Below are 60,948 nucleotides of genomic sequence, written 5' to 3'. Positions count from 1 at the left end.
TCTTTTTACTTCCAAAATGTTGGGAGATATGTAAAAGCACCCGTCATAGGAAATTGCTTGAAGGACATGTATTTCGCTGCAGAAAGTCGTAAAATGCGTTCCGTGGAGCAGGGATATAACTCGGTTAAGTGCCTGTAAAGATTATACACACACGCTGACTGTATTTTAGTTGCACTTAGCCTCGCCCTCCCAGCTCCTCCCTGCAGGAAGTGTGCAAGCGCAACATTCCCCCCACCTTCCTAAAAACTTCAGTCCCGCCTCTTCACCTCCAGCTGGAGTCTCACTCAGCCCTCGGGGGTAGCTTTTTTTTTTTTTTAACTAAGAGAGGAGGGGGGCAGCTGTCAAAATGCTGCGAAATATGACCTGCTGCAGAGCCCCCCTGCTCGCCATGGTGAGAATTCCGCAAGAGGCACAAACTTTTGTACAACGACCGCTTTGCGCACAAGCCTTTTCTTAGGGAATGCTGCAATGCATTGTGGGATGTAAAGGGCAGGACTGTGTAGAGTAGGGAAGCTGTGTGCTCTGTGACTTCTCATGTGCTTACACTCTGCTGTTGTGCAGCTGTATAATACTACAGTGTAAATACAATAATGCGAATTGTCTTGTGCTCATTTCCGAATGCATTCTGGGTACTTGCATATTAACGAGCTTGACTATAACGATTCGCTGCCTCTGGTTCCGCTGAGCTTTCTCCAAATGTTCCTGTGTGTGCCTTCTACTTGCACAGACCCATTCTCTTTTGTTTATTATTAGCTATCGTGTTCTACCTGAGTTATGACTCTAAAATAACTATTATTATAGAGCAAAATTGGAACATAATTTGCAGTTGGTCTCCTTTTGTTCTGATATTAGTTTAACAACGATTCGTATTTTTGTTCTACGTCTCAGGCATGACATTTAAACTGTTGCTAGGGGTTACTTACCCTAGAAACCAGGGACAAGTATGCCATTGAATGAATTGGCAAAGGGCATGAAAAATAGGCAATCGAAACAGGAATAAAAAATTGTTATTCTAAGGGCAAGGCCAGACGTGGCGTTTTTACTTTGCGAACAGCCAGGCGTAAATACGCCACTGAATCCACATGCGACCGTCAACATGCGTTTTTCAGCACGTAGGATTCTTTTCCCAACATGCACTTGTCATTGTTCTTATTGAATTTAGACTATATATTTAAAATACGCTGCGTATTTACGTAAAGTGTGGTTTCAAACGTGCAGAGTCTATTGATTTGGTAGTTTCTTGACGTAATGGCGTTTCTGCTAAAAAAATACTGGTGTCCTGTGGCGGATTTCAGCTTGCAAGCGCCCTGTGTGAATTGCCATAGTGCCTTTCCATTAGTTTCAGTGGTAGTGCAGTTTATGCGTATTTACGCCTGGCTGTTCTTTTTTAAAAACGCAACATAAAATCACTGCAAAAACGCCACGTCTGGCCTTGCCCTTAGGCAATTTGCAACTGGGATTTTTTGTTATGCTGTTTTTGTTACTACTAACCAAATTCTGTACAGGTGTGGGATCCATTATCTGGAAACCCATTATCCAGAAGGCTCCGAATTATGGAATGGCTGTCTCCCAAAAATGAAATCCAAATTTTTAAAAATATTTCCTTTTTTCTCTATAATAATAAAACAGTACCTTGTACTTAGGGATGCACCGAATCTGGGATTCGGTTCGGGATTCGGCCAGTATTCAGCCTTTTTCAGCAGGATTCGGATTCAGCCAGGCCGAACCGAATCCAAAGTGGGGAGGTAAATGGCGTGACTTTTTGTCACAAAAGAAGGAAGTTAAAAATGTTTTCCCCTTCCCACCCTTAATTTGCATATGCAAATTAGGATTAAGTTCGGTATTCGGCCGAATCTTTCGCCAAGGATTCGGGGGTTCGGCCGAATCCAAAAAAGTGGATTCGGTGCATCCCTGCTTGTACTTGATCTAAACTAAGATATAATTAATTCTTATTGGAAGCAAAGCCAGCCTATTGGGTTTATTTAATGTTTTCATAATTTTCTGGTGGAAGATCAAAATTATGTAAAGATCCGTTATCCAGAAAACCCCAGGTCCCAAGCATTCTGGATAACATATGCCATACCTGTAGTAACCAAGCGGCAGTCAGAATGGAAGATGACAAGTATAGCATCTTTATAGAAAGATAATGTTTAGTAGGCAACAATAAATAGGTAGTATCACAGAGAATTCTTTTTTTATTCCCAAAATGGCATTATAGCTGCATTCTGAAAAGAGTCAGAAGGAAAAAAAAAAAAGCATTAGCCTATGCAAAGAACAGACCATCTATAACAAGGGTGCCCAAAAGGTAGATCAGGACCTTCCAGCTTTACCAAATCTGTTTCATTCTTTTCATTTAGATATTTATTCTGTTAAGGTTACAGAAGAAATAGTTGTTTGTTAAAGGGGAACTATCCCGAAAATGAAAATGTATTATAAGCTTCATCATACTGAAATAAGAAACATTCTAAATGCAATCAATGAAATATTCTGTACTGTTTTTGAAATAATCAAGTTCATTTTCACTATTCCTCTCTCAGCATCTGATTCTCTTCATTCTGTCTTCATGCAGGAGTTGGGTGTCAGATAGTCATTGACAGGAATAGTGAAGATAAACTTGATTATTTCTAAGAATTTCTAATTGATTTGTATTTACAAAGTTTATTTCAGTATGCTGAAGCTTATATTACATTTTCGTGATAGTTACCTTTTAATGAACCAGTGACAGCAAACATTTTCTAAAAAAATTTTAATTTAAAGTTTAATATGTGTTGGTGTCTTTTTTTCGTAGCATACTAACAACAATTTTTAAAAAAAATTGTTGCTGTTACTGGTCCTTTAAATATAGCAATATACATTTTCTCATAAATCAATATTTAAGTAATATTTCCCATGGAACAGAATGCTAACAATGCTATTATGGATGTAGATCATAATCACTAAAAGTGGACCTCGCGTTAGTAAAAAGTATGGGCACTCCTGATCTATAACTTAATAAAAGTTAATATAAAGGTGAACTTCCCTTTTAACAGTTTGAGGGCTACTGGCAGGGGTGTAACTATAGAAGAAGCAGACTCTGCGGCTGCAGGGGGGCCCAGGAGGCATAGGGGCCCCCCATGAGGCCCTGATTCATATACAGTTTCAATAAATATTTTAAAACAAGTCAACTGCTTAACATTTTGGAGGCCTGAAAATTAATTGCTGTAGGGCCCAGTAATATCTAGTTACGCTACTGGTATGACAACTGATACTGGGCTTCTTCTTCCATAATGGTATAACAATGCTTTCTACCACCCTCTCAGGTTTCCTTCCGTACCCTCAGCAGGGGCTACTCTGGCTCTTCTTTTCCCCATCAGCCTGTGCCTGATCTCTCGAAAACTCTTTTTCGTTACCTACGCTCTCTCCAGCCATTGGTTAGCAAAGATGAGCTTGAGAGCACTCGGGAACTGGTGGAGGAATTTCTGAGGCCTGGGGGCCAAGGAGAAGATCTGGAGAAACAGTTACAGAAGAGAGCTGAACGCACTGACAATTGGGTAAGAACAAATACCTACAAAATTAGATTAGAAGACTGCCACAGTATATAGAATAGAGACAGACAATTAACACTGAGGGGCAGAATTATCAAGGATCGCAGTGAATTAGAGGGAATTTTCTAAGTAAAAAAAAAAAATCGAAATTCGAAGTAAATTTTTTGGATACTTCAACCGTCGATTAGAATACTACAACTTCGAATTTACTTTGAATTCGATTTGAAGTAAAATCGATCGAATATTCCGCCATTCGATTATTTGAAGTACTGTCTCTTTAAAAAAACTACGACTTCAATACTTTGCCAAATTAAACCGAAGTGCTATGTTAGCCTATGGGGACCTTCTAATGCAAGTTTTTTGTAGTCGAAGTAACATCGTTCGATTGATCACTGAAATCGTTCAACCGAAAGATTTTACTTCGACCGCAAATCGGTCAAATTCGGTATTGCACCAGCCTAAAGTTTCAGCTTGTCAATAGCAGCAATGATCCAGAAGGGGGTCACCATCTTGGAAAGTGTCTGTGACACTCACATGCTCAGTGGGCTCTGAGCAGCTGTTGAGAAGCTAAGCTTAGGGGTCGTCACTAATTATACAGCAGAAAATGAGGTTGGTCTGTAATATAAGCTGATACTACAGGGCTGATTATTAAATTCTGATGCTAATTGCACTGGTTTCGGTGCTGCCATGTAGTAATTATCAGTATTAATTACTAATCAGCCTTATATTGTGACATTTCTATTCTATGTGTACTGTATATTGTGAGTGGGTCCCTAAGCTCAGTAAGTGACAGCAGCACAGAGCATGTGCAGTGAATCAGCAGAAAAGAAGTTGAGGAGCTACTGGGGCATCTTTGGAGACACATCTTTACTGCTAAAGGGCTGTGGTTGCCTTGGGCTGGTACAGAATCCCAAAACATAATGTACAAGATTTCTAGCTACTTCTTTAGTTAGGCTTTAGTTCTCCTTTAATGTAGTACTGTACATTTATGCAAAGTCAACCTGAAAATGGTGTTGCTAAATTCTTTTGTACTACTATTCAACAGTTAATTAAAATATATCTTTCTCATCTTCTTTGCTTTCCCCTTAGTCTTTCCCTTTTCGTTGTTCATTCCTCTTACTTGAGCCAGTCTACTCTGTGTTTTTTTCCCTTTCCCAATCTACCCTCCTCGTTGCCATTATGAAGGATATCAAACACTAAAGGGGAAGTGTAATAAATAGTGCAAAGTTTGCTGCAGGTTATATCACGTGTAGCAACCAAACAACAGCTAGCATTTTACTGTGTTTGAAAGCAAAATATTTGATTGGTTGCTGTGACTAGACCTGGGAAAACTGCACCCTTTTTAACATTCTCTAATAAATCCTCATTCTTTCATCTCTCATTGCTCACCAAACATCCAATATCCCCATAGCTCACAGACTGGAGACATCAAGCTATATACCTGGAGAATCATCTGCCCCTGCCTGTGCATTCAAGCCCGGCCGTTCTTCTTCCCCAGAGGGATCACAACGACTGGAGGGGACAGCTAAGGTACTAGTGCATCTGCGTGTAATGCAGACATTGAGTAACCGTACACACTTGCATCCATGACTAATCTGAATTTCTGAAGACTGGAGTTCATGGACATGACAATAAATGTATAAAATATAAGAATATAGACATGTAAAAAAAATTGTATCTGTGGGTGAAGAACTTTAGATCTAAACATTCTATCTACAAACTGCCGTTTTGAGACTGCAAAATTTGTGTTTTACTTGTGACCAATCTATTTGCTGGTTTTTCTGTATCTCTTTCAGATTTGCATCCAAACTGATTTCTGGTGTTCTGGATTTCAAAGCAAAAATTGAGAGGTAAGCCTGTCTCCATTTGAATCTTATATGGCTTTTATTTTTTTCTTGATTTCCTGTTAAATACCCTTGTTACTTTTTTTGTCTGTTTCAGCCCTGATGGACTTACAGAGATATGGAGGGGCCGTCCTCTCTGCCCGCTCCAATATCATGACTTCTTTGGCTCATGCAGAGAACCTGGTTACAAAAGAGATCGTGTACTGCTGCAGCCGGCACATAGGTCCCCATCTCATCACGTGACAGTGTGCCGAAATTATCAGGTGGCCTCATTGGCTCTGTGATTCTCATATTGATCTCTGGGATGCAGAGTATAGTGAAGAGAGACCTGCTTTAATTATTAAGACATTAATTGTAACGTAACTAACAGGTGCCAGGTGCAGGCTGTGCAGCTGGATCCCCTCCAAAAGTGATCTTTTCGGCAGATACGCAGGCGTGCATACCGACAGCGGGCCTCGAGGGGGTGCGGACCCTGGTGCGATTGCACCCTTGCTCCCCTGTTAGTTCCGCCACAGGATATTAATGGCGATCAATATAGTAAAACAGTGATAAGATTGTTTAATTCTTGCCATGTGAACATGGGCATGCTTGACCATAAGTGAGCATCAGCATGTCTTAAGTGAAGTTTTTAAAAGTCATGGCAATGCCAGTGTGTTGATGTATAATAGTTTCTAAAATGGTCCCTGGTGTGACCATTAGCACCTGCTAAAGATGGATGTAGGCACAATTACTGATGTTTATGATAAATTCACATTCCAAAAACTAAAGTAGTGGCCTTTTGAATACAATACAATGAACCCTGCAGCATTTTCAAATTCAGGCCATAGAGAGGCAGGGTAGAAAGGTAGACCGTTCAACAGTCATGGAAAATAAGGACCAGTTGCTAAATTGACACATAATATCAGTATCTATATTCTATCATAATAAAAGTTCATACGTTTGTCAGGCAGGTTTGAAAATTCCATTGGGTGAGATCTACCCGGCAGGTAGTGATGGAGAGGTTGGGAAAAACTCACACCTGACTACCACCCTCCATTTATAGACCCACTCCCACCCGTCCTGCCAATGACATCACAAAAGGGCCAGGGTAGTCGTACGCCTAAAAACTGGAAGTTGGAAGCTGGCAGTGTAAGGTTGCGGGGGAGAGCAGGCAGAAGAGCTCAACCCACACCCACCCGTGACCCACAAAAGGGGCAGCGAGGTCAACCCAAACTCACCCAACCTGCATGTTATAGGGTCGGCCCGCACTTCACTACCGACAGGCCATCCTAGGGCCCAGTTATGACCTGATTGTTGGCCTGGGGCCAAATGATCAAATCATCGAGATTTGGGCGAGCATGCTGGTGGACAAATTGGATAAAGGCAAACCTCTGCTTCATACAGTTTCTTTTGTATAGTTAAAGCCTAGCTTTAATTAGGGAGCAGGGTTTGATTTGCTGCTAAGGAAAAATTGGAAAAAAGAATGTGGCATAGATATTAGTTGCTGAAAATGGTCAGTATCACTTTAAAGTTAAATGTTTTTTAGACTTTGTGGTTTAAACCTAACTTATATTATGCTTTAGGCCCCTAGTTTGGGAATCACTACTGTAGAGCAGAGAGAACTGTAAGACTTTGGAGAAGGCAAGAAACTGTATCATGCGTGCTTCGGTTACAGTTCGGGAAAAGTCTGGAAGTTGTCTGAATAAGTTGCAGTGGTTTTGCAGGAAATAAATAAATCCCTCAGTTACTATACTAGACTATTAGAAATAACATATCATGCATCTCCATTTTTCTCTCTTTATATCTATCTCTCTTCTAGTATACTTTCTGTATCTTTTACAAAATGTATCCTGTTTTTTTTCTTAAATTCTATTTTCCCTCCTCTCTCAGTTTTTCCAAATGGATGTATATAATAGTGATGGGTCTCCTCTCACTGAGGATCAGATTCATCAGCAGATGCTTTTCCTGCGAGCTCACTCCTACAAGACGGACAAGGAGCCTGTGGGGGTGCTCACTACTGATCACCGAAATAGCTGGGGACGTGCATATACCACCCTTATCCGGGGTGAGTGTCTGCCATGTTATTGCAATAGAGTACAGGGATTATGGACTAGGCTAGGGGAAGCTTATTCTTTTTCTTTTTAAGTTCTTTTTAATATTTTATGATGTTGAATTAACTAATAAAACAAAAAAAGAGAACTTATTCCTAAACAACAAATCGGTTGACTGCGTAGTAAAATGAAAGGTTTTTAGTTATTTGACTTTTTATTTAGTAGCTCTCCAGTTTGAAATTTCAGCATCTATCTGTTTATTAGGGTCCAAATCACCTTTAACCAGGTAGTGGTATGAATGAGAGACTGGAATATGAATAGAAGAGGGCCTGAATACAAAGATAATTAATAAAAAGTAAAAATAGCAAATTGTAGCCTCATGGAGCAGTATAATTTTGGCTGCTGTAGTCAGTGACCCCTGGAAAGATGCAGGAGAAGGCAAATAAAAAAATGAAAACCAACTGAAAAAGTTGCTAAGAATTGGCTATTTTATATTCTATTACTATAACTAGTAAAGCTTAACTTTACTGCCACTATAATCGTGAAGTCTACAGTGAAATGTAGTACTGTTTTCCTAAGTTTAACAATTTGAAGGCTTGTATTCCTACTATGATTATTCTTCGTGTACCTGCAAACTAAATTTTTATGGGCTGTTATTAAAGAGATAGTAGAAGAAATCACTGGTACAGTTATGGGATCTGTTATCCAGAATGCGCTGGACCTGGGCATTCCGGATAACTAATCTTTCGTAAATTTTGATCTCTATGCCTTGTGTCTACTAGAAAATTATGTAAACATTAAATAATACAAATAGGCTGGTTTTGCTTCCAATAAGGATTAATTATATCCTAGTTTGGAGCAAGTAGAAGGTACTATTTTATTATTACAGAGATAAAGGAGTCTATTGGAGAAGGCTTTTCTGTAATTCGAAGCTTTCTGGATAACGGGTTTCCAGATAACGTATTCCATACCTGTACAGACAAGCTTTTATGGTTCACCTGAACCATACCTGGAGACTGCGCGCTACACTTACTCTAGGTACTTTATTGATGTCACACAAGCATAAGCTCTTGTAAAATGCTTTGTCGAGGGTTTTGCCTTCCTAACTTTCTAGGCCTTTCTACTGCATGCTACTCTTACACCTACCACAGAATTCTAGCTAGTACCTGAGACATGGGCCCCTTCCTACCTTCACACTTTTGGGGTCTGTTCCAGCAAAGGTATCTTATACCACCTGGGTGAGATGTAATCTGAACTGCCAGTATCAGCCAGGACTTCTGGTCTCACAAAGGGCCAATCTTACTTGGTAGTTCCTGAACCTCCTCACCAGAGAAGCCTACTCAAAACTTTACCACCCCCTAGAAATATATTGCAGATTGCCAGGTCATTCAAGCAGAAGTTACAGAGAAAAGGGAATATAATATAAAGATATTCCAGTTTGTAAATGCAGCTCTTTTAATTCTGTAGACCGGCTGAACAGAGAATCCGTGCGCAGCATCCAACACAGCCTCTTCACAGTCTGCCTGGATGCCACTGCCCTTAAGTTTTCAGAGGAGCTGTACAGTAGCCGAACAGCAGCCCAAATGCTACATGGAGGAGGGACACATGCAAATAGTGGCAACAGATGGTTTGACAAAACTTTGCAGGTACATATTCTGCCAAGTGCACTATATACATACCTACCTGTATCTTCCCTGTGTCTTCTGATGATAGAGTAGGTGAGGGTGTAGGCATCCTCTTTGCGTTTACCAGCTACTTTCAATAGTTCCTTCACTCTTTTTTTGCAGTTTGCCTCTTCTCTTAACTATATGTTTGTGTAGCAGCAAATATCAGTCCGGTGGTACCAACATTTCTATTCCTCTATAGTTTTTCTGTTGGCTTCCCTGCATCCTGTATCCTGACATTCCCTATATAACGCTAGGTGATTTCAGTTTTCCTACTGACAGTCCAAGCATGCTTGTTGCCTCCTGCCTCTTCCCTGTTTTGGACATTCACTTCCTCAGCTACTACACTTACTCCTTCCCTGTGATCATAAGCTCATCTGTTGCTCATCTGTTACAAATGGCCGTGCAATGTCAGCATATGTTCATCTTTATAACTGACAAATGCTATGAAAGAAAGAAAAAAGAGACCTTAATATGGGTACACTGCAATGTGTGATCTACTTTACTTCTATTGTAGCACAAGTAAAGGACTGTTAAAACTTAATCTTTACTTAAAGAAAAAAAATATCAGACTACTGTTCTTTAAAAAACAATTCATAATAATTAATTTTGGACAAGAAACAAAGTTTGTGGGTTGAGAATATATAGGATGTAGGGATGCATCGAATCCAGGATTCGGTTCGGGATTCGGCCAGGATTCGGCCTTTTTCAGCAGGATTCGGATTCGGCTGAATCCTTCTGCCTGGCCGAACCGAATCCGAATCCTAATTTGCATATGTAAATTAGGGGTGGGGAGGGAAATCACGTGACTTTTTGTCACAAAACAAGTTTCAAAAAAAGTTTTCCCCTTCCCACACCTAATTTGCATATGCAAATTAGGGTTCAGATTCGGTTCGGTATTCGGCCGAATCTTTCGCAAAGGGTTCAGGGGTTCGGCCGAATCCAAAAAAGTGGATTCGGTGCTTCCCTACTAGGATAACATCAAAAAGGTCTGTTTAGTGGTGCTCAATACCTGTCACCCCATGACCTGACTTGCAGCACTTCCATGGGGTCAACAACCAACAGAGCACTCAAATTTTGGTACTCCATCTACTGGCTTCCTCTTGCTTTCACAATTACATTTTTAAAATACTTAAAGTATACATCTCAATTTACTTACCTACTCTTGCCTTTGATACCAATGATTTTCACATATTGTTTGCTCTCCTTTATCTTCTCTCATGATCACTTACAGGAAGTCTCTGCAGCAGTGTCCAAGTTCTGCAACTCTTTCCTTGCTCTCTCAAACAGTGCACCTTCTTTCCAGCACTCTAGATTTCCTGCACTTCTAGATTTCCCCTTCTAAAAATTCTCATCTCTACCGCCATTTTGTATTTTTGTAGCCACTCATATTAAGTTTAGCATAGTGTGTCTCATTTGATATTGTCATTTGTAACATTTTGGCTTATCGAACTATTTGTGCTATCCCAAATTCACCCTAACAGAAACTTTAATACAATATAATAATATAAATATAATATCAATTATGCAATTTATATAATGCATAATATGCCAACATATCAACATTGGATTCTGCAAAATGTCCAGCATAATAATATGTAAAAAACATATGCTTCAAAAACCCCAGTATAATAAAATGTATTTTCTTCTCCACTTTGTATAATGATACAATAAAATCCCACAGCATTTGTAACATTTTGGCTTATCGTACTATTTGTGCTATCCCAAATTCACCCCAACAGAAACTTTATAAAAAGTATAATATCAATTACACGTTTTATACAATTATAATATAATGTATAAATATTATATATAATATAATGATACTACTTCTAAAATCCCACAGTTCGTGGTTGGGGAGGATGGGACATGTGGTTTGATATATGACCAAGCAACAGCTGATGCCTCTGCTGTACTGACAATGCTGAGCCATGTCCTGGAGTACTGGTATGTCTGTAAAGTCAGTAGTATGTACAGAGTAATAATAAATATTCTTGGGATGTAACTGATGTTATAAACAGTAAAGCTCAGGATGCAGCAGATTGAAAATAGAGTCAAAGATGCATAGATTCAAGTTGGTACTGTGTAGTTACAAGACCGATATACAGAATGAGAGTTTAAATGGGGTTGTGTGGTGGGAATAGCAATTCTAGTAGCTTATGCCAACATGCATTTCCCATCTCTTTGTAGCTCAAGAGGGCCCAGCCGTCTTCCACCTCGTACACCTTTAACACGTCTTCCTCCCCCAAAAAAGCTCTACTTCAATTTCCCCCCAGAAACCAAACAACACATAGAAAATGCAAAGCAGAACCTGGATATGTGAGTGGAATGTTGGGTGTGTTCTCGAATGTTGCCAATTCATTTGTTGCTGGTGAGGTATAAAAGAAGTTGTGTGTAATATTTGTATGTGTTTTTACAGTCTTTAGTACTATATTACACTGTTTGCATTGTAAATAATTAATTTTACCAGTATCTTTCATCATTTATTTTCAATTTTAATAATGATGTGAAGGCAGGGTCGTTTTTTTCATAACTTTATTTATAGCAGTTTTACATTTACATAGAAAAAATCATAAATAAAAGGAAAAATAAACATTAAAGCAGGGGTGTTTTGATGCCCCCCCCCCGACGCATACCATTTCGAGGCACCAGAGCGGGGGTAGGGAGGTCCCCTCTACACCGCCCTGTAGGGGGAGTCGCATCGCTAGTGCTGAGAGTGCACTAGCAGAGCCAAAATTCCAATTTAAAAATCGGGATTTAGTTCCTAAAGTTACAAGGAGCAGCTTTTTTGCTGTCCTTGGTAACGTGGGCTGCTACCCCCTGAGGCTAGTTTCTCGACTCGTCTCATGGCGGCAGCAGCCTTGTGTGAAGGCAGCCATCTCAGGTGATCATGCATGTACTTTTAAAAACAGCACACCACAATGCAACTACTTTCAGGCAGCTGGTGATTCCAATGTTCAATATTATCTCTAAATGAGTTTGCATCCTGCTCCAATTTCTCCTTATGGGTTGCTGTTTTAATATCTACTGCTAGAGCATCATCTCAGCATTTTTAGCAATATATATAGTGCCTATGATTACGTATCCTTTGATACGAAACGCGTTAGGACGCATACTTTTTAACATGATGGAATAACTACTTTTAACCTCAATTGCCATGGCTGCAGGAGTGCGTGCACATTTATTTTCGGCGATGGCTAATAACATGGGGCAGTTTCCTGTTGAACAACACTGAAACTACCTGACACAGCTTCTTTCTCTAAGATTTCTCTACCAACAGTGCTATTAGCACAAAGTAGCTCAGGGGCAGAATCACAGAAACATGGAGGTATTATCAGTTAAGGCAGCAGAATCCTTTAGGGCAGAGATACATGCAGAAACGGAAATAGAGGGGGGCGGGCCCTGGCGCAGGATGCGCAGCCGGGCCCCCGCCCCCCTCCGTAAACCCGGAACTGGCCGGGATATGCGTGGCGCTGAGGGGGTGCGGGCCCTGGCCCGCTCGCACCCCCTGCTCCCCCGGTAGTTCCGCCCCTGGACACATGCAAAGATTTGGGGAGATTTACTTGCCCGGCGTCAAATCACCTCTTCTACCTGGCGACTAATCTTCCCGAACTGCCTTCCCACCGGCTACTAGGAGAGCTTCACGAGAAAACTTCGGGGGACTAAAGAAAACGAAGTGATCCGAGTGCCATCCTGCCAACGATTTTGATTCTAGCTGGCGGGAAGGCGGTTCGGGAAGATTAGTCGCCTAAAGAAGAAGCGATTTGTCACCGGGCGACTACATATCCCCAAATCTTCTCCCCGAAAGCTATTTGTGCTTTTAAAAAACAGATTTTATTATGGGATTCTGGTGGAGAAGTGCTATTAATTGATGTATTTTCTGACCCATGACAGAATCCCTTTTAGGATGGGGAAATAGTAGAATAAGCAAAAGGTTCTAATAACATTCTCCAGGTAATGCTAAGGGTAATATTAATAATGCTGAATACTTAGAGGCAAAATTCTTAACCATTTTTATACAGCTGCCTTTTAATTTAATATATATATAATTATTTGTTTTAATGTATTAAATGTGGGGTATAAATCTTTTGGGTACTGTAATCAAAATTCTACATTTTGCCCATATCTAGTAACTCATAGAAACCAGATGGGTGTTTTTAACCAGCTGACCTGTAAATGCTTCACACTGATTGCTAAAAGTGTAATTTTTTACATTACCTCCAAAATAAGTCGAATCGCTGCAACTAAATTGTTAATATAAATAAAATATTGGTCTGAAGGGGATTAGGAGGTACTAGGGACTGTATACTATAGGACATTCTGTAAATGTCTCCCGTTTCTTTCTTAGATTGGTGAATGACTTAGACATTTGCTGTTTCACCTTCTCTGATTTTGGGAAGAGATTTTCAAAGAGACACAACATGAGGCCAGGTGCTTTTCTGCAGGTCGTCCTTCAGCTGGCGTACTACAGGTAGAGTGTGAGCTCTGTCTCACTGGCAAGGGTACAGCTGTGTGTAGGAACATGAATTATTCAATTATTATTTATACCTTCATTAAAAGGCCTTAAAGTGCTTTTATTTCACTGGTGGTTATCAAATATTACTCTGTTGTTTTATGTCAGGAAAGCTGCAGTTTGTACCAACTCACAGATACACTTTGCTAATGTGTCTTTTTTAAAAAATAACATCCTTATGTATTCTTATTGTACACAGGTGTCATGAATCCCTGTGCGCCACATGTGAAGTTGTAAGTCTTCGGACATTTCATCGTGGTCGCTCAGATGTAGTGCGTTGCTCTTCTCCTGAAGCACTAGAATTTGTACAAGCAGCAGATGATCCCAACAGACTGGTAAATGGGGCCTTTCATTATTGTGACATGACTTTATAGATGAGATTAAGGAAGGGGTAATTCCAGGCCTACAGTCCCTTACAGGCTTCTAGGTCTTATATGTTGAGCTGTATGGTCACATTAGATCAAATCATTTGGGACAAAGGGCCATGTCTTTTTAGTTCAACAGCATAATGTTATTTATACCATATGAATTATTTGTATTGTATTAATCAATTGTATTTGATAAAATGGATGCGTTAAGGGTTGGTGCAGATTCGGGGAGATTTAGTCGCCTGGCGACTAATCGCCTCTTCTGCGTGGCGACAATCTCCCCGAACTGCCTTCCGTCTGCCTTCTGTATGCTTGAATGAAGAATCGCCTCCGCTAATGCACTCTGGGCGCTTCGATTTCCAAAGTCACCTACTCGGGGGACTTCGGAAATTGAAGCGCCGCGAGTGCATTAGTGCAGGAGATTCTCATGGACAATTGTGAAACTAACAAGTGGTGTGAGGAGGGGGGCTATTGGAGATGGGTTCTATGGGCAGTTTGTGTAAAATGCTTTCTACCTCTCTGTTTGTGTGCAAGGCTGGAGAGAAGCTGTCACTTTTGAAAAATGCTGTAGAAAGTCACCAGTATGCAACAGATCAAGTAAGACACATCTGCAATTAATGTAATGTACTGTAAAGTCTTATTTTTAAATACTGTGACCTGACTGAATGAACATGATACCTAGGAAATGCAACTATAATGGCCTCTTGCTCCCCTGGGTCTCTTATCAGTTCATTTGGGCAATTGCACATGAGGTGGTTGGGATGCCTGGGCTTTGCCCCCTGTGCTCCATTACCTGCTATGGAGCATTTCCAAACAATCATTATCTGCGTTTGCCATTTCAGTGATAGATGGGCACCGCAAACTGCCCCTTTTGCCATGACTCTTACTGCATCACAGCCAGATTGTTGAAAAGTTTTTGTTTAAATATGATAATCCCATGTATTTTAAAAGGAGACTGTCACCTAACAAAGAAGCAGGTCTGTTTCAAATAGAAGCAGACCCAGCAATTAGCTTTGGTTTCTATTTATAGATGTATGTGGTGCTGCAATTTTACTCCAGCAGCTTTATTTTCTAATTAAAGGTCTATGGCACAATTGACATTTTGAGTGCTGCTGTTATCTGCTGAAAACGTGCATGAATTCCTTTTTGATGATCATTAAAATTTGCAGATCAAAACACAGACATCTGCATTTCAATCATTGCTCATTGCCTGTATCTGCCCTATCCATTTTGGCAAACGGCACACTTGGTGCTTTCTGAAAATGCTGATACCTTCTGTGCCTGTTGACATTGACTTGGTGCATTATTTTCAGTTTCACTGAACAGAAACAGGAAAATAGATCTGGAATCAGAAACAGGTGGTATCAGGCTATATTGACATTTTACTCATGCAGAGAAAACACAAAATGTCACATTAACCTTTGAATTCTCTCAGCAGTGATGCGGTTTCCTTCTTGGGATTTTATCCTTGGAAAACCAGCTGCCAGATAAAAGCATTGCTTACCATTATAGCATATCACTCTGTAGTGGGTAGCCTTGTTCACTTCCTAGCTCAGCTCTGTTAGATGTTTCCCTTTGCTGCAGACACCGCACAGGCAAATCAGGAAGGATTCCTTGCAGCTGCAGGGATCACCATTTTTCTCCTATGTGAGACCACAAAGTAATTCCTTTGCTGTTTTCTGAGTGTACAGTGAAGCAGACCAGCAGGTTTTTTTTAAACGGCTGCATCTCTGTACACCATTAAAAATCAAACAATATATGTATCTATAAGTTCTTATAGGAGAAGTAAAGGTTAAAACTAAGTAAGCCTTATCAGAAAGGTCCATCTAAATAAACCAGTAAACCCCCAAAGTAGTGCTGCTCTGAGTCCCCTGTCAAAAGAAACACTGAATTTCTTTCCTTCTATTGTGTACTCATGGGCTTCTGTATCAGACTTCCTGCCTTCAGTTTAAACCTCATTGCCCTGGGCAAGAGCATGCTCAGTTTGCTCCTCTTCCCCCCCCCCTTCTATGCTGTAATCTGAGCCCAGAGCAGGGAGAGACTCAGGCAGGAAGTGATGTCACACCACATTAATACTGCAGCTCCTATCCTAAACAAACAGAGAGTTTCTAGAGCTTTTTACTCAGGTATGGTAAAACATTCTACAGAATAAATATAGTATTCTAGCTTGCACTATTGCAGCTAATCTATTGGCAATAAAATGCCTCAGTAGCTTTCCTTCTCCTTTAACTGTCTCTCCCAAGTCTTTTTGGTTGTCTTCCTTCCTGTGACCATAACATACAAATGAGGTACAGACAAATACATGATATTTGGTCTGGTGTGTATGAAGGATACACCATTTCCAATAACATAATAACAAAATCAAGCTTTTTGATATTTTCTCTAATCTACCAAACCCCAAAAAATAATCTCTCAATCTACTTTTTTAGGTGGTACAGGGTCAGTCTGTAGATGGCGCTCTTCTTGCTTTGAAGATGCTGTGTATATCCTCTGGAGCTGCTCTCCCTTCCATTTTTATGGATACATCCTATGCAGTCTCTTCTCACTGGAAGCTCTTTACAGGACAGGTGAGGAGTGTTTGCAGATATAGTAAGGGAAATAGAAACTTCAGGCAAACATAATGATGTGAAAATGGGAATATCAAGCATTGGCAAAATATACAGGGTGGGTTGTGTAGATCTGAGATTTAAAGTTAACTGGGTTGTTTTGATTGTGGATACTTCTATGGAATGGCCATGGAACACCACCCAGTACAACCAGCAGGAATTTCCCTGCATATGCTGCTTGTGCATGATTATCACTCAAATTACATCTGTCATTTTAATTTGCTGATAATTGCACCACATTTTTTTACAGGTAGAACCTGTGTGTGTGACCTGAGTGCGATTCATTGCTGCAGTCAAAATAGGATGTGTGATTTAAGCTTGCTGTCTCTTTTATAGTAATGGCATACACTTCACCACCAAGTTTTATTAATATTACATATATAACATATACATCAAAAGAAAAAGCCATTTCATTTGGGGTTTGTAAAGCAAGAAATGGGGATACTTAATTTTTCACAGTTAATGTAATATGATTAGGCCACATGCATGTCTGCTGATTATACAGTAGCTCTGCAGGGCTCACACTCTCTCTTCCTCATAGGTATCATCCCCTATAGACTGTTTGATGTGTTATGGGCCTCTGGTACCCGACGGCTACAGTGTCTGCTTTGCTCCCTCTCTGGACAGTATTACAGTGTGTGTATCTGCTTTTGACTGCTGTCAGGAGACTGATGCCCAGAAACTATCTGACAGCCTGCAAGGGGCTCTAAGAGATATGCAGTCTCTCATCTTAAAGTGCCAACCTGAAGAGGCCTAGGACCGAGATGTCTCCTTAAATAAATTCCTATTGCTTTTGCTACAGGAGATCTGTCATTGTTGAGAGATCAGTCTTTAAAATGTCACCTTACTTAATAAAGATTGCTTTAAAATGAAAGCATTGTGTTTATTGTGACGTTTATTTAGCGGCTTACAATGAACCTTTTTTTCCTTTTCTAATATAATGTCATACGCAGAAGAGGTTTTTTATCCATAGCCTCTATGCTATGGTGCTAAATTTGTATAATATAAGGGCCCATCTGCTAAAGAATTACAATTTAAAAAAGACCAAGATTATATTGATTTAAAACATGTAGAAGGTACAGTTAGGATTGCCACCTAGCCGGTATTTTACTGGCCTGGCCGGTAAAAATGTTGCTTGAGTCCAATGTCATTTATAGGGAAAACACACAAAAATATAGGAAGGCCTGTATTTTATTCCAGAAAAGCTGGCAACCCTAGGTACAGTACAGCTGAATTTTTGCCAACAAATGATCTGGTTTTTCTGATTTTGCCTTTTGATACAGTAATTGAGAACAGAGAACAATACAGACAGGGGAGGATCAATCAGAAGGTTTCTATAGTATAAGCAAATAAGACTGTATAAATGGGTTTAGGTTTCTTTGCCATGATGCCAAGAAGATGTTTGATTAATTGCAGTTCACAAGTGTAGGGTGTCTTATATGTGCAATTGTGGGATCGACTAGATAGATTTGTATTAGCACAGGACCCTGAATAGAATTAATTATATAGTAAAGAGAAGTATTATAATAAGAACAATGTTAGGAGGATGTGATATACATGGAAGGAATTAAAACTGCGCAGAAAAAAAAACAAAAAAGGGAATGATGGTCCAAATCGGTAACAGTCGGAGGCATTAAGGGGTAGGCAGGCAATACACAGTGACAGAAGCAGACAGGGCTTGTGGTAGAGAGGGAAATGCGTAGAATTGGGGTGTAGTGGTAACACATCAAAGGGATGGGAAAGAATATGTATGACAATAAGGAGAGGAAATGGGAAGGTGCATAACAGCAGGCAGGAATAAGAAAGAACAGAGCAGAAGAATAAGAAAGGAGAAAGGGTTGAGGTATGGGAGAGTGAAATTGAAGTTAAGTGATTATTATAAGGAGAAAGAAACAGTAGGGGAGAACAGAAAGAGAATCTGAGGGAAGAGGAGGGAAATCACAGGAGGAGAAAAGAGGGGGTGAAAATCATAGCAGGAGGAGGAGAGAAGGGAGGGGGAGAATATCTGAAAGGAGGGGGTGAAAGAGAAGCTGCAGCAGAAAGAATTGGTGCAGGATCAGAGGAGAAGCTGTGAGGGGGGGAGATAGACAGAGGGGGCGAGGAGAGACCCCCATCCTGCCATTTCCATCTGAGGACCCCCCACAAGTCAACGAAGCTCCCGCCCCCTAGAGATATGTCCAGCGAGAAAACAGGTGAGGGGGGGAGGGAAATAGATGGCTGATTGAAATAATGGTGGAAAAATGATAAGATGACGGAAGAGGGCAGACAATTTTGGAAAACTTAGAAATACATCTTTTATATCTGTCACCTGTGCTCATTTGTCTGTGTGGAGATATGTCCTGGAATGGGAGATCAATTGCTCCGTGTCCCTCTGTCGTCTACTTGCTTGTCTCTGCACTTCCCTGTCCTGTCTCAGCAGGGATCCCTATGTGTGTGTGTGTGTCTGGAAGCAGCTCTGAGAATCTGTCATTTCCCAAAGCCTGGATGGACATGAGAAGGACACCGCAAAATGGAGAGACAATAGAAAGGGGCACTTAGGGGAGGGGAGCCATGGAGGAGACGGGAGCGAGAGGCTGAGGCTAGGGGGAAGGGGGTTACCAAGGGGAAATTTAGTGGAGAGAACTAAAAATGGAGGACTTGTACTCCATCTATCACAAACCATTGACTCTGTGCCCTGATCATGTGGGTGGGCTATACAGATATGTACCATGAATTCTCAAATTGTGTCGTTTTATATAAGATTGCCAATTCTTGGTATCAGTAATATGTATTTTATATGTGGAATGTGTGTGCAAATATGTATATATAAATATATATATAATACATAACAATTACAGTGATAGGGACCTTGGTGTGGTTAGAATACTTAACATACCAGGTTGTGGAACTGAATTATGAATGTTGGGTTGATACTTACAACTCTATAACAAGTATTTGAAGGAATATATAACAAAATAGATTCTCAACGTTTTCCTATTGTTTACACCTATGTTGGTGTATGTATTTGTGTGTGTGGTTTATAAAAAATACACGTAGTGTGTAAGTGTAATAAAATGTTATACTTTTTAAAGAGATAGATGCATGAAATGTGCAATGCGTTGCTGCAACCCTACGCAATTCAGGCGACTTCTAAATGTTGCTATTACGGTAACCACCTGGCTGGTAAAAACAACGCTTGATGCCGATGTTATCAATAGGGTGGAAAAAAGTGTAAGAATGCTAATATACAAATGCTGTGTGGGTATGTGCTTATATGTAATTTCCCGTAGCACTGTTCAGTCTTACAGATGTTAATTACATCATCTCTTAGAATCCCAGTGGCTGTAGAAAGGGGTGCTGGGAAGCACCATACAATTGCCATATAAAGGGCTGCAAGTTCAGTGTTCAGGTTCTATAGATTGCCTGTAGCTTTTGGTTTGTTTATACTGCAGGGGGTTCAGTTTGCATCTGTATCTACTCACTCCCCCCTCTTGTTTTTTAACACTTTGCTACTTTTTCAGGCCCTCCAGACTCTGGACCACACAATTCTCCTCCTCCTTACAATCAGCCTGTTGGGGAAGGCCCATGTAATGGCGTCATCCCTGGATATAATGACCCCCCTCCTCAGCCAGCCACTGCAACCCTTCCTCGACAGGACCCTCAAGGATACCTTCAGGAGACGCAATTCACAGCACCCCCACCCGCTCCCCAAGGGTATGTGGTACAGACTCACCCTTCCGGTGGAACCCTACCATCTGGGGGATATGTACAACAAGGAGCAGGGTATCCCATGCACCTGCAGCCCTGCACGGCTTATGTACCTGTATACCCTGTGGGGACGGTAAGTATAAGAGATAAATGGACAATGAGGAAACTGCAGGGGACTGAACAGAGAGATAAAGGGAGGAAATGATAGACATTGCATGAAAAATAACGAGAACGAATTATGTGGATATAATCCTGGTATTAAAATGAGAACTGGAACTGAAAAACTTTACAATAACTGTTATGACATTAATTTCTGCCCCCATTTCTATCTCCCCCAGCAATATCCAGCAGGAGTTCCACCCCAGCCTGGAATCCCACCACCTCAGATCCCACCTGGATTGGCATTATTAGAGCCACGGCATCCACCACATGACTACCTGCCCATTGCTGTCCTCACCACGATCTGCTGTTTCTGGCCAACTGGAGTTATTGCCATAATAAAGGCTGTGCAGGTAAGTTAGTGTGTTGCTATGTCTGGAATGTTAGAAAAAAAAAAAGCACAAGCCCAAATTGTTTAAGCTTGTTACCTTAAAATGTTGCTCTATGGCTGTGTTACTGTTTTGACTTGCAAGGGGCATACTGACCCATGAAATTGTGACCCTAGTCTGTGTCTGTCACCCTGCAAGGGGTTGGGACCAACCAATGACACCTACAGAGTGTCCCTTTTGCTCTTTTGTCTTTCTCTGACTAATACCCTGGGTGTGTGTGTGTGTGTGGGGGGGGTTTATGTGTGACTCTGCCTTGGGAAGGACTAAGACTAAAGCTGGCCATAGACACAAAGATTCGATCGTAGGAATCGAGGATTCGTGCGATTTTCGGACCGTGTTTGGAGAGTCCCGACATTTTTCATCCGGTCGGAGATCGGTCATTTGGTCGATCGGACAGGTTAAAAAATCTCTGTTGGCTGCCGATAATATCTCTGCGTGTATTGCCGATCGTACGATTTTCAGTGGGAGACTGTCACTAGCTTTTGTCGGACATAGATATCGTACGATTGCTGTCAGGGGCAGAACATCGTCTGATCTGTTCTTTTCTACTTTATTTGATCTGAATGTTTAGTGGCAGGTCGGGAGATGAGGAAGTCCGATCTTTGCATCTATGGCCAGCAAAAAAATTTGCTGATCAGTGGGAACCATGCACGTGCCAAGAAACTGCAGACTTGGCAGCCTTTAGTGGCCTGTGTACAGCATGGCACAATTCTTCTAGTCAGCATCACAGTATCCTTGGTATGAAAAGGGACTGAACAATGGCTGCTCCTGTCTGTGTCTGTGTATCACCCTACAGCAAAGGGAGGGCCTAACACAATTGACCCCACTGTTTTTCTTGGGGGGGGGGGGGGGTGAGAACTTATCCGTGACAACTCATTTCTGTGTAGCCCAGCAGAGGAAGGAACAGGCTCATAGATCATTCTGTGTCACCCTGCAGGTCAGAACAGCCTTGGCCCGTGGGGACCTGATGTCTGCAGAGATAGCTTCCCGAGAGGCACGGAACTTCTCATTCATCAGCCTGGCTGTGGGCATTGCTGCAATGGTCCTGTGCACCATCCTAACTGTGGTTATTATTATTGCAGCTCAGCACCATGAAAATGAGTGGGGGCCATAAATGACTCCCCAGGGGCCAAAAGGAAGGCACCTCCCTTTGCCCCTATATATTTCTACGCTCTATCCATTTTAGTTTAAGGCTTACTTTCTTTATTCCCCCATCCTTCCTTAGCTATGTCTTCCTGTTATTGTTCCTTAGTTTCACCATCTCTTTATCTTATTAATTTCAACTGTGACGTTTCTCTTATTCCTACTTCTGATTCTCATTCAGATATTCTCTTTCAGCCTTTCTTCTACATCGCTATCTAATTATCTTCTAATTGTTATAAATAATACAGGTGCCAAATGGGGGTGTTATGTATGGGGTTCCTGGAGTACTGGGGATACTGTCTCAGCTCCACAAGAGAATTATTGCAAAGGATTGTGAGCTGAGGGTGTAATTCAGGAAGAATTGAACGAAACAAGAGTATGATGATGTGCCTCTGTAACAAAGAGAATACCAGAAGCTGATTCATGGACAAGTAGGCAATATGCACATTGGGACAATGTGAGAAAAGATAAAAGTTCTAAGTAGTTTTTTGAGAAGAGACCCTATGTAAAAGACAATGTGTGTGTGTGCATAACAGAGTGTGTGTGTGTAATAGCACTGACAAGCTGAAAGAAGCATTAAATAAAAAGAAGCTTGGACAGTGAACCTATTAAAGCTGAAGTTTGCCTTTAGGTTAGCTTTTAGTATGTACTATATGGGCCTAACAACAGAGGAAGCAGACCCTGCAGCTGCAAGGGAGCCCAGGAGGTATAGGGGTCCCACAAGGTCTTAATTCATACACTATTTCAATAAATATCGGTAAAACAAGTCAACCTCTAGACATTTTGTTGGCCTAAAAAATAATTTGCTGTGGGGCCCAGTAATATTTAGTTGTGCCTCTGATATGGGCCTTCTCTAAACATCTAGCTTTCCTGTTCTACATTTGTCTAAACTGCAACTGAAAATGATTTCTTGTTATTGGGAATCACTGACCCCCACCAGGCCCGGACTGGCAATCTGTGGGTTCTGACAAATGCCAGAGGGGCTGCTATAAGGTGCCATAGAAAGTCAGTATTTAGTTGGCTGTTTGGGCCTCTGTGTACCTGAAATGCCAGGGCCTTTTTTAATTCTCAGTCCGGACCTGACCCCCACAAGAACAACATCAAAAAAAACGAATGAGGGTAACATTGTAGTTGTTTCTATTTTTTTAGCTTATGTTTCATTTCAGACCTTCTCCTATTTATCTTCCATCCTGACTTCAAACCTGCTGCTTTGTTGCTAGATCAATCAGACAGCAGTTGAAATTCAAGTTGCAGAACAAAAAAAAAATCAAATATTAAAAAAACAAAAGAATAGAAATTATAATTGTTGCAATCTGTCTTAGAAGGCTGCTGTCTTTATCATACTAAAAGTTAATTAGAAGGTGAACTCCCCCTTTAAGGGTAAGGTCATACTTGGAGATTCGGGGAGATTTAGTCGCCTGACGACTAATCGCCTCTTCTTTGGGGCGACTAATCTCCCCGAAACGGCTTCCCCGTTAGAATGAGAAATCCCTGTGGCGCTTCATTCTCCGAAGTTGCCTCACTAGGAAACTTTGGGCGACTTTGGAAAACGAAGAGCTGCGGGTGCCATGCCGCAGGTGATTCCTCATTCTAGCAGGAAGGAAGACAGGGGGAAGCCGTTCTGGGAGATTAGTCACCCCAAAAAAGAGGCGATTAGTTGCCGGGCGACAAAATCTCCCCGAATCACCAGGTGTGACCTTACCCTGAGACTTACTTTGAGACAAAGAGCTGCTATTGTGAAACATGATGTTTAGAAACAAAGAGATGGTCCTTATTTCTGTGACAAACAAATATTTATTGTTATAACCAATAGTCTACTTATTAACCACTATTTATTGGTTGGAAGAGTGCATTGTGGGTATTTATTCATTAGCGTTTGGAATGATAATTTAGATGCATTATCTAAAATAAATGAATTATATTTAATCACTTTGTCAAGACTTGTGTTTGCATACAGCATGCAGAGGTTAATATATTAATAAGCCACAAGGTTACTCATTTAAACATCTTTAGAAACTGATATTCACTTTATCAGGCAGAGCCCTATGATGCATAGTGGTTTAAGCTTATGTGCCCCAGTTAACCAGCACTAACCTATCCAAGTTACCTGTATCACAACTGAAGAACAAGCTGCAAGACACATGGCTGAAAATCAACCTATTCAGCAAGAAATGTTCCGAGTGCATCATCTCAATTACTACTATAGTGTACCTGGGGAGTATTTATGGAGAAACAGGAGTTTGCTTTATCAGCTGGTCTTCAAAGAAAAACATTACACAGTACATTGAAGCAGCTGGCCCATATAGGGGGTTCTAGGGAATCATCCGGAGTGGGGTTTGTCCAATTGTGATTAACTGAAGCCATTCATCTCTGAATGGTGGATAGCTGTGTGTGGATTCAGTCGACGACATTTCTATAGGAATTAATATACCCGCTTTCTATTCATTCATAAGGATTTTTAGAAGCCTATTTATCAATGAGTAAAAGTTTACCATTTGACAACTATTCTTCTAAAATTTCCATAAGAATGCATAGAAAGTGGGCGAATTTTTCAGTGGTGAGCTTTGATAAATCTGACCCTAGTGTTAAACCTCATTTACTGGGTCACACATACATTAGAAAGGTGTTCTAAAATATATATACATACAGCATATACTGTATATATATATTTTAAAGTCCAGAGTAGAAATTGAAAGATTTCCAGTATGTGGTCATCTCTGTTCTATTTAAAAATAATTTCTTGGCTTATCCAGTATGTCCAACTACTTACACAACCAGTAAACTTGTTCCAAGATCATAAATTCCCATGACCCATAAAAACATATCCGATCTATATTAGGGATGCACCGAATCCAGGATTCGGTTCAGCCAGGATTCTGCCTTTTTCAGCAGGATTCGGCGAATCCTTCTGTCCAGCCGAACCAAATCCGCATATGCAAATTAGGGGTGGGGAGGGAAATCGCGTGACATTTTCTCACAAAACAAGGAAGTAAAAATGTTTTCCCCTTCCCACCCCTAATTTGAATATGCAAATTGGGATTCGGTTCGGTACTTGGTCGAATCTTTCGCAAAGGAATCGTCTCAATCCAAAATAGTGGATTTGGTGAATCCCTAATCTACTGTATATCTATGTTAGCAATAAAGGAGGGGGGCTCTTCAATATCACGTGTGTTAATAAAATAGTGGTTACCCAATAAATGAGGGAAGTATTCTGCAGTGGTCTTTTTTTTGCTAAAAATCCCACTGCATGGTAATGTAGGTTAGAAATTCCAACTTACTAGTATGGCTTTCTTATTAAAGGATAAGTAAACATTAAAAATAAGTGAATGTAAAATTGATGAGTTTGCTATTCTAAATACTTTTGTAATGTACATTCATTATTTTTTTTTTTTCATTCCAAGATATTAAAGGTTACATGTACTGTTAACATAAATTATTTTGTTTTAACAGCTCCCCCTGCTGGTCATTTGCTGACCACCAAGTAGTCAAGGAAGTTGTCAGGAGAAAGAAAGAGGCTGCTCTGATGTTCTTCTGCTTAGGAAAAAAAAAATTTAAACTTTTCTCAAATCTTTCCTAACCAGAAGAACATCAGACCAGCCTCTTTCTTTCTCCTGACAACTTCCTTGACTACTTAGTGGTCAGCAAATGACCAGCAGGTGGAGCTGTTGTAATAAAATTCATTCACGTTAACAGTACATGTAACCTTTAATATCTTGGAATCAAAAAAAAAATAAATAATGAACATACATTGCAAATGTTCTTAGAATAGCCCCCTCATCAATTTTACATTCACTTATTTTTAAGGTTTACTTATCCTTTAAGGGCAATAGTTTTTATTACTTGTTTTCGTTTGAATATTGGTTTGAAAATGCAGTATCCTATTCACGAAGTAAAGTAGTACGCAAGGAGTTCTTGTATTAAAGCAGACACAGCTTTCAGTGAGCCTGGGCTCTATTTTTCCAAAATATTTGTGTAGGTATGTACACAAAGTAAAAGGTTCTAGAACTAATGAAAAAGTTATAAGCAAATGAACACAATTTGTAGGTTTCAGATTTTTATTTACAACACATCAGATATATTCTTCACCTCCTCTCAACCTCTGAAGTTAGAAGCTTCTGAGAGGGGGGTCATCCTTCTGCTGTGTTGCCCCTTCTCTAGACATGCCATCTTGTAAAATAAATCCTTTTCGGGTTTTAGTAAGGCACAGAATCACGTGTTTGGATGGCTGAGTTGGAAGAGGAATTCTCATCTGGGTCAGAAGTAAGGGGGGCAGAGAGAGAAGCAGGAGAAGCCAGAGCTGCACCATCTTTTTTGCATCCTATTGGGGAAAAAAGAAAATAAAATGAGTTAGAGCTGCAGTATCTGGTTGATTCTTATCATACATCTAACCAAGTGAATGAAGAATCAGGACAGGTGTTTCAGGACTACGGACAAGGAAAGCACTATAATGTATTCCACAACACTGGGGCGGATTCTATGAATCTTTCAAGAAGGATTCGGGGGTACGGCTGAATCCAAAATAGTGGATTCGGTGCATCCCTACTTGTAGTAGGCTGTCGCTATTGCCAATTGCACTTATGCGGTTTAGCTCCTAGTTTAGTAAATAATAGGGATGCACCGAATCCAGGATTTGGTAAAAAAAAAAAATTCCCCTTCCCATCCCTAATTTGCATATGCAAATTAGGATTCTGTATTCGGGCGAATCTTTCACAAATGATTCGGGGGTTTGGCCGAATCCAAAATAGTGTATTTGGTGCATCCCTAGTAAACAAGTCCTCTTAGCCAATAGCACATTCACTTGCATGGACTCTATCATGAGAATGGATTTGGGGGGGGGCCACCCTAAATCAGCTCCATCTTTGAAATTGAGTAATACTCCCATTACTGTGGTGAATTTCCTCTATATAAACCAGCTTCAACCATCACAAACATTCCTTTAAAGAGAGACTGATCAGAAAATAACATTTTTTTTATATCTATCATGATATTGTTTTTGTATACTATTTATAATTTCGTCATAAAATTATTTGCCTGATGCTTTTACATTACCTTTCTTACCCCCATGTTCCTCTATGAGGGGGCTGCCATATTTGTGCAGCAGGAGTCTGTTAGTATTAGAAACTCTAACTGACAGGTTGAGAAGGGACAGTCGGGTTGGCAAAACAGTCAGGTTTAGGAACTTCAAGTAATAATTATTACAAAAGCAGAACTATCAGTGAAAAATGATCAACTTGACCTATAGGTAACTTTTAATGTAAACATTTTAAAAATACATTTTTTAGTGTCAGTATCACTTTAAGTTTTAGAAAGTTTGGAGATAAGTGGAGTAAGCATATCCTGGTGGGAATTCCTATAGTTTGTGCTGCTCATGTTTATTAATATCTTGTTCTCTCTATTTTCACAGGATACAAAATCTAAGTGAGTGCTATTTCATTTCCCTCTAGGGAACTTTGTTTTTATTTTTTGATAGATATCCCACAAGAAATAGAGAATCTCCTAATCTGAGTCACCTCCACCATCCAATGAGCCCAGAATTTATTTGAGCACAAACATGGAAAAAGAAACACACAAATGCCTGACAGTCACATGAAACAAGTCAAGAAGGTGCGTTTGGGGTAGGAGATTGTACAGTTATACAGTTAGGGTTGCCACCCGGCCGGTATTTTACCAGCCTAACTGGTAAAACATCTGCCAAGGCAGAGGCCGGAGGGAAATCGCGTGACAGTTTGTCACAAAACAAGTAAAAAATGCTTTCCCCTTCCCACCCCTAATTTGCATATGCAAATTAGGGTTCGGATTCGGTTCAGTATACGGCCAAATCTTTTGTGAAGGATTCGGAGGTTCAGCCGAATCCATAATAGTGGATTCGGTGCATTCACACAATCTAAAACCAACTGAACTAAAAAAAAGTGTTTGGAAGGTGAACAACCCCCTTACAAAAAGGAAGTGAAATATTAAGAAATCTTGCTGTGATTATTATTATAGTTAGCATAAATAAGTGCAAGCTGAGAAACAGCCAAACCGCTGTCTCTAGCTCGCTCCTGTGTCTGCACTTACAGGCACTGCGTTGGTCTGTGTACAGAGTGAATTTGATCACAAAAATGCTTACCGTATATACTCGAGTATAAGCCGACCCGAGTATAAGCCGAGGTACCTAATTTTACCTACGAAAACTGGGAAAACTTATTGACTCTAGTATAAGCCTAGACACAACTATAGCCCTGTCTCCCAGCAGCGCACATTCTGCCAAAGCGACCCCCCCAGCGATCAACCGGACTTCTTTGCAAAGTTGATGGTGACAGAGAATTGCCAAACGGATTACTGTGTGCATTGTCCCACTGTCCCACTACCATGTGCAGAGGGTGCTGTGTGATATTGCAGTCACTGTTAATCTTTCGTATAACCAACAGAGGGCGCTGTGTGATATTGCCATCACTGTTAGTCCTTCATATAACCAACAGAGGGCGCTGTGTGATATTGCAGTCACTGTTAATCTTTCATATAAATAACAGAGGGCGCTGTGTGATATTGCCATCACTGTTATTCTTTCATATAACCAACAGAGGGCGCACTGTTATTCTTTCATATAACCAACAGAGGGCGCTGTGTGATATTGCAGTCACTGTTATTCTTTCATATAACCAACAGAGGGCGCACTGTTATTCTTTCATATAACCAACAGAGGGCACCGTGTGATATTGCAGTCACTGTTATTCTTTCATATAACCAACAGATGGCGCTGTGTGATATTGCAGTCACTGTTATTGTTTCATATAACCAACAGAGGGCATTGTGGGATATTGTAGTCTCTCCCCAAGTGAACTGTTGGTATAGGAATGATTAAAAGTGACTGCAATCTCAGCTACTGCCCGCTAACCCGAGCATAAGCCGAGGTAGACTTTTTCAGCACATTTTGGATGCTGAAAAACTCGGCTTATACTCGAGTATATACGGTAGGTCCGTGTTTCTGCACCAAAAATCACTCCGTATTTCTGAATTTGACCCGATGCAGTTCCTGTGCTGCATGCTGCGTCTGCATCCGACAGTCGTGTTGCATCGCATCAACAATGCGACACGATGCGACAATAGTATTACTTACCTTATTTCCGTTGCATCCGACGTGATGCATGCGTTTTTGCGCAGCGCGTCGGAGCGGGACGGAATCGTCCATGTAGTCCTACCCTAAAACTCTCCTGCTGTACAAACCTAATTAGGTGTCTTTATTTTGAAGTTAGGTTCCTAGATTACAATCCTTTTTAGTCATCTATCTGAGAAATAAATTAGGATCAAAATGTGTGAGACATGTTCAGAAAATCAGCGTAATACTTGCCCCCCCCCCATTTATAGGTACCTGATCGCAGAACACATGATGAAGACTTCACAGGATCAGTCGTGGCTGCCTTCTCCTCTTCCTCTCCCCTTATTGAGGACGTTATTTTCTTGGCCACATAGCGGCACGCTAGAGGGTGGGGCAGTGGATAAGAAAAATATCCAGTGTTAAACATGAACAAATCATTCATGTTAAAAAAATAAAACCATTTAGCTTAAAGGAAAACTATACCCCTCAAACAATGTAGGTCTCTATAAAAAGATATTGCATAAAACAGTTCAAATGTAAAACCCTGCTTCATGTAAATAAACCGCTTTCATAAAAATATACTTTTTTTATTAGAATGTGCCATTAGGTGCTCATACATAGAAAACTGCAATTTAAAAAATAAGGGCCGCCCGCTGGGATTGTATGATTCACGGTGCACACAAACAAACCATACTTGTTGGATCACATGAGCCAATTAACAGACAGAGTTCTGTGCTTTGCTTCCATAGTTCTTCCTGTTACAGTAAGGGGGTTACTTACTAAACTTCCGAATGCAAAAATCATGAAAAATTCGTGATTTTTTTTAAAATAAAATCGGATTTTTCAGAATTTATTAAACCCCGAGGATGAAAAAGTCAGAATCAGAAAGTCTGGCATCTCAGACCTGTTGCAGTTGCATATAGTGTAAGTCAATTGGAGCAGTCCCATTGATTTTTTGATGTGCGCTGGGTTTCGTGCAATACCCATGCAAAAATACTTGTGCAAAAATCGGAATTTTCAAGTGAAAAATCCGAAAAATTTTTGAAAATCAGATCAAAAAAACGCGTGCGGATTTGATCCAAGTTTGTAGCAGAAAATATTGAGATAAATTAGAACTTAGCGTTGTAGTATTTCTGGTCAGGTGATCTCTGAGGCAGCACACAGACCATAACAAAATGGTGGTTCAAGGCAAGAGATGTAAAAGGGCAATATTTACTTAAATATATATTCCAGTTTGATAAGATTCTTTAATATGCTACTTAATTTGATATAAACTATCTGTTGCTCAATTATTCATGTTGGGATATAGTTTTCCTTTAATATCAGTGTTAGTAACATCAATCATTTAGTATTTTCTAAATAAAAACCATCTAAAATGTGTCTAAGTTTAACAGATGATTTACAGTGGAATTAACCATAAGAGTTTTATACAAGTGATCAGAGCTATGATGCTTCTCACCTCTCAAGAATTTTCTGAGGAATTGCCTGCTCACTGTTCAATAAATAAGTAGCACGGCATGTTAAGATAATAGAACAATTGAGAGTTCCTAGTCTCCTGTGTGTTGTAGCTCAGTGGGCAATGATATAATGCTCCAAATTGCACCTCCAATAATTTGAAATTGTTGTTGCCCAAAACCAGCCAATTTGTACAGGCAATTATCCCTCCAAATTCTAAATCAAAGGAGTTAATTGAGTGACACAATTTGTAGCAGCGAAGCAGAATCCCTAATTTAATTGTGCTGCAGGTCTGCTTTATCTCAGTAAACAGCATTTTATGTGTTGCATAAATGTGCAATTATTCAGCCTCACACTGGTGGACTCACAAATGTGTCACTGATATACAAAGAAAGCAAGACAGAATGAATGCAAATTCACCTTTAAATAAAAATACATTTTCAAGAAACAATGCAGACTAGATGTACATTATGCATACAGTAAATGTATATAGGGCATTTTATTTTTTTCAGGTCTATTAACTCTTTCGCTATGTGCTGAATAACTAGGCTAGTTAATGCCATCTTCCACTGTTTGTTTCTTAAGGTCCCCATACACGAGCACAGGGCCGCCATTAGAAATCACGGGGCCCTGTACAACAAAATGTTCGCCCGCCCACTCCACACAACAGTTAAAAGATCACACAGACATCAGTGCTAAAAAATGTAACCCCCCCACACACACACAAAAGTTATAAAAAGCTATTGATGGTCAGGGTCCCCTTATAAGTTAAAAAAAAACTGTGGTGCCAGGGCCCCCCTTAAAAGTTAAGTAAAAGAATTACAAAAAAAACAAAACAAACACTGGCGCCAGGACCCCCCTATAAATTAACAACAAAAAAACAAACACTGGCGCTAGGGCCCCCCTTACAAGTTAAAAAAAATTGGGGCCCCAAAGAATATTTTTTAAAAAAACATTGGCGCTAAGGGCCCCCCTTACAAGTTAAAAAAAATTGGGGCCCCAAAAAATATATATATTAAAAAAACATTGGTGGCAGGGGCCTATAGAATATTAAAATAATACATTGGTGGCCAGGGGATTAAAAAAAATAAAAAAACACAAATTGGTGTTCAGTAGAATTGAACTCATGGCTTCAGGACTTTCAACTTCGCCTCCTTTCGTGACTTTGGGTCTTGCCGTCGCTTCAGGACTTCAATTTCGGGCAATTTTGTGACTTCCGGTCTTTTTGCCGCTTAGGCTATTTCGTGACTTCGGGTCTTTTCGCCGCTTAGGAAGTTCGGCTTCGCCTGTTTTCCTGGCTTCGGGACTGTTCGGCATTTTCCGCATTTTGGCTGTTCGGAATGGCCTTCTGAAATGGCCACACGGCTTCGCCGCTGTCAAGGGAGGCCCAGCTCTTTTGAAAATGCAGCACTGCCGGGCCCCCCTTCAGGCCCGGGCCCCTCGTATCCCCTGTCCCCCCCTGTTGGCTGCCCTGCACGAGCAGATATAAAATGTCGACAGATAAAGTTAGCAGTTTATTGGGCAGTGTATGGATGCCCTCCGATTGATATCTGGCAGAAAGTCGTCCAGATATTGATCAGGCAGATCTGACCGCCCGTATTCTGCTTGTTGTGATTTGATCATCACGATCACAATCGGATCAGCCCGATATCACCAGATTATAGCGTATGGCCGGTTTAGGCATTTAAAGGGGTGGTTCACCTTCAAGTTAACATTTAGTATGCTATAGAAGTCAATTCGAAGAAACTTTTCAATTGGTCACAAATGCTCTGAAAAGCTACACCTTTATTGTTATTGCTACTTTTTATTACTCGGCTTTCTATTCAGGCCTCTTCTATTCATATTCCAGCCTCTTCTTCAAATCAATGCATGGTTGCTAGGGGAATTTGGACCCTAACAACCAGATTGCTGACATTACAGACTGCAGAGCTTCTGAATAAAAAGCTAAACAACTCAAATAACCACGAATAATAAAAACCAATGTCAATTTGTCTGAGAATATCACTCTCTACATCATAATAACATGAATTTAAAGGTGAACAACACCTGTCAGATGCCCCAAGTTTCCCCAGGGCTCCTCTCAAACAAATCAGACAGACATTCTTATCCAATAGTCCAGGGTCTGACAAGTGGAGCGGAAAAATGATCATACAACAGAAATAAACCAAAAACGAGCTCCCCTATTTAAAAAGTAATTTTACCATTAATGATCAGTCAGACCATCTTCTTGTTTCAGGAAAACACCTATGGCACCTGCTGCTGTTTCTCGCCGACACAAAGAAGCTGCGAGACTACAAGCGCCTCTCCCTTGTTTTGCCAAATGCAGGATGTTACTATACTTATACAATGCAGTGGTTTCGCAGGCTTTGCAATGATGTCACAGCCATGTGACTAGGTGTGGGCGGAAGAGGATGACGTCCCTGCCCATCTCCCTAGCCCACGTGACAGCTCAGGGAAAATGGCTGCTGTTGCTCTTTCAGAAAGAATAGGGCTGATCTAGAATAGTGATGACGGCGGCGGCGCAGGGTTTAAATACCACTGTGTTATAGCACTGCACAAGGAGCGATTTGCAAGAGGTGAGGGTTGTTATCAGTGGGGGTTTGGTAAAAGTGATGTCTGCCTGCAGCAGGAGGAGAGCAGTACGTGCGCTCTCCTTAAGATGTCCCAAAATTCATGCCGTAGAGCAGGAGGATCTGTGCAGTGCTGCTTGGGCAATGCACTTTCATACAATAAGCTGCTACAAGAGTGCTTCTTCATAGATATCTCACAGCACAGCTTGAGTGTGGGATATATATAGTGAATAAAGTACCCCTGTTGTAAAATAAAAGGATATTTTAAGTCACTGAGGGGTTCCATGACCATATTCCTATTACACCGGTCATGGAACTCCGAGGTTACTTCTTATATCCTCATTTTCCAACAATGGGTACTTTATTTTAATACACAAGTTTTAGTGAGTCATGTGACAAAAATGACATCACTGCTCACCGTTTATAACTGATGACATCATTACTCACCCTTTCATAAGGATATAATTTATAAGATATTCATGGCTTTTGTGTATTATATAGTGGATAATGTATCCCCTACTGTAATTTATAAAGATATTATGTCACCGAGGAATTATGTGACCATATAAAAGGACGAGGCTGAAGGCCGAGTGCTTTTATACAGGCCACATAACTCCGAGGTAACTTCTAATATCTTCATAGATTTCAGTAGGGGGTACATTATGCATTATAATCTACATTTTGTGTGAAATGTTGGGAGGGGGGTCGGCGTCCAATTCTGGTTGCCGGTGTCCAAATTAGGTGCGCCGGCGTCTGATTCGGGATCGCTGGCTTTCAATTTTAATGCAGCGGCGTCAAATTCGTCGGCCGTGGACCCGTTATAAACAGCGCGTTCTGACGTCAGAACGCACCGTTTATAAGGATATAATCTACAGTCTGGTCTCATAGGGAAATGACCAGACTGTAGATTATATTGGATTATGTGCAGGGCTTCTTTGGAAAGCGCAGTGGTATTTGCAGGGCCTCTGGGAGAGTGCGCAGTTTGATATTCATGGGGAATGCAGTGTGATATTTATATGGCTGTTGGGGAATGCAGTGCCAATTGCACAGGACATCTGAAGGAACACAGTGGCATACACACAGGGCTGTTGGGACAGGGATTTGCACAAATCAATATGTACAAGGTTTCCAGGGAAACACGGAGGGGTATAAACAGAACACCTTGCATTTCAAATATTGCCTGCCAATAGAAACTTGTCTCTGGTCTCTTCCCACAGGGAGAGAGCATTTATGATACTTTGCTATGGGAAGTGTTGATTTTGGGTACTTTTACCACTGACTTTTCATCACAAGAGAACAGAGGCATCAAAACATTCTGTGCACCATTGTTCTTAGAGTGGCAATCTGAATCCTTACCAGCCTTATTTTAAAATCACTTATTATCAAAGTAGCTTTCACCTTAATGTTAACTTTTAGTATGTTTTCAATCGCTCTTTTTTTTTTTTTTTTAATATGTGCCTTCATCTTTTGCTTCATTCCAACTTCAAATGGGTGTCACTGATAATGACTGATTGCTAGGGTCAGTTGGACAAAAAGTTCGGCATAAAGCAAAATAATTTTAAAAAATGAAGACCACTTGTAAATTGTTTTAATATCACTGTCCATATCATACTAAAGGTTAATTTAAAGGGGTGATTCCTCTTTATGTTAGCTTCTATAGATGTTATAGAATGGCTAATTGTAAGCAACTTTTCAATTGGCCTTTATTTTTTCTTATTTAAAGTTTTTGAATTATTTGCCTTCTGACTCTTTCCAGTTTTCAATTTTTAATTGTAATTGCTACTTTTTATTTCTTATCTTTCTAGTCAGGCCCTCTACTTTACATATTCCAGTCTCTCATTCAAATCAATGCATGTTTGCTAGGGTAATTTGGACCCTAGCAACCAGATAGCTGAAATTGCAAACTGGAGAGTTACTGAATACTAAGCTAAACAACTCAAAACCACAAATAATAAAACATTGAAATCAACTGCAAATTGTTTTAGAATATCATTCACTACATCGAACTAAAAGTTAATTTAAAGGTCAACTACCCCTTTAAAGGTGAACTTCCTATTTTAAATCAGTGGGATTATAAGAAAATGTGCAGTTGATTTTTTCTCATTTCTGAGGCCTCATTTACAAATGCAGGTGTTAAACTGCAGAAGTGTAGTTGCCCATAGTAACCAATCCTCAATTAATTTTGTTCCATCTACTAACATTAAATAATAAGGTGAATTTCATAGTTTAAGTATATCTGTACTGCCAATTTATATCTCAATATCTCTTATAGAATTCCATTTTCATTGATTGTTAGCCCATGGATGCAAAAGAAACCTCAAGTTCCTGCAATCATCCATCCTGGCAGAGCCCTGATGGAAGCTTCATCAAGACAATTCTAGAGAAAGGATCAGGTGTGGACAAGCCTAAAGAATGCTCCATATGCAAGATATTTGTTGATCCCCTTTCTATATCATCTGCTGATTCCTGCACCATAAAAGGATTCAGCTACCCTACAGGATGCTGGTTTCAAGCAGAGCTTGGTGAAGGAGAGACACCTCTGGATTGCCTGGTTGATCAGTGTTTAGAGACTATGCTTTCTGGAGAAGTGTGTCAGGTGGAGACAGCAAAAGGCATGAAATTCAAATTACGCATGGCAAGTTTTGAGAATGGGAAAGAGCCATGGGAAATAGATACAAATGAAAAAATCCAGAGGGCCATGAGGGACCATGAAAAAGGTGGAAAGGCTTACAGGGAAGGCTGTATAGAAGTAGCAGAGAGGAGATATTCTAGAGCACTCAGGCTATTGGCCTGCATCCCAGAAGAGGCAGTGAAAGAAAGAATAACACTCCTTGCCAACTTGGCTGCATGTGATCTCAAGATGGGACGTATGAGCGAGGCAGATAAAAGGTGTTCACGGGTCCTGGAAAAGGAACCTGGCTATGTTAAGGCACTTTACCGGAGAGGAATGGCTAGAGCAGGAATGTCAGACTGGAAGGGGGCAAGAAAGGATTTTGAAGCATTGCTGCGATTGGATCCAGCAAACAAAGAGGCTCAAAGAGAGTTAATAAAAGCACGTGAAGGGGAGAAGAAGGAACAGCTAAAAATAAGCAAAGCCCTAGGAAAGATGTTTATTTAAATAAACAAAGTAGACATTGTATTTGAAAGCATTGTTCCCAACTTTACCCAAGAAAATAAGAAACTTAAACATGGCACCATGATAATATAATCATTAATGTATTTCACATCCATGCTGTTTCTTAGAGATGCTATATCTAGAAATGTCTAAATTCTTTTTGGGAAGACTTGATTGCAAGGCCAAAAAAAAAAAAAAAAAGAAAGAAAGAGAACACTTTTATACCAGCCGAAGGCAACCACAAGTATTTAGCAGGGAAGATCTGTGCCTCCAAAGATGCCCCAGTAGCTCCACATCTTCTTTTGTGCCGATTTATTGTACATGCTCTGTGCTGCTGTCACTTACTGAGCTTAGGGACCCACTCACAATATACAGTACACATAGAATATAAATGTGATAATATACAGTAAGGCAGATTAGTAATTACAGATAATTACTGCATGGCAGTGCAACTAGCATCAGAATTTAATAATCAGCCCTGTAGCTTCAGCTGTAGCATCAGTGACAAGTTTGAAGCCCTTTGAAATTCTATTATTTAACTATATATCTGACAATTCAGCTTTAACAGTTAGTATCGAACACAAACGTATATTGCCACCTTAAGACTTTTGCAACTTTGTTATAAAATTAACAACCAGCAATTGTTTTTACAAATAACTAAATGCACTGAAAATACTTCATAAATGCATACTGGAAAGTTTCTTGAATTATGTTTTCTTTTATTAGGCAAGTCTTTATTTTGGGGTTGACTTGCCCTTTAAGACTAAGTGTGAAATTCCAAGCATGACGACATAACAAAGACATATCTCAGTCAACAGTGCATTGTATACGAAGAATAAAACAAATCGAGTGACATTACATCATTTGCTTATCTCTTTTGCTTCTAATAAATTGTTCTTTATTCTTTTAGGAGAAAGCTGGATATGACCTGTAGGGTAATGGCACATGGGGCTTTTTGATGCCCAAACATAATCGCCTCTCGAGGGGGACAACAGAACCCTCAAAAATACCTTTCTTTTGAAAAGCACTAAATTGCCATGTCCCTGCAGGTGCACAAGCTTTATTACTCAAAAAATGCTGCCTGAGAGGCAGTAATTAAAAAAGCGCTTTGTTTTTCTTAAGTCGTCTGAAGTTTCCTCTTGAGGCAATTCGGCCGACTTCGTAAAAACGAAGAGCCGCTTAAGTTTTACCTTCAGCCAATCTCTGTACTGCAGCCGGGAAACAGTAAAGGATATTAATTTTAGGGCAACTACCCATCTCATCTGCCATCCCCCTAAACTCTTTGCATGGCTTCTGAGAGGCATACTGGAGCAGCCAAATGGATACAGTTTTATTTCTTCTCCCAGCAGGCAAATAGCCAGGGGAGCTCTATAATAAGAAGCATGCTATTGTCAGACTAAATTGTGTTTACTGCAACGAATATTTAAAACTGTGTAAATGTTTGGGTTTTTTTTTTTGGTGGAAGTCATTTTAGTACTTGGGGCATTGTATTAGAAATATTGGTTTTACTTTATGGCAAAAACTAGGGTCCTGGCTTTCTTTATGGCAGGGACTGTTGGTATACACTTGGGATCAGAGCACATGTCTTACAAGATATGTCAGATGGCTCAATTTAATGCACCATTCTCTGGAGAGGTCTATGTCTGATTTAGCTATGAGTGATTAAGATGTAAAGGTTACCAAAGAGCAAACAAAATTATAGAAATTTAGAAAAACAAACCTTAATCTAAGAGAAGGAGGTAGAGTCCTGCAGCGGGTCTGGTACCCGCGGGTTACCCACAAAAACCTGCGGTACCCTGTGGGTTGCAGGTAGAAGTTCCAGGTGCGGGTATAGATGCGGGTCGGCTGATTTTTACTCCTTTTTTCTGACCACGCCTACTTCCGATGATGTCACTTCCAGTTTACAATGACAGCATTTCCTGATTCTCGATGGTCAGCAGGTCCGAGTTGCAGATAAGGTACTTTTCGGGTTGGGTAGCGGGTCCAAGCGGTTTGCGGGTATGGGTTCCAAAAATGGACCAGCTCAGGACTCACAGGAGGGTCATAATGCAATGAGAGAATCCCTTTAAAATGTGCTAAATCTTTTTTCCACAGTGTAAAGGATTATTAATAAACTAATGTGGTTAGCAAACAACTTAAAGCATGCCTGAATGTATCCTAGACAGGCATAAGTCAAAAAGAAGCCCAAAACAAAAATGTTTTTATCCTGTCCTATATTAACAGGATAGTGATAGTGTTTTGGCCTTCAATGGGACAGAACGACTGTACTTGCTATAATGGAAATTTTTATATATGTATAGCAGCTGCAGCTACTTGTTTGAGACCCTGCCCCACTAATCTTGAAAAGTTGATTGCATGAAAAGAGTATAAAAAAAAAAACTTGAATGCAGCAAAATCACATTCTCCTCATAGTTTTCAATGAGGCTACTAACTTTGAAATAAATGTGAAAAACTCAAATTAAAAAAAATTAAATTAAATTATGCCTTGGACAAATGCCATTGATTTTCTAAATAAACTCACCAGCTTTCAGATGCACTTTTCTCTTAATAAATCGTGAACATTTAAGATTTGGAAACTTGAATTAGAATTTATGAGGTGTAATACAAAATCAAAATCTGCCCCCATACATGTGCTTTTTTGCAGCAGCTGGCTCAGCCTTGACAATTCATATGTGCTATTTTCATTATGTGGTCTTTATGTTATTATATGGTTTGTATGTTAAAGGGATACTGTCATGGGAAAAAACATTTTTTCCAAAATGAATCAGTTAATAGTGCTGCACTGAAATCCATTTCTCAAAAGAGCAAACAGATTTTTTTATATTCAATTTTGAAATCTGACATGGGGCTAGACATTTTGTCAATTTCCCAGCTGCCCCAAGTCATGTGACTTGTGCTCTGATAAACTTCAATCACTCTTTACTGCTGTACTGCAAGTTGGAGTGATATCACCCCTCCCTTTTCCCCCAGCAGCCAAACAAATGAACAATGGGAAGGTAACCAAATAACAGCTCCCTAACACAAGATAACAACTGCCTGGTAGATCTAAGAACAGCACTCAATAGTAAAAACCCATGTCCCACTGAGACACATTCAGTTACATTGAGAAGGAAAAACAGCAGCCTGCCAGAAAGCATTTCTCTCCTAAAGTGCAGGCACAAGTCACATGACCAGGGGCAGCTGGGAAATTGACAAAATGTCTAGCCCCATGTCAGAATTCAAAATTGAATATGAAAAAATCTGTTTGCTCTTTTGAGAAATGGATTTCAGTGCAGAATTCTGCTGCAGCAGCACTATTAACTGATTCATTTTGAAAAAAAAATTTTTTCCCATGACAGTATCCCTTTAAGTAGACCCTTGACATTCATATTTAGGATGTTTTAGGTTAATACATAATAACATATGGAGATAAGATTTAGTAAATTGCAAGCTTTGAGGTAATTTTTTTAAATATTAATTAAGCCTATATTTTCAAGAAAGCACTGCAGTTGGGCAGTTTGGAGTAAAAAGACAAATTTACCCATGGATTTGTCAAAATGTGTTCTTTCCAAAAATATATATTTTCCTGAGGTAAGCCTACTGCAAATAGATTACTAGAATGTTGCTTTGGAAATGTGGTAGTGTACTGTTCCGTTTTTTACATATATTCAGAATGATGGCAGTCTGATATCACTGACCTGATGAATCCCTGTTTTTGGTAGAAATTCAATTCCTACAAATAATTTACTAATAGATGTAGTAGAGTCATAGAAAACCAACAGACCCATCAGTCATGACATGCAGTGCTGTGTAACTGAATCATTAATTGAGGCTTTTTCAGAATAATAGCTTGTTCCAAATAATAGCAGTGTGCAGTTCAATTAGTGAGGTTATTAATTCTGTGAAAAAACAGGTGTCAATTACGGCCCTTATTTAAGGAAGGAAGGCAGCAAATGTTGTGCATACTGGTTATAGTGCATTTTGCATCTGAGTAAAATGGGTAGTTCCAGACATTGTTCAGAACAGCATACTTTGATTAAAAAGTAGATTGGAGAGGGGAGAAAATAAAGAAGTGCAGAAAATGATAGGCTGCTCAGCTAAAATGATCTCAAATGCTTTAAAATGGCAACAAAACCCTGAAAGACATGGAAGAAAATGGAAAACTACCATTCAAACCGATAGAATAGACTCAGGAAGATCAAAGAAGGTCTAAACTTACCTGTGATACTGTTACAATTAGAAGACGCCTATGTGAAGCCAAACTATCGGCAAGAAGCCCCAGCAAAATTCCATTGTTGAAAAAAACATGCTGAAGAGTTTATAATTTGTTAAAGAACACGACTGGCCTAAAGAGAAATGGCGCAACATTTTGTGGACTGATGAGAGCAAGATTGTTCTTTTTGGGTCTAGGGGCTGCAGACAGTTTGTCAGACGACCCCAAACACTGAATTCAAGCCACAGTACAGAGTGAAGACAGTGAAACATGGTGGCACAAGCATCATGATATGGGGATGTTTCTCATACTCTGGTGTTGGGCCTATTTATCACATACCAGGGATCATGGATTAATTTCAAAACATCAAAATGAGGTCACGTTGCCTTATGCCGAAGAGGAAACACCCTTGAAATAGGTGTTATAACAAGAAAACCACGCCAAACACACCAGTAAATGAACAACATCTTGGTTTCAGATCAACAAGATGGATGTTATGGAGTCGTCTTCAGGATAATGACAAGAAGTGAGTCACATCATATGTAAAATAGATAAAAACACCATATTATCATGTAATTAATAGTGAATATATCACATCTCATAGAATATTATATGGTGTTTTTATCTATTTTACATATTTTATGCATTAATTACATTTGTATGTTGATTGGGTATGGGGGGTATTTAATGATTTGACTCACTTCTTGTCATTATCCTGAAGATGGAGCCGAAACCCGCTGATGCACCATGCACTAATAAAGATGCACTGATATACATTGATTCTCCGTTGCCGTGAGTGCTTTCATGGACTGTTATTGATAATTTTGGTTAGCACCTGGCCAAACTCTATGGACTGGTGAGTGTTGAGTGCCGGTTTATGGATGGGTAGTTGGCTGTGCTTGACAAATCCCTTATTTTACTTCTTATAAGGTATTTAGCATGAGCTGTCTATATAGCCAGACATTCCAAACTTTCTGAATTTTCATATTGTTATTTAGCAAGGCAGTTAGTTTTTCCATCTCTGTGATCCACCATAGTTTATTGAGTATACCGTGTCCATTTATTTGGTATGAGGCATCTTGTTGTCAAGCATAGGTGCACACAGAATCGATATTCACTGTTTGTAAGTTGGGTTTATGGGAGAAAAAAGCTAGCCAGGGGTCTGGTTTTTGGTTGGTAGCCACTAGGACTGGACTGGCAATCTGTGGGTTCTGGCAAATGCCAGAGGGGCTGCTGTAAGGTGCCATAGACAGTCATCATTTAGTGGGATGGTGGGGGGCTTATTGGGCCTCAGTGTGAGCTGTATGTAGGGTTGCCACCTTTACTGAAAAAGATTACCATCCGGTGGGGCTGAGCACAAAAAGAGGCGGAGCCACACATCACACTGCAAAAGGGGGTGGAGCTACATCGCACAATGTCCAGAACACTGGAAAAAAGGTAAGTTCTGCACGAATTGGGGGCAGGCCAAGGGCTTTTTTAAAGGGTACTACTGGCAACTGCATTGCCGGTAAATTTGTAATACCGGCCCTGGCCTTGGCAGGTGTTTTACTGGCTAGGCCGGTAAAATACTGGCTGGGTGGCAACCCTAGCTGTTTGGGCCTTTATGTACCTGAAATGCCAGGGCCTATGTTGATTCCCAGTCCTGGCCTGGTAGCCACAGTTTCATATATAATATCGTTGCATAGTTTTTTTTTGTTTATTATGGGGGGTTCCACCATGTCCATTTCAACGGTGGCATCCAATAACCAGAAATTTGGCTAGTAGATTACAAGGACCAGCTTTTTGCCACGACTGGTAATGTGTGGGCTGCTGCCGCCTGAGGCGAGTTTCCAATCTGCCTCCTAGCAACAGCACCCCTATACATCATTCAGACATGTAGGTTAGGGGTAGTCAGCACATGTCTGGGGCCTGACCTTACCATCTTCTCAGAGGCAAGCAGTAAAGACTGGATTCAGCTGCACCTCCTGATAATGCAGTCTGTTTCTTGTATCAGATTTTCAATTTAACACAAGGTGCAGAGCCTAGCTTAAGGTGGCCATACACGGAGAGATCCGCTCGTTTGGCGATGTCGCCAAACGAGCGGATCTCTCCCCGAGGTGGGCAATAGCGAGCTGATTCGATCGTGGGCCCTAGGGCCCAACGATCGGATCCTAACGGTGGCTTTTAGGGGCGGTCGGGATTTTTACTCCCATCCGATCGAGATCTGGCCGACTTTCGGGCAGACCTCGATCGGGGGGGGGCCCCATACACGGGCCAATAAGCTGCCGACTCGGTCTTTCGGCAGCTTTTATCGGCCCGTGTATGGCCACCGTAACCCTATAATGCAAGCACTTGCTCAAGTGAGCACTAAGTTAGGGTAGGGTAACATAAATGGCACCTAAATTGTTATATAAGCTTGTCTGGTAGTAGGCATACAACTAGGGACAAATGTTTCTGGCAGTGAAAGGGTGTAACCCAGCCTAGTCATAGCCTGTCGAGCAGGCCAGTTCAGCAAACCTCTCCAAGACCTTTTGATCACACTGCACTCACCCCTGTGGGGCTTAGTTAATTTGTACTGCATTCAATTGAAACAGCTGCGGCAGCTTCCAGACTGTTACAGGCCAGTACATTTGCTTGAATTGTTATCACTAATTGAAAGCCTTTCTAATTGATATGAAAACGTCTGGGAAAAAAAAAGCTGAGCCTGCGAGGGATCCTGAGAAATGGGCGGACATAGAAGCTGACAGTTTCCTATGTGACCATTAGCTCCAGCCCACAGCTCGGTCACGTGACTGTAACATCACCCAAAGCTCCTACAGTCTAGAAAGATTTCCGGATCTACCTAAACACGGATATCGGCTCCCGGTGATGTCACGTGCCTTCCTTCAATTTCACCGTGTGCAACTGTGGGATCTACGTCATCTGTCTCAGGTACCGAGTGATTGATGTGACTAGTGACGCAATGGCTCATTTACACCGTTTTACTTCCGTGTTTTGGAAGTGGAAATAGCACAAGTGCCCTCTGTCTATGTATGTGCAGAGTGCTATCGCTAATACATCATTATTATTATTATTATTAAAGAATATAAAGCCTATAAAGAATAATACTCAGGGAAGCACAGAATGATGCAGAATGCAGTGTAATAGCTGCAGTGTTCTCCCCAGGGGCTTTTTCTTTAAACCTCCCAGGAATTTAAAATGAAACAAATAATTGCAGTTAGTCCGACATTTGCATTGCCTGATCACTGTTAGTGACAAACACACAATACTGCTTGCATGGATGAGTTCCTTACTTGTAACTTTCAGTTTGAGATCATCCCTGAGAAAGCCCCCTTCCCCCCGCCCTTTGTATTAAATGTGGAGGGGTGGAACAGATATCTAAGTAGCAGTGATGTCTCCTGTGCTGTTCTCCTCTTGACAAGCAGTCTTTGGCTGGCAGCAAGCAGCAGATGTGATCACTCTGTGAACTGACGCACAACAAAGTGAGCAGCGCTGATTGTGTCTGAGCAAGGATATCTCAGCTCAAAGAGTCTTTTCCAAATTTAGTGACTTGTCTAATCATACTGGTGAGTACAGCTGAATTTAGGGCTTTAGCACACGGGGAGATTTAGGGTAGGACTCCACGAACGATTTCGTGCTGCGACAAAAAATAAGGTAAAGGTGGCCATATACGGGGCGATAAAAGCTGCCGACAGACCGTGTCGGCAGCTTATTGGCCCATGTATGGGGCCCCCCGACGGGCTTCACCGATCGAGATCTGGCTAAAAGTTGGCCAGATCTCGATCGGATGGGACAAAAAATCCCGTCGGATCACGGCCGCATCTATTCGTTGATGCGGTCCCGCGATCCGACCGCCCATTGCTATTCGTTAGAATCCGATCGTTGGGCCCTAGGGCCCACGATCGGATCAGCCCGATATTGCCCACCTCAAGGTGGGCATATCGGTGAGAGATCCGCTCGTTTGACGACATCGCCAAACGAGCGGATCTCTCAGTGTATGGCCACCTTAAGTCGCCTGGCGACTAATCGCCCTCTTCTTAGAGGCGACAATCTCCCCGAACTGCCTTCCCCCTGCCTTCCGCCTGGTAAAATGAAAAATCGGCTGCGACAATGCACTCGCGACACTTTTATTTTCCGAAGTCGCCCGCGATTGCATTGCCGCAGGCAATTTTCTTCATTTTAGCAGGGGGAAGGCAGTCCGGGGACATTTTAGTCCCCAGGCGACTAAAATGGAGGCAATTAGTCCCCAGGCGACTAAATCTCCCCGAATCTGCCCTTGTGCTAAAGCTCAAAGGAGAAGGAAAGTCTTCTTGCACTTGGGGGTGCCATGTTAGGCAAGCTGCTATCTGGTTACCTTCCCATTGTTCTGTTGTTAGGCTGATGGGGGGGGGGGAATGGGAGGTGGGTGATATCACTCCAACTTGCAGTACAACAGTAAAGAGTGACTAAAGTTTATCAGTGCACAAGTCACATGACTGGGGGCAGCTTGGAAACTGACAATATGTCTAGCCCCAGGTCAGATTTCAAAATTAAATATAAAAAAATATATTTGCTCGTTTGAGAAACTGATTTTCAGTGCAGAATTCTGCTGGAGCAGCACTATTAACTGATGCATTTTGGGGGAAAAAACATGTTTTCCGATGACGGTATCCCTTTAACAGACTTTTATCTTTTTTTCTTTAAACAACATTAACTATGTAACTATACTGTACATGCCATTCTGTTCCTCGGGCCCCAGCACCAAGTTTACGGCACATGTGGCCTACTTTGTGCTTGGGGAAAAAATAGGGAGTGTCTTATTTAGAATTTGGCATAGATTTTCTCTGTTTGACTCTGCAGTGACAGGTGCAGACTTGCGTAAATAAATGCCCATTTTTATGTCTTGCAAAACTTTGAGTTCCATAGTGCAAGATATTACCTGTTAAATAAGATTATGCTGCCTTGAAGAAGCTACTATGTCACTGTATACAGATTGTTCTTTGATTGTTATCTGGAAAAGTCTGGGAGTTCAAATTTAGCACCAAAGTATTGCATAATTTAGACTCTTGTACTACTACTTTTACTTCTGTGATACATATTCACTTCTACCCATGCATTCCAGGTACCCAAATACATGCATTCATAAAGCAGCTGTAAAAGGTCACAATGGGAACAGAGCTTTTGCTGAATGACTTGGATACAAAATTCTGTGCTGACAATCTACTGACCAGCGAAGATTGGGGTACATTTATAAAAGCCATTTTGTTTGATATACAGTGTATGTTTATATGTGCTTAGGTGTGTACTCACTTGCTTAAAGGGATTCTGTCCCGACTTTTATGATGTCGTTTTTATTTCTAAATTACATTCACTCTACAATATACACTTTTATTCCTGAACCAACAACTATGTTTTTTTTTAATTGTTATATTGTTGTGTAGGTAGCCAGGTCATTTTGCCTGGTCATGTGCTTTCAGAATGAGCCAGCACTTTAGGATGGAACTGCTTTCTGACAGTCTGTTGTTTCTCCTACTCAATGTAACTGAATGTGTCACAGTGGGATCTTGATTTTACTATTGAGTGTTGTTCTCAGGTCTACCAGGCAGCTGTTATCTTGTGTCAGTGAGCTGCTATCTGGTTACCTTCCCATTTTACAGTTGTTAGGCTGCTGGGGGGAAAGGGGGGGTGATATCACTCCAACTTGCAGTACAGCAGTAAAGAATGACTGAAGTTTATCAGAGCAGAAGTCACATGACTGGGGGCTGCTGGGAAACTGACAATATGTCTAGCCCCATGTCAGATTTAAAAATTAAATAGAAAAAAAATCTGTTTGCTCTTTTGAGAAATGGATTTCAGTGCAGAATTCTGCTGGAGCAGCACTATTAACTGATGCTTTTTGAAAAAAACATTTTTTCCCAGGACCGTATCCCTTCAAAATATGGCTCAGCTGTGTCACATTCAGTGCATTCATCTTACTGAATAATAAACAATAATTCACCTTTCAGTTTTAGGGTCCAAGGTAAGCAGTTATAATCAAGGGGGAGAGTGTCTATTAGATTGGCTCCACTTCTTCTAGGCAAAAGGACCCCCCTATAAGATATATTGGATCATTCATCTGACACCCAACTGCTGAATGAAGAGAGAATTAAGACAAACAAATGCTGAGAGAGGAATAGTGAAGATGAACTTGATTATTTCAGAAACAGTGCAGAATTTTTAATTGCAGAGCAAACTAGGTTGAGTAGACGGCATGAACACACAGGGCACGGGGAAACTAAACTTGGTAAAACGAAGAAACTTTATTGTTCATTGTAAAACACACCATGTGCGCAGGCAGGGGAACAGCTGTGTTTTAAGATGAACAATAAAGTTTCTTTGTTTTACCAAGTTTGGTTTCCCCGTGCCCTGTGTGTTCATGCCGTCCACTCAACCTAGTTTGCTCCGCATTTGCATGACCGCAGCCAGAGCGGTTCCGGACGGTTTGCTCTGACCACATCCTTGGAGACTCGCTTACCGAGCTGCAGTGACGGCGTGTGCCCCCATACTTCAGAATTTTTAATTGATTGTATTTAGAAAGTTTCTTATTTCAGTATGCTGTAGCTTGTATTTTTCATTTTCATGATAGTTCCCCTTTATGAAAAAGCAACGCCCTTGGAAAGCCTTTTTGTGGCTGTGAGATCAATAACAGGGACATGGGACTAGTTTGGTGCAAAGATGCTGAGGTAGTCCGAGCACTTCTATGGGCTCAAGGATGTTACTTATTAGTAATTAGTTCAGATGTGAAGCAGGTAGCCACTTAAAAACAGCACAGTTTTAGCAAGCATTAGAGTTGTATATGAATGAGGCGAATTTGCTCAGTGAATTATTATGTAGAGCTGTTATCTTCTGGACCTTGTAGGGGGTATTGAAACCCATATCCAACTGCATGAACATGTATTTAAAGTATTGATAAGTGTTTGTGCCGATAACTATTAATAAAGAACTCTTCCTTCTTAGAAACAGGACTTTATAGTTACCTAGATGAAGCAGATGAGAATGTGGAGCTGTTTAACCACTATCCTCTTCAGCTGGTAAGGGACTTTTGGCTCTCTTCTTCTGGAAATGTCCTTCTTTCTTTCTTGCTTACTTATTAACCTAACCTTATTTCCTATGCAGTTTGACAGTCACATGGATGTTGATTCTTGTTCCATGTCATCTTCCTGGGATGAGATCCGCAGCAAGAATTTATCAGGTAGCATAATAAATAATACTATAACATTTTGTACTTGTACTGTTTCATTTCTAACAGTGTATAATGTTTAATCATTTGTTACTCATATTTCTTGTACAAAAATGTTATCCTGTCTATCATACAAACAAAATGTACCTTTAAAGTGATGCAATTACAATTAAATCTCTCTCTCTCTCTCTCTCTCTCTCTCTCTCTCTCTCTCTCTCTCTCTCTCTCTCTCTCTCTCTCGTCTAGGAATATAAAGTTATATGGTTTTTATTGCATAAAACTGGTTTACAGGACGAGGTCCTGGTGGGGTGTGTTTGTGGTGGGTTGGGTTTTGCTGTGGTGGGGTGTGTGGCATTGGCAGGGGAGGGGCAAGGGGTAGTCCACAGAAGCTCCTCCAGTGGGCCAAAGGCTCTCCAATCTGACACTGGGTTCTCTATAAGCTAAAGGCCCCCATACATGGGCCGATAAAAGCTGCTGATAGACCGAGTCGGCAGCTTATTGGCCCATGTGTGGGGCCATTCAGCTGGCTTCCGCGATCGATATCTGGCCGAAAGTTGGCCAGATCTCGATCAGGTAGGTTAAAAAAATCCCTTCAGGATTGCGGCCGCATCTATGTGTGTATGCGGTCCCGAGTTCTGACCTCCCGTATCAGATCCATTATAATCCGATCTTTGGGCCGCAGGGCCCACAATTGGATCAGTCCGATATCGCCCACTTCAATGTGGGCATATCGGAGAGAGATCCGCTCGTTTGGCTACAAACAAGTGGATCTCTAGGTCTATGGCCACCTTAAGACAGTTGCAACAAGTTGCAACACTCTTTTACTGCTTTGTAATAACAAAATCTAGCAAAATAATTTCTTTTGCTCTTAATTAAAAGAATAGAATGTATTTGAATCTTTCTATTGATATTGCTCATTAAAATGGATATATAGGGCTCCTTAAGAGTAAGGGTGGTGGCAGACGGGGAGATTAGTCGCCCAGTGACAAATCTTCTTTACTGCGGGCGACTAATCTCCCCAAAAAGCCTTCCCACCGCCAAGGATACGAAATGCCGGCGGGATGGCATACAAATCGCTTTAAATTTTCAAAGTCGCCAAAAGTTGCCTTGCGAGGAAACTTCGCCTGACTTTGGAAATCCGAAGCCATAAGTATGCCTGAGACAATGTAAACAAGATGCATTGAACTTATAAATGATATAAATTAGTGATTCTGTCATTTTTATCATTTAGTTTTTATTTTAAAATTATACTGTTTACACTCCAAATAATTCATTGTACATATAAAATTTCATTCCTGAACCCGCAAGCTTATTTTTTTTTAGTTGTAATATTGGTGTGTAGGCAGCCATCTCAGGTCATTTTGCTGGTCATGCGCTTTCAGGAAGAGCCAGAACTTTAGGATGGAACTGCTTTCTGGCAGGCTGTTGTTTCTCCTACTTAATGTAGCTGAATGTGTCTCAGTGGGACCTGGATTTTTTTAAAATCCACGTCCCAGTGGGACCTGGATTTTACTATTGAGTGCTGTTCTTAGATCTACCAGGCAGCTGTTATCTTGTGTTAGGAAGCTGTTATCCGGTTGCCTTCCCATTGTTCTGTTGTGGGGAAAAGGGAGGGGGTGATATGCCAACTTGCAGTAAAGAGTGACTGAAGTTTATCTGAGCACAAGTCACAAGTCAGCTGGGGGCAGCTGGGAAACTGACAATATGTCTAGCCCCATGTCAGATTTCAAAATTAAATGCTAATATCTGCGCTTTTGAGAAATAGATTTCAGTGCAGAATTCTGCTGGAGCAGCACTATTAACTGGTGTTTTGGGAAAAAAAATGTTTTTTTCCCATGACAGTATCCCTTTAAGGATGCACACAATTCAGGATTTGGTTGAGGGTGTGTCTGAATCTCCACACTTTTTGCAAAATAAGTATTAGTTTGAATCAAAATAACAAACTTCAGTAGACCTAAAACTTCAGAAAACAAAGTACGATAATAAAAATAGAAATTATGTGATGACAATATCACTTTATGGATTACTATAAAGTATTGTGACAGTGTGACAAAAACTGTAGCATCAGAATACTAAACCAAAAAATAATTGGTTTGTGTGTGAGTGCAGTGAATCAAAGGGGCCAATGGGAGACCCTCCAAATTTAAAGGAGATGTTTACCCTTGATAATTGTCTGAATTTGGATAGCCTCTGTCCATAAAATAACTTTTCTAAATCCGTTTCTTTTCTGCTTCCAATATACACACTACATGAATTTCTTTTTTCTCCCCTCATGCAGGAGATTACTGACACCCTCGCCTGTATGATACACAGGAAGCTAAATGAGGAGGTTCAGAACTAAACTATTACTGTGCATGGTTTTCCTCTCCTGCTTTATTTGCAGTTCGTTCATGTGCAAATGTAGCAGAACAGCAGGGACATGTGCAGCACCAGTTCAGTCCTGAACTTCCTGCGTGTCATATAGGCACAGAAATTGAATATTTTTGTTTTTACTGACACGGAGTGTTCACATTCTGACAATTGTACAAACTGACTGTTTTATGCAATATTCAGGGATGTAGTTCCCTCTAAAGCTGGCTACAGACGCAAAGTTCCAATCGTACGAATCAACGTACGATCGGACTTTCCCATCTCCCGACCTGCCACTAACCATTCGGATCAAAGTCTTACCATTCAGATCAAATAAAGTAGTTAAAGGAAAACTATACCCCCAAAATGAATACTTAAGCAACAGATAGTTTAAATCAAATTGAATGACATATTAAAGAAATTTACCAAACTGGAATATATATTTACATAAATATTGCCCTTTTACATCTCTTGCCTTGAACCACCATTTCGTGACTCTATCTGTGCTGCCTCAGAGATCACCTGACCAGAAATACTACAACACTAACTGTAACAGGAAGAAATGAGGAAGCAAAAGGCAGAACTCTGTCTGTTAATTGGCTCATGTGACCTTACATGTGGTTTGTATGTGTTCACAGTGAATCGTACGATCTCAGGGGGCGGCCCTTATTTTTTAAAATGGCAATTTTCTATTTATGATTACCCAATGGCACATACTACTAAAAAAGTATATTATTATGATAATGGTTCATTTACATGAAGCAGGGTTTTACACATGAGCTGTTTTACTCAGTGTCTTTTAATAGAGACCTACATTGTTTGGGGGGTATAGTTTTCCTTTAAAGAACAGCCGATGTTCTGCCCCTGACAGCAATCGTACGATCGTTATGTCTGACAAAGCTGGTGACAGTCTCTCACTGAAAATCGTACGATCAGCAATACATGCAGAGATATTATCGGCAGCAAACAGAGATTTTCTAACCTGTCCGATCGACCAAACGACCGATCTCCGCCGGACGAAAAATGTCGGGATTCGTTCGAAAATCATACGAATCCTCGATTCGTTCGATCGGATCTTTGTGTCTATGGCCAGCTTAAGTCTTTATAGTGTGTGTGTCAGAAATGGTAGACTCATTACTGTTCCCTTGTTGTGAAATAGTACTTAAAGCAGGGCTGTTCACTAGGCTTGGATTTGGCCCTCCAATAAATTATATTTCATCCTCAGACTCTCCACTGACCTCATTGGATGGCATCATGATCTGGGGATTAGATCACTAAAATAGTCCAGGTGTCATTAACCTGTCATTATCTGTAACCTTTTTATGGTGCCATTGTATCAATGATTGAGATATATCTAGAAACTAAAGAGATCAGCTGGTACCATACTCTCTTATGAGCTGTCCATATTATTGGTTTTGGCTCCTCCAAATATACGTACTGTACCAGTGAACTTAATTGACTTGATAGGCAAGATCATAGCTATAAAGCATGAGAGATCTGCTCCGTTGTGTGTCACAGGAGATAGAATAGACTTACTTGTGCAGGTACAGTGACTTCCCATACATATACATTACACATTCAAGTTTATGATGATATTGACTATATCTTGGCCCACTGAGCACCTTAAAGATGGCAGATAGGAAGAGAAACCTCAAAAGCTCACCAGTCATCCTTTATTAAGCAAGAACAGAAGTTGTCTGTCATGTGCCAGAAATGTTAGTTCAGAAACCGCTGGAGAACCATAGTTCTGATTAGGGATGCACCGAATCCAGGATTCGGTTCGGGATTCGGCCTTTTTCAGCAGGATTCGGCCGAATCCTTCTGCCCGGCGGAACCGAATCGGAATCCTAATTTGCATATGTAAATTAGGGGCGGGGAGGGAAATCACGTGACTTTTTGTCACAAAACAAGGATGTAAAAAATGTTTTCCCCTTCCCATCCCTAATTTGCATATGCAAATTAGGGTTCGGATTCGGTTCGGTATTCGGCCGAATCTTTTGCAAAGGATTCGGGGGTTCGGCCGAAACCAAAAAAGTGGATTCGGTGCATCCCTAGTTCTGATATCACTGCTTTCAGTAGGAACTGCATTACTTCAAAATGTTTAACAGGTCCTGACATAAATGAAATATAACATGTAAAGCTTTTGTCTGTGTTTTCACTTTTAGCTTATCTATGTATGCTATACTGGAAGCCACTCAAGTATCTATTGCTTCCAGCCCTGGCTGTTGCCTTTTTTTTTCCAACTTGTGAAGGGCGTGTTCCATAGATTATTAATTAAGAAGAATGTCTTTACATCATATATCTTTTTTTTTTTTTCTTCTTTTTTCTTCAGATCTCCTAGTAAAAACTGAACCAGCATCACCATTCTCCTCTTCATCTTCATGTGACTCTTCCTCCTCCTGTGATGCCCTGTATTCAGTGAGTATATGATTTGCATTTATGCCTGTTTCACCTGTTCTCTAAATACAAATAGAGTGTGAGAAACTGTAATTAATGAAAATGAAATGAAACCCAATGAGAGCATATTGTAGGATCCTGTTTTTCTCTTTCAGGTTAGATTCTTTCAAACGAGTATGGGTTGACACCATATTATATCAGCAGGATTTGACCAGGAGACAATAGTCTTAGCGTGCAGTTTTTTTTTCTCCACCATGCCAGGGTCTAAAACTGCAATTGGCTCAGGGAACTTGGAGAGAGGAAATGTAGTTTTGACATATTCTAAACAAATATTCAGCTGGTTATAATTTATTTATATTGCTTTTCCATTTTTAGTCTTTATGTTCTGACTCCTGTAGCGAGTGTGTGATCTATGCTGTACCTTGTGCATTACAAAGCAATAAATATACTTAATTTTTATATAAAATACTACGAGACTATAAATCATCATTCCCCTAGACACACAAGTGAGTCTGCAATTGTATTAGTTACATGATGCTGCTAAATTTGGAAGCAGTAACCAAACCTATTCCGACAGTTCCTTTGTCCTTAAAGGGATTCTGTCATGATTTTTATAATTTAGTTTTTATTTCTGAATTACACTGTTTACACTGCAAACAATTCACTCTACAATATAAAATGTCTTTCCTAAATCAGCAAGTGTATTTTTTAGTTGCAATATTGGTGTGTAGGCAGTAGGTAATTTTGCCTGATCATGTGCTTTAAGAAAGAGCCAGCACTAGGATGGAACTGCTTTCTGGCAGGCTTTTGTTTCTCCTACTCAATGTAACTGAATGTGTCGCAGTGAGACCTGGATTTTACTATTGAGTGCTGTTCTTATATCTACCAGGCAGCTGTTATCTTGTGTTAGGGAGCTGCTATCTGGTTACCTTCCCATTATTCTGTTGTTAGGCTGCTGGGGAGGGGGGTGATATCACTCCAACTTGCAGTACAGCAGTAAAGAGTGACTGAAGTTTATCAGAGCACAAGTCACATAACTGGGGGGAGCTGGGAAACTGACAATATTTCTAGCCCCATGTCAGATTTCAAAATTACTCTTTTGGATGGATTTCAGTGCAGAATTCTGCTAGAGCAGCACTATTAATTTTGGGAAAAAAACTTATCCCTTTAAGGTGAAGATGCTGTCTGGCATTTGATGGCCACTGACACCAGCAGGAAAACAAAAAAATTGTGCCTTTTACTGTTTGAGCATCAAATGCTTGAAACCTTTGACCTTCTAGAATTCTGAAATCAAGCCTGTTTTGTTGTATGTAGGCTTTATGTGATAAGAATGGCTATTGTGCTGAATGGGTTCCTCTTACATATTATTCTATGTCTTATGTGTCCTTTTCTTTGGGAAGAAAATCTTTGGCTAAAATGTTGATTTGGTCTGTTTTTTGCTGAAATGTATTTGTTACTTCTTTGTGTTTCGAATGGAGTTATTGTGATTTCTGGTGCCTATCAGTTATGTGTTGTTCTTTGCTACACACAGCAAACTCTTGGGGATATTGAGACTGCTGTAAAGGTTGAGCTTCCTCCATCACCTCCCTGTCAAAGCCACGATTCTTCTCTTTCCCAGTGCAGTGCTTTGCAAATAACACTTCTTCCAGTGCACTCTGGCACAGGTGAGTTTGTTAGTGTTTGTGGAGTGTTTCCAATTCTAAAGTTTTCCAAGGTTGATTTATTGTTCTTTTAATATCACATGGTTCTGTTTTTCCTTTTTCCTACCAGATTAGACAAGCAATGCTGAGGGTGACCATGTATGGCCAAACAAGGGGGTACATTACTATAATGCTGCCCATTTTTTAACGTAGTGACTAAATATCTACTATATTGTGTCTTGGAGCCAGATTTATTTTAAAATGACTATGTCCTAAAAAGTCTTGTGTCCTATCGGTCATTCCCCAGAAGCACAGTAGCATTTGATTAGTCAGTCACAGCTCTACCTTCATACAGGGAAAGGTGTGCTGCAGTCCTCTTGACATCTCTACTAGGTATTAGTAAGGTATTGTTGGAATTTGCATCAAATATAGCATTTAAAGGCACATTTCTTGCGTTTTAAGTGGTGTATAAAGCAATGACAACAAATTTTGGTCCTGGAAACTATATGCAACCTGGCAGCAGTTTGGAAGCCATAATAAAATATCATTGGGCAAACACCTAAAAAGATTTAAAGGTATTAAAGATTAGAATAGCAATAACACTGAAGCTTAAAAGTTGCATTTTCATTGTCAAGATGGAAAATAAGCATAATAGGAAGATTTATAATCATAAAAAAAAGCCCAAATGAAAAGTTGTTTTTAATCGTTCCATGCATTAATTGCCTTTTTTTTTTTTAAATCAATTCTTTATTTTTCGTTTTATTAACCGGGGAGGGGTACAGAAAATGAGGGGGGTGGGATGGGGTAGGGGAAATTTCCATACATCATATTATTACATTTTACAAAAAAACAAGCAAGTTTGGCAACAAGTCATAACTCTTATATACAATCTTATATGTTATAAAGTGTAATATTTTGAGCAATAATACAATTTTACATCCCCTGATTTTAACTTTTCCCCCATTTTACATTGTTGTTTTGTGGTCCCACCTATATATATTATGCATAATAAATTTCCCTGATTTTACACTTTCCAGGATTTTACACCTTTTTTTCTGGTCCCCTGAAAAACGTAAAATGGGGGTTCTACTGTATATGTATAATATAAGTACAGTGTGCACACTCTTACGGGATCGAAATTACGAAGACGGGTGCGTTGGTCAAATCATATCATACAGCTTTGCAAATTGGCCCGCACTCCTTTTATCGTGAATACAAATGAGTTTTATTTATAATACATATCCAACGTTTCGGCCCACATTAGGGCCCTTATCAAGGACAAATTGCATGTGTATAGATGCATACTTAAATACCCTGCAAAATTGGCGCCAAGTGTGACCTCCTAGGCAGTGAAAGTCTTACTGAAAAAAAGCATTCCTTTGCATAAACAAAAATGCAGTACATACTTTTCACCACTGGGTGCCATTGCTGTGCAAGTGGATAATGTGTCCAATTTAGTGAAACAATAGTGTCCATTCAAAGAAAGTCCATTCATAAAGACCTGCAAGTTTATACAGGTAATATACTACAACTTTATCATGCTGTTGCTAACCAATTTCTAAATTTCTTAGTTTAAATCTACGCACGTTATTACGTGTAAAAGCCATATCAAGTTAGAAAGCAGCTCAGTACTAGCTGTCCATTTAACCCTTTGGGTGCCACACAGTGCAGCTCATGGACCCAATAGGCGTCTCTCTTTAATAGAGCATTATCAAAGTCTCCACCTCTCGCTCTGTCAGGTATATGTTCAATAGGCATACATCTGAATGCCGCGGGGCTATGCTTAGCCTCAGCCCGATGTTTATATATATATATATATATATATATATATATATATATATATATATATATATATATATATATATATATATATATATATATATATATATATATATATATATATATATATATATATATATATATATATATTTATAAATATATAAAGTATTTTTTTTTTTTTTAGCTATTGTGAGACTGAAATTGTCTGCAAACAATCTGTACTGTCAATATGTGTTGATTCTTTAATTGTTTTGTATTTGTCAAACTTCTGAATAGCATATTTCTCTTTTAGGTCAGTCTGGATGTCTTTCTAAGTCTAACACCTTTCTGTCCAAGAAGCCACATTTAAAGCCCAGACCTGCTCCTGGGACTAAACCTCCTCCTCCTTCAAACAACAATACCCCACACACCATTATATTACACCCTGTGACAAGCACTCCTCCTGCAGGTCCGCTGCTAACAATCACAAGTCTACTTAGCACTGTGCAGTCTTTATTTTTCTCTCACTAAAGGCAAACTAAAGCTCTGAAATTATAAATTAGCTTTTGCTAGTTACTTACAAGTAGTAGAGACAATACCTTGCCATCCAGATCCATTTGAATCACTGCATAAAAAACACTTTACAAAAAAACCCGCAAGAAGCTATTTTCTCTCAGTTACCCATGATCGTGCATATAAAGTATTTTACATGCGCTGATTTTAGATAATTTGAATGTCAAGGTATTTTCAGGAGTTCTGTTGTCGTGGGAGTTGTGTAAATTTCCCACTGGCAACAAAACTCCTTGTGGGTCATTTATAAACACTGGGCAAATTTGCACCTGGGCAGTAACTCATGGCAACCAATCAGATGATTACTTTCAGTGCTCAACTTGCAGCTGGCTGAAAAAAGCTAATCACTGATTGGTTGCCATGAGTTACTGCCTAGGTGCAAATTTGCCCAGTGTTTATAAATGAGCCCCCTTGTGTGCCATTGCTCTTATGGCATAGGGCAAGCTAGAAGTAACCTTTTTCTGTTGTGTAAAAAGGAGGTATAATAGTAGGAAGAAAAGATTTTTAAAAAATAGGTTTTTGGTTTCTTCTGAGGCAAAGAGCATGAGTGGTATTTTATTTATATTGCCAACAACTGTATATTTGTGCATGTGCTTGTGTACACCAAGGCATTTACCAGTTCAGATCAGGGTAACGAGAATACATGTGTTATTATATTTTTAGCAGGTACATTTTATCCTTACCTCTGTGTACAAATAACATTTTCACAAGTCTTACATAATTTGGTTTTGTCATTATTTCAGCTTCACCACCAGTGCTCGTCTCCCAGCTCCTTCCAGTACAGAATGGGGGAACCGGAACCCCACCAAATAAACCAGAGGCCAAGACCATTGTGCCAGCCCCCTGTGCCAGTAAAAACAACCCTGCTCAAGTGGATGTGAGTAGTAGGATAACGAAGGAAGCCATAGTATTTTTGACACAATAAATTTAAAGGGGCTGTAAGGGGCTATAAAACTATAAAATATAAATAATGAAAACCAATTGAAAGTTGGAATTAACCATTCTATAACATACTAAAATTTACCTTAAAGGTGAACCACCCCTTTAACTGAGCATGGGGTCAAATGATGATGTGAATATGGATTTGCAAAAGAAACCCGTCACTAGCATTTTTACATACATTGTTGTTCATCTGTTTTTCTAATTTTGGGTTAGACTTAAAAAAAATATATAAAATAATAATATTAATTAACCAAGTCTGTGAAAAGTGATATGGATGTGTTTTTTTCATGTGTTTGACTTACAAATTTAGGTAATTCATTGGTTTATGGAGATTGTTTTTTTTTTTTGTTTTATTTTTTATTTTATTTTTGCAGCCCAAACTTTTAAAGCGACAGCAGCGAATGATCAAGAACAGGGAATCGGCATGTCAGTCTCGTCGAAAGAAGAAAGAGTATGTGCAGGGGCTGGAAGGAAGACTGCAAGAAACAGAGAGGCAGCTGGAGAATGCCCGCCGTGAGAACAGGCAACTGAGGGAGACCGTGCAGCATCTAATGAAAGAGGTAAGAGAAAGATTCATGTACAAAAGCACATGTAGAAAAGGCGTTAGTATGGTTTTTTAATTTGTATTTTTAATTGATTGTATTTAGAAAGTTTCTTATTTCAGTCTGCTGAATCCAAAATTAAATTTTCATTTTCGTGATAGTTCCCCTTTAAATCTATTTCCTTTTTTTTTTTTCATGCTTTTATAAATCTGTTTTGTATCCCTCAGAATGCATCCCTCCGTGTCTCCTCTGGCAGAAAGGTTGTCTGTGTCATGGTTGTCCTTGTATTTGTTGTTTTCAACTTTGGACCTACAAGGTGCGTTGTATGCAATATGTAGGTAGTAGCTGCAGACATGACATATGACATACATGGCTTTCTGCCCTTTAATCTTTATACCCATTCAGTTTGTCTAGTAGTATCCTGGAGGAACCAGGGAGGAGTCCTGAGATTTCCCATCATACCCGTCATTTACTAACTTACCAGAGTGAAGAGGGTGCATCTAAGTCTTCAGGACCTAAGTACTATACTTCACATTCACCTGCCTCTGTAGGAAAGTTCAGGTAGGTTCCAGTTGTGTGTTTGCCAAAAACGTACGATAAGAAAAAAGAAATGGTGTCATTTTTTGTTTTAAATGCATCTGGTTATATACTTCAGCTTTATCACTGGCCTTTGATTTGCCAAGACCTATGTTGCCAGACACCATGCATTGCAGCATAGAAATGCAAAAAAATACTGGCATTCAGTTCCTTGAAAGCAAGTTCCGTTGATTTTATGGTAGTGTCAAGTTTTTTTTTTTACAACAAACTGTATAACCCATGTAGCTGTCACCCTATAGCTATGCTACCTCAGTTTCTTTTAAAGCAACAGTAACAACAAAAAATGAGTGTTTTAAAGTAATAAAAAATATCATGTAGTGTTGTCCTGCACTAGTAAAACTGATGCGTTTGCTTCAGAAACACTACTATAGTTCATATAAACAAGCTGCTGAGTAGCAATGGTGGAAATTGAAAAAAGGCTATATGGCACAGTTTAAATAGTGGATAACAGATAACACCATTATGTTCTACAGAGCTTATCTGCTGTGTAACGTGAGCCTTATCTCCTTTGAATGGCTGCCCCCATTGCTACACAGCAGCTTATTTATATAAACAATAGTAGTGTTTCTGAAGCAAACACATCAGTTTTACCAGTGCAGGACTACACTGCATTATATTTTTATGACTTTAAAATAAAACATTTTCATTTTTTGATGTTGCTCTTCCTTTAAATGAAAACTATACCCCCAAAATAATAGTTATGCTTAGAAATAGTTTATATCAAATTAAGTGGCATATTAAAGAATCTTACCAAACTGGAATATATATTTAAGTAAATATTGCCCTTTTACATCTCTTGCCTTGAACCCCCATTTTGTGATGGTCTCTGTGCTGCCTCAGAGATCACCTGACCAGAAATACTGCAGCTCTAACTGTAACAGGAAGAAGTGTGGAAGCAAAAGATGCAACTTTTTTGGCTTAATTGCCTCATGTGATCTAACATGTATGGTTTGTTTAGTTTGTTAGTGTGCACCATGAATCATACGATCCCAGGGGGCGGCCTTTATTTTTTAAAATGGCAGTTTTCTATTTATGATTACCCAATGGCACATACTACTAAAAAAGTATATTATTATGAAAATGGTTTATTTACATGAAGCAGGGTTTTACATATGAGCTGTTTTATGCAATATCTTTTTTTAGAGACCTACAATGTATGAGGGGTATAGTTTTCCTTTAAGTTCAGTACATGTAGCCATTTTTTTCTTGGCTAGGGGATTAATTTTGCCTCTTATGTTATGTTTTTTTAAGACAGGTTACAGTAATTCCCCTTGTGCATACTTGATGTTCTCTTGGTTTGTTAAAGCACATTCTGTATTTTCATATATCTTAATTTTTAAGTCTAATAATATTAAGCTGTATCTTTCTCTTTCCCATAGTAACGGTTCCCTGGCAAATGTAAAACACCTTCTGGTCAGAGATCTCAATCAGCTTTTTCTTACATCAGATTGCAGGCATTTTAACCACACAGAATCTCTCAGGTATGTGCTTTTGCTACATGTACACAAATATGTTTTTTGTCGATATTTCCCTGAAACTTTCGAGTTGCCACAAGTGATCAAAAAGCAAACTGAGGGTGGCTAAGTGCATATACAAAATAGTGTATATACTGTAACTTAGTAGCTATAACCTCTGATTTTTCATATGATAAATTGAAACAATAGCCTTTTGGTAAAAAGATTAAAGGACCAGTAACATAAAAAAAAATTTTAACAAAAAAAAACACCAAGAAGTTTTAACTTTTTAAATCACAAAGCTTTTATTAAGAAATTACTTACAGATTCTCTGCATGCGCTCCTCTTCAGAAACGGCGACAGGGCGACAATCCATTGTGCGGCGCTTGATTTCTCCTCCCTGCCTTCTATAGGAGAGGAGAAAGCCAGGGAGGAGAAATCGATCGCCGCACAATGGAACAAATTAACGAATTTAAAAAAAAACAAAAAACTTGATGCTGCCGTCCTTTATGCAGAAGTGGCATCCAAGACATAGAAATGCAGGGGGAGAACAACCTTTTTCCAGGTGGAGTAACAACTAGTGTGCCAATAACACCATATATTACCACTTACAATGCTATTTCCCATGCTATATGTATGACAGCTTTGTGCTTTTTGATTAATTAAACTTAAGTCTTAGCAAAGAATTGGCAATAGAAGAAGGAAAATATAATTTAGGGAATTACTTTATCACCTGTATTAAATAGATATACATTTTTAGGATTACTTGGATCTATCTATCCGTTATCGTATCCCTGTATGCCAAAGGTACCTAGGTACTGCTACGGCATCTATTATTTTGAATGCTTTCTAGATAATTGTTTCGCCTGAATTAAAGCAGGCATAATATTTTATCAAACTTGTTCAAACACAAAAATAGGGTTGCTAAGTAACCAACATGGATTTATAATTCTCTCTGAATTCCCTATTTTTGAATTTTAGATGCCAAACCTGTATTTCAAATGAAATCTTTTTGGTTGAGTGATATATACTATTAAAATTCCAAGTTTTGCTTCACTCGTTTCACTTCCCATCTAACTGTCCTGTTGCAATATATTCTTTTGTTTTTAGGTTAGCTGATGAACTCCGACTATGGGTTCGCCGCCATCAAAATGAAAGGAAGAGTGGAAAGCAACAAGCCAAAAA

The 60,948-nt window shown here is 39.9% G+C and overlaps 4 protein-coding genes and 1 long non-coding RNA gene across 7 annotated transcripts in view; 4 read left to right on the top strand and 1 right to left on the bottom strand.

Annotated features, from left to right (window-relative positions):
• Positions 1-282: 282 nt before the first annotated feature.
• Positions 283-17,423, top strand: crat.S (carnitine O-acetyltransferase b L homeolog). Its single transcript, NM_001092027.1, is given in 14 exon segments — positions 283-391; positions 3,300-3,530; positions 4,936-5,054; positions 5,321-5,374; positions 5,466-5,631; positions 7,238-7,412; positions 8,866-9,044; positions 10,909-11,009; positions 11,253-11,381; positions 13,411-13,533; positions 13,775-13,910; positions 14,478-14,540; positions 16,373-16,510; positions 17,091-17,423. Coding segments are annotated over 14 exon segments (1,833 nt in total). The 5' UTR covers positions 283-388; the 3' UTR covers positions 17,307-17,423.
• A 1,138-nt stretch (positions 17,424-18,561) lies between these two features.
• Positions 18,562-23,853, top strand: prrt1.S (proline rich transmembrane protein 1 S homeolog). The gene is made up of 4 exons (XM_018233244.2): positions 18,562-18,741; positions 20,050-20,369; positions 20,575-20,748; positions 21,722-23,853. Exons 1-4 carry the CDS (start codon positions 18,723-18,725, stop codon positions 21,896-21,898), a joined length of 690 nt encoding a protein of 229 aa, XP_018088733.1. The 5' UTR covers positions 18,562-18,722; the 3' UTR covers positions 21,899-23,853.
• A 2,115-nt stretch (positions 23,854-25,968) lies between these two features.
• LOC108700228 lies at positions 25,969-32,838 on the bottom strand. Its single transcript, XR_001932965.1, has 3 exons — positions 32,662-32,838; positions 29,279-29,386; positions 25,969-26,245 (listed from the first exon to the last, which is right to left on the bottom strand). It is a non-coding gene; the product is annotated as an uncharacterized LOC108700228 (long non-coding RNA).
• A 47-nt stretch (positions 32,839-32,885) lies between these two features.
• Positions 32,886-36,441, top strand: fkbpl.S (FKBP prolyl isomerase like S homeolog). Of its 2 annotated transcripts, none has more exons than XM_018233242.2 (2): positions 32,886-33,036; positions 35,303-36,441. In XM_018233242.2, the coding sequence occupies exon 2, from the start codon at positions 35,330-35,332 to the stop codon at positions 36,146-36,148; it is 819 nt and encodes a 272-aa protein (XP_018088731.1). In that variant the 5' UTR covers positions 32,886-33,036; positions 35,303-35,329; the 3' UTR covers positions 36,149-36,441. The 2 variants fall into 2 exon arrangements, with proteins under 2 accessions (XP_018088731.1, XP_018088732.1); XM_018233243.2 differs by having other exon boundaries at positions 32,895-33,036; positions 35,327-36,441.
• Positions 36,442-43,034: 6,593 nt separating this feature from the next.
• The window catches only part of atf6b.S (activating transcription factor 6 beta S homeolog), a 20,962-nt gene continuing 3,048 nt past the window's right edge, over positions 43,035-60,948 (top strand). The window contains exons 1-13 of one of the 2 annotated variants that reach the window (XM_018233241.2): positions 43,035-43,247; positions 45,418-45,537; positions 47,292-47,365; positions 47,451-47,526; positions 52,196-52,281; positions 53,792-53,924; positions 55,972-56,127; positions 56,972-57,105; positions 57,545-57,730; positions 57,940-58,028; positions 58,118-58,273; positions 59,689-59,790; positions 60,874-60,948. The exon at positions 60,874-60,948 is cut by the window's right edge and continues 16 nt beyond it. In XM_018233241.2, coding sequence (XP_018088730.1) covers positions 45,462-45,537; positions 47,292-47,365; positions 47,451-47,526; positions 52,196-52,281; positions 53,792-53,924; positions 55,972-56,127; positions 56,972-57,105; positions 57,545-57,730; positions 57,940-58,028; positions 58,118-58,273; positions 59,689-59,790; positions 60,874-60,948 — 1,343 coding nt within the window. In that variant the 5' untranslated portion in view covers positions 43,035-43,247; positions 45,418-45,461. Of the gene's footprint in view, positions 43,248-43,290; positions 43,883-45,417; positions 45,538-47,291; positions 47,366-47,450; positions 47,527-52,195; positions 52,282-53,791; positions 53,925-55,971; positions 56,128-56,971; positions 57,106-57,544; positions 57,731-57,939; positions 58,029-58,117; positions 58,274-59,688; positions 59,791-60,873 lie in introns of those variants that run through there. The other variant, XM_018233240.2, reaches the window with a different exon arrangement.

The sequence above is a fragment of the Xenopus laevis genome, chromosome 8S, assembly GCF_017654675.1.
Source record: "Xenopus laevis strain J_2021 chromosome 8S, Xenopus_laevis_v10.1, whole genome shotgun sequence".
NCBI classification, from domain to species: Eukaryota; Metazoa; Chordata; class Amphibia; order Anura; family Pipidae; genus Xenopus; species Xenopus laevis.
The sequence above is the reverse complement of the archived record's forward strand: the minus strand, read 5'-3'. Positions and strand labels throughout refer to the sequence as shown.

Bases quoted from the DNA above. Each gene is read 5' to 3' on its own strand.
- prrt1.S (XM_018233244.2), top strand. The intron at 20,370-20,574 runs GTAAGTATAAGA...TATCTCCCCCAG, and splicing joins CTGTATACCCTGTGGGGACG to CAATATCCAGCAGGAGTTCC. The intron at 20,749-21,721 runs GTAAGTTAGTGT...GTCACCCTGCAG, and splicing joins CCATAATAAAGGCTGTGCAG to GTCAGAACAGCCTTGGCCCG.
- fkbpl.S (XM_018233242.2), top strand. From the start codon at position 35,330: ATGGATGCAAAAGAAACCTCAAGTTCCTGCAATCATCCATCCTGGCAG.